Raw genomic sequence first — 61,126 nt, 5'->3', positions numbered from 1 at the left:
TAACCGGCCAGCAACGCCCATTTAAAATGTTTTGCATGCATGTATTTCAATTATGGCCCCCATTGCACTTCTGATCATCCCTAGGACGAGGGATCCCACAATCTGCGTTCCACCTCAAGATTCCTTTCTCGCTAATTAAGGGGATATTTTCTTGACCTCTGGTGGGTTAAGGTCAATCCCATTTATTTTATATATTAAAATAAATTGAATTTCATTAAATTTGAAATGTCTTCTTTGTAGTTTTCTTCTTTCAAACTTATCGGGAGCGTGGAGGGAAGGTGCAGCCCGAGCTGGCGGCTCAAGATGCGCCACACAGCGGGGAGTCGGTGCACATCAAGACGGGCAGTATTGGGGTTGCCTTGGCAACACAGAAGTGCGCATTATCGCCTTCTGTGCCCGTCATTCGTCAATTCCTTCCAAACTGCGTTACTATCACAAGTCCTTTAATATGGCTTCCATCGCATGGTTAACTGGCTATTTCCAACCGCATCATATAAAGGGGCATGCCAAATAGACATATGTTGATAACCCTCTCAATCATTTTGTTTGGAAGTACGACTTTCAGTAACCAACGTATAGGCTTGTACATACACATACTCAAATAATATCACGCATTTGTGCAGACGTAGTCCTGACTCCCCTCAAGCAGTAGGCCTGCAGGATACAACAGCAGGCAGCAGCATTCAAGTGGACTACTGCCAGTAATAATACAACATATTGTGAGTTGTCCCAGCTGCGGCTACGCATTTTGCTACATGCATTCCGATGTTTCAGAAAGGTTGCGGTCGATTTCACAGTTGTTTATTCTACAATATTATATTCAATTATATTATGTTCAATTAAACTTATATAGGATATAGTATATCCTATCATATGCATTTCACGTGATTGTAGACAGCGCCACCGCATGGAGAAGGTGGACTACATCCACCGTATCCCCCTTGATTAATTCATTGAACAAGAAACTATAGAATGTTTGAGTATGCAATTGTATTTGAAAGCGAAGGCTTTAAAATGTCCACATGTTTGAAAGCCAATGAGGTCCATCATTGTCACCATGTTTCATCCCTTCAGTTCAAACCACTTGAGATTAAAACCATCTCATCTGTGATTAAATGCATATGGAACAGAAGTAGTGTAGCACTAAATGCATATTATTAACCACCTAGAAATGTCTGCTGGGCCTATTTTGATGGATTTTCTATGTTGCATGTTCTCTGTAGCGCGCCTCCCCGCTGACGTCAAGGTAGCTTTGGTTTACTGTTTACTTTGTTTGAGCATATTGTTTAAATGTCCTCTGTGATTAAATGTCCTCTGTGATTAAAACGATATTGAACAGGCGAAGTATAACCCTAAATGCATATTATGTTCACATGTACAACAACCTAAATGTTGCATGGCTTATTTTGATGGATTTTCTATGTTGCTCAGCTCGGTAGCAGCGCGTCTTCGCGCTGACGTCATGACGCTATGACGTGCTGACGTCGCGGTAGCTCTGGTTTGTTTACTGTTAGAGCATGCAGCAGGGTGGCGCTGGTGACACCGACTGCCCCTATTTACCGTCTTGGATGTGCAAGGGAGTACACATTGCATAGAAATGTCATTTAGATATTGCGGCGTTTAGAGATTGCGTATAATTTATTTTTTACCAGTGATTCTTTAAACGCGAGATGTTGTCGGATCTGTTCGTATATTAAAAGTGACGTTCAGATCGGGGTGTTTCATACGGAGCGCTGGACTAGGTGGACGATGCTAACGAGAGCTAGCTGTCTAGCATAACAACACCTGCTGTCTGGTGAAATAGGGTTAGAGACTGCTGTTTTGGATGGGCGTTTTTGGGGGGATCTTAAGACAGCTCTGAGATCGTATAGTAGCTTCCTCAGCCCTGTTGGTCATTGCTGCTGAAATTGTTTTATTTGAGTTAAGACAGCCTGATCGTCGAATGACAGGGGAATTAAAAAACAAACCGCAAATCAAAAGATGGTTTTGAGGAACTGCTGGAAGTCTCGACACAAGGAGAGAGGGTATCCACTGCCCCATTGGATCGGACCCGGGTTCGGACTGCTGTTGTGTCTCTCCATCCTCCAGTGTGGCTACAGCACAGGGGCAGAAGGGACCACCAAAATGGTGATCCAGAAGGAGGCAGAGTTTGATATTACTTACAACGACACGGTTACAAACGACAATCAGACCATCTATGCTTTCAATCACACGGTCTCAAGGAATAAGGTCAGTTTAAATCATGTACATATAACACGTTACACAAATACATATGCATTAAGGGTCAGGGGGGTGTCATAAATATATGGCCTGTTAAGCCCTTTGAGGCTGTACCGGTGATTAAGGGCTATACAAATTAAATCGAATTTAATTTAATACAAGTATATACATATAACATGCATGGGATGTAACTTTCTTGTGTTGGTTGGCGTTATATCCACATTAATAATATTGTTAATGTCTGTCTTGCCATTTTCCCTGTTCTTTATGTGTTTACCATACACTGTCTCTGTGTTTGTTTCTGTCGTCCACAGACCGAGGGTGTGCGTGTGTCTGTAGATGTGCTGCCCGTGGGCTTGGAGAGCCCCTTTCTGTTCGTGGTGCGACAGAAGCAGGCGGTGCTTTCCTTCCAGGTTCCCCTCATCCTCAGAGGCCTGTAAGTCGTTTCACTTTGCAATTAACTGCTCTGAGAAGAAAGCAATGCAGTTCGAGCATCCAAACTGGCACAAAATGAATACTGCAATTAACCCAACTCTATCGCTGCAACAGAATTTTGATGTGAGAATGACAGAAGGAATTTAATTGATGAATCTTGTCATACATAATAGTTTTAGACAGGCAATGTTCTATTTCATTAATTCAATTATTTGGGAATAATAGACTTTCGTGTTTCTCTGCTTCTTTGACCAGAGACTAGAGCACGACTTGGATTCTTCATGTTTTAAGGTCAATACTAGATATAATGAATCAATATTTCAGAAGATGATATTGTACTGCATTGTATATGTCTAGTTATATAAAAAATACTGATTATAATTGAATGATGATTTTTCTTGATAATTGGTTGAACCGTGGCCTAATATATGATTACAGGAACCATACATCGTGTTTCACATTCTGTGACACACGCAATGCTAAAATTCAACAACTCATCCACTAATGTTCTGTCATTAGACTTTCATAGCACACCTTTATATCAAATAAATGTGGTGGAGTTAACCTTAAAGAGCCAGTGAGTGAACCCAAAACCACAAATACATTTGTCTCATATGATCATCAACACGGTAATCTATGCCATTTCATCACTGTTACTGAATAGAAAATGGGGTAAAATCCTATGTTTTTGCCATTCTCCCCAAAACACGATGTGAGCATTCCATTCTGCTGCGGAGGCAGGTGGCATTCATTGGGGAAGTCAGTCTACCCAGGTAGACTGACATCGCGACCAAGGGGCACCGGCGGCGCGGTTTGTGTGGACTTGTAGAGCTCTGTCTGGGCAGCGGTTGACTTTGGTGTCCGTGAGAAAGTTGGGCCTTTCGGATACTTATTGTATAACCCCACGGTCTGTGAGTTAATGAGAAACTTCGTCTGAGCAGCGATTTGTCTGAGTGAGGTTAGGACCGCTAAAGTGGCGAATTTACAATATTGCTTATTATAATGCTCGTAACAGTTACACAACGACGGTACTCAAATGTATTATTATTTTATTATACTCTTTCATAAAACTCTCAGCCCAAAACACCTTTTTTTAAATCACATAGTGTTTTACAAAAACAGAGGGCTCACTGGCTCTTTAAGTGTGTTCAGTTAATCAGCTGCACATAGTGACACTTGCAAATAAAGATAGGGTTTAACACAGAGATTAGTCTTCCACTGTTCACTCTTTGCCCACTTTTACAGTTGTCACTGCCTGGTAATAAGATGAGGTCCAAACACGTATGCATGGGTCTTGCTGAATGGCATGTGTCTTGCAGAATGTGCATGCTGTAAACTCCCTATTTAACCGTCTTCCTACTTACATATTGGAGTGAAAGTTTGCACACAACTAATTCTGTGGGTGCATTTTAGTAAGATGTATAATTAAATTACACTTCCACTGGCAGTAGACTCAACTAGTGGAGATAGATCTACTATCTCGGGCCCTAGTACATAAAGGTAGCCCACCCATAATAAGTGGTATGGGAGACCCTTGTTTTCAATGTCTCTTTTAGTTGGGCCGAAACATTCAGAACCACTTGGTCAATGCCGTCAGTGGCCCGCTTCATGCGTGTGCTTATAAAAACATTGATGAAATCATATTTTTAAATACTGACAGGGCCGACCACGATTTGACCTGGTAGATGTCAATGAAACTGCTCATACCATATTACTGCCACACAAAGTAAATCCTAGAGAAAAGTGTAATGACATAATATAGCCATTTTTAAACAGCATTTAATGATAGTGAAATCTTTATCAACATCAACTTTGAAGTTATGAACACATTACGTTTGCATTTTGGTGGGTGTATTTGGAGTGCGACACATAATATAGAGTCTTATCATGTGGTTTCTGACACAAAGAAACCGTTTAACTTCTTCCGTCTGCAAAACCTTTGGATTGTTAATTAGTTGAGATGATTAGGTTGTTTCATAATTGGTCAACTATTTATCTGATCAATAGTTCACATGTTCTCCTGGTTGTGCAACACAGGACCCTGGACTTTCAATTCCTCATTTCTTCTAGTCCGCCTGGTTTACAGTGAATACACACGCCGGCATCTTGTGTCTCACATGACTCGCGTTTAGAGACTCCTCCTCAGTACACGGCTGTGTTCACAGGACGTGTTTGGACAGATAGGTTTGCGAGACCATCCTTTACCAAAGGGGTTTACCGTAACAACCTCATCCTTATCTCAGCACATCATTAACTTGGAACCAGACGTTGTGCCGCTGTTTGAGTGACTATGTAGTTGGCGTTGGCTGCTATTGTTGCTGCTGCTATTAAGATAGTGCCCTTAACTGTTAGTGCTTCCATCAATATAAAATGACGTGTAATCCTTATTGCATCGGGCAATAAAGGCACAGGACGTTTATCTTATAGTTGTTTCAAAGAGTCATCTAAGCATTGGCGTCTGTTATTGTCTCCCTCCATGTTTCCCTTATCTCTTGTTTAAGGTAATTGCCTATATTACATGTAAGTACATTTTGGCTATAGCTGGTATAAACCTGCACTGACAATTGCTGCAACGTCCAATGCACCAGTGCACCACCTAAAAACCTGCGTCCTCTCCCCTGACACTTGGCCATTGTAGCGCTTACTGGCTCTTGTTGCTTAGCAACCATCATCACAGCCCATTTGATTAAAACATTCTCGTAGAGCCGTACACTCAGGGCAAGATCATTTGCATACAATGAGTTGAGATTAATTTCAGATTTCTCCTCTCCAACTTTTCAATAAAATGTAGAAAGCCATTTGGCATTTCAGTGTGTCATCCTATGATCTTCTCTCCCACGGGGGACGTTTCACGCCCCGCCTCTCGCCAGGTACCAGAGGAAGTACCCATACTCCCATGTGGGCCGGACCTTATGCCAGCCTCCAACTCGGGCCATCTCGGAGATGCAGTACTTCTTTGTGGACGTGTCCACTCTGTCCAGCTTGGGCACGCACTACCAGCTTAGGGTCAGCCGTGTGGACAGCTTCACCCTGCAGTGAGTGGACACACACACACACACACACACTATCCTTTCAGGGCTCCAGACTGCGACCAAATGGTCGCATTTTGCGGCCAAAATGTGAGGGTGTGCCACTGAATTTTACATCTGGTCGCCCAGTGAATTTGCCCTTTTTTTATTTATTTATTTTTAAACAGGGAAGGGGCGCGTCAACGAATCCGGAATCTGTAGCAGACCAATGAGTGTGAGAAGGTTAGGGAATGGCCGCTGTTAGTGGCTAATGTGTGGAGGGGGAGGGTCCTAGAGATTAAATATCGAGCGTGCGTAAACGCAATACTTAAAACCGCATCCAACCCGTGTTCCGACAGTAGCGCGAATAACATTCCGCACCCGACCCGACCAGCTATAAATTGATATCGACGCCCGACCCGCACCTGAAGGAATTAGACAGGAAAGTTAGACACATTAGCTGGAATGCCGGGGAATTACACTATGTGGTGTTTGGCCTGGTGCTTTAGATTGCTGAAAAAAAGTACATCATCCACTCTCTTGACGGTTTTAGTTGACTAAACATCCAAGCAAAAAAAAAGTCTCGCTCGTAATCGCAAAACCCGCGTCCGACCCGCGCTGTTCAGGCATCCGACCCGACCTGCACACGTGTCCGACACAGTACGTTATTTTTCACCCGTTTCATACAAATTCACACGTCGGGTACCCGCAGATACCCGAACCGGGTCAGGACTTCATGTGCCATAAAGGGCTTTTCACACGGGAGGCGTTTGTCGCTCCTGCGTCCAGTCAAGCGGCACGACAAGCGGGCGCACTCCTGTGAAACTGTCACTCCCGTGCTCGTCGAACGCATGGACGCACACGTGGAAACAGTTGGTATAGAAAAGAGTCAGAATAAAATGTGTCACTGAATTTGAAACCGCACATTGTAATCAATTATCAAAATATATATCAGTAATTAGGGCTGGGTATCGTGGCCAATTTCCTAAATCGATCCGATTTCGATCAAAAGGTTCTGAATCGATTCAATCTGCTCTTAAATAATGAAAATGGCGCAAATGTTTTACAAAATACAAATGTACTTTATTTTTTCTCTTCATCTTAGACAACAGGTTTTAAGTGCAAACTTGTAAATTGGACAGTTTATACTTGTACTGTAAACAAAACTGTCTCAAGTTTCAAAAGTTCAATTTTGAAATTAGAAAGGAATTGCAAGTGAAAGTGTACTTGAACTACAACATTCCATCACTGCAAATTGCATTAATTTATTAAAGTGCAAAAATAATAATAATGGTAACAAAACAAATTAAAGAAAATCGATCTCATGCCCATGATTCGATATTGCAAAATTTAAATGAAATCGATCCAAAATGGATTAAATTGTTTTTTTTTACCCAGCCCTATCAGTAATTCACTGAAAAAAAAGTGTGTGTCCCTAAAAGTCCTGGTTGTGCCCCTAACATTTTCAGTTAGGGGCCACAGTGCTCCTAGCGAAAAAAGTTAGTCTGGAGCCCTGCCTTTATCTAAGATGACCTAATGCAGTGCATGTGAGGGACCGTAATGTCAGCTCTCTGTTTGGTTGAATGGAAAGGTAGTGTGGGTGGAAACACCAAAATCATAATGGAAATAAAGCAACGCAACAACAACAAAGTGTTGTCTGCCTTGTAGCCGGATGTGGTAAATGTTGCCGTAACAATGGTAATAGATATACTCTGTATAAACATGATGTATGGTAGTTGGTGTATTCTCAATATTCATTTAATCACAGTTTTAATGGTCAGCATTTGATTGTCAGGACATTTGGTGCGGCACTTGACAGCAGCTCCCTGTTGGTGTTTGTCTTTTATTCACAGTACGGACAAGAAGTTCAGCTTCACTGCCTCACCATCTCAACCACAGGTAACCGCCTCCGTCACCAAACAGCTGTGTCTGTGTGTATATGTGGGCGTGTGTCTGGTATCTGTATTGGTGTGTGTGTGTGTGCTGATAGCAAAGAAGGAGGGAGTTTCTGTTGTACTGTAAGTCACAGAGGGGGAAGGAGGGTGCAGCGTTTTGTGGTTTCTCTTCTGCAACCAAAGTTCCTCATTTAAGTCCTCTCACCCTTGAACCAATTATCATCGTTTCCACAATGAAAATCTATCCCCTTTCCCCCATGTCATCCGACCACCTCACCCCTACTGCTTTCAGTGTTAAAGCTACTTAAGAATGAAGATATGATGAATATACAATTTATATATATTTATACACACAAAAATGTATTCAAGCACCACATAATGTGTCTGTTCTCTGACCCTGTTCTCTAACCCTGTTCTGTTCTCTAACCCTGTTCTCTAAACCGGTTCTCTAACCCTGTTCTCTAAACCGGTTCTCTAACCCTGTTCTCTAAACCGGTTCTCTAACCCTGTTCTCTAACCCTGTTCTCTAACCCTGTTCTCTAACCCTGTTCTCTAACCCTGTTCTCTAACCCTGTTCTCTAACCCTGTTCTCCCCATCTGTGCGTTCCCACTCCTCTTAGTATTTCAAGTACAACTTTCCAGATGGGGTGGACACAGTGATTGTCAAGGTCAACTCTGAAATGACCTTCCCCTGCTCCGTCATGTCCATCCAGGACATCCAGGTATGAGCCGATATTAATCTGTGACTAAGGCTCAATTTAGACGTTTACGATCTGGACAGAAAACGCAGAAGTAGCGTTGTGTTCTCACTTTTTATTCTGCGTTTAGACAAGCGTCTTTGGAGGGAAATCTGCGTGCATAGGATGACGCAAAAGTGTATGAAATTCGATGTAGTATGCCAGCAGGTGGCTAGGTGATACTGTAGCACTGCCACACAACCTAGGTAATCAATTAATTATTAGGTAATTATTGCCCTAGGTAATTAATGCGCCTTCTCTGTTCTGTTACATTATATGTTATTACTATCTGTGATTATTATTTATCAGAGCTGCTAGGGCAACTTGAATTTACGACTGATGGAAATAAACCAACATGTTTGTTGTTGTTTGCCTGTACTGCACCTGGATGTGACATAAATATTTGTATTCCCCCCCCCCCCAACCTCAGTGTCCTGTGTACGACCTGGACAACAATGTGGCCTTCATCGGGATGTACCAAACCATGACCAAAAAAGGGGCTATCACTGTGCAGGTATCGTAACACAGCCAGCACACATTCACACCGATACCAACACACACACTGTGTTTCAATAGTCCCAATAGAGATGTAACGACGCATGTAACTTTCCTCTCTGGATGACAGTTGTCCCACTGAACTAGTTATTATGCGGGAGGAGAGCAAAACATGCGTTTATAGTGAATACAATATTAATATACAAATATAACCGCAAGTGGTGATTAACGGGGTCCGAGCAAAATGAAAAGTCAAGAACCCACTAATGGAAGATATTAAATATGACATATAATTATGAAGGAAAGATGTTGATGTTCCGCTTAATGCCATACTGTGCCTCAGCTTTTTTTAGTTGACTGGGCTGCAGAGCAATGGCCGAATGTCATGTTCAGCATGTTCATAATTGTCTAATCGGGATTTTAACTCTCAAACTAAAGAACACCAGTACAAGGCATTATCTCATTGAGCCACTGACAAACCTGAAATGTAGGTTCACATAGTGAAAATGTCTATTGATAAGCACATAACATCCAGAAAACTCCAAGCAAACATTTCTCAAATGAATTAAGGGTTTTCATAAAAGCAAATACCTGAAAAATCTTTGAAATTTTGGGGAAATTAAACATTTGTTGTCAAGAACACTAACAGAAGAAATATAATATGACAGAGGAAAAATGGTTAACGAAGAAGTTCCCCTTAATGCCATCCTAGCTGTGTTCGAAATCGTTCCCTATTCACTCACTCACTATTCCCTATATAGTGTTCATGATATAGTGCACTATATAGGGAATGAACAAACGAGAATTCGGACACTACGCGGAATATTTCTAAACGTCATTTGCATCAGTAAATGCGCCGGGTATTTGTGACGCAGACATGTAAACAAACTGGGCACTCATGAGGAAAGCTGGAGGTTGTATAGATGTTGAATGTTACATTTCCTTGTTCAAGGATTTTTTTCTTAATATTGAATGTTACATTTTCTATGTTAAATCCCAAATAAATTGTTGACATTTCTAAACGAAAGCCGGAGACTCCATCATTAAATGTATTCGTTTTCGTGGTTATTCAGCTTCTTCTTCTCCTCCGGAAAAACACGACCGCATTGCATTGTGGTATACGGGAGTAACATGTAGGGAACATCGTATGTATACTCAAATTTGGGGTATTTTAAGTGCACTAGGCAGGGCATGAAATTAACCAGTGAGAATTTGATCACCACTACAAAATGGCGAGCACCCTATATAGAGCACTATATCCGTGATAGGGAACGATTTCGAACACAGCTACTGTGTCTTGGCAGACCGATTCTTGGAAACGAATGAGCCGGAATGTTGATGGCCTGATGAATTTCAGGTGCTGTTTAATGTTGTGATTCTTAAATGAGTTGCAATGACAGAATGTCATGTTCAGCTTGTTCATAATGCTCTAAACGGGATTCGAACACTCAACCTAAGGATCACCAGTACACGGCATTATCCCGTTGAGCCACTGACATTCCTGAACTGCGTGAAGCCTCATTCACAGGGTGTAAATGTCGATTGATAAGCACACACTAAAATCAAGAAAACTTCAAGCACACATTTCACAAGAGAATTAAGGGCTTTCTTAAAAGAGTACAGATCTGAATATTTGCACTGTTAATGGTATCCACCTAATGATAGCCGTGTGGTAGTTATACAATAACAAAATAGTAATATAGGCAAAATGGGTTGAGACTGTGGACGTTTGGCTTTTCTATGAAATTGGGGAAAAGTAAAAAAATTTAGAGCAGAAGACCAGGGTGAAAAAGATGCATCTGATTTTAGAGATTAATATGATGAAAGAATTTTGAGTCCAGGTCAATCTCGTAAGGAGACGTTTGGGTGCAGTACCACAATTTGGGTTTATTAGTAGTGGGGGGTATTGGTATCCACCTAATAATAGTTGTATGTTTTTTTACACAATAACAAAATGGTCATATAAGATAAATGGGCTATCTGCTCCAACTTTATTGGCCAATATTTCTCAAATGGAACTTCTCAAATGGCGATTTTGGTGAATTCTTGATTATTTTTGTAGCCTGTGAATAATTTTATCATGTCTAGCTTTAATATGAAGTTGTGGGAAATGTATACATTTTATAAATGCGTCTGATTCTAGAGATTAATATTCTGAAAGAATTTTGAGTCCAGGTCAATCTGGTGAGGAGAAATAAGGCTAATTCATGATTTTTTACAATAGCGCCACCTTTGGGTGCAGTACCACTAAATTTCAAGAGTTTGCGACTTACGGTATAGGCTGCAGTATGACTATTACAGAATTTGAGGAAAAAAAAAAACGTTACAGAAAAACTAGGTCAGTTATAAGCCTCAATGCAAAATTTGGTCTCTCCCCCTGCAGAGGAAGGACTTCCCTAGCAACAGTTTCTACGTGGTGGTGGTGGTGAAGACGGAGGACGAGGCGTGCGGGGGTCCGCTGCGCTTCTACCCCCTGCGGCCCGACGAGCTCTTTGACGCGGGCAACCGCAGCAAGGTGCTGGATGTGGTGGTCTCCCCCGCCATCAACTGTGAGTGGGAAGCCCCTCGAAACGAACAGCACACCACCACAGTACAGCCGGGTCCACACAGCAGTAGGCCTTCATTTTCCCCAGGGAGGAAAAGCCGGCAAACATGAAACTGTGCCACTCTCTGAACACTTCTTTGTGACGGCGTAGGAATACATTTTGCTAATGATTTCAGCAGCCATTGGATGACGTGACTTTGGGTGGTGAGCAGCTATCATCGGTATATAAGCACGCTAGGGCCTTGATAATTTTGTCGGACGGAGACTGAGTGTTATTGTGTTGCTGTGCAGCTTGTCACGAGGTGACTTCATAGAGAGAGCAGGAGGCGAGACGCAGTGGCTGTCGTCTGCACGGGAAAGAACAAGCAGGATTCAATCAAAGCTGGGACACTGGGGCAAATTTTACGACTATTGATTCATAACCATTCCGTTCAGTGTAATTTGTCCTCTATCTTAGACCAAGGAATTCACAACGGAGAAAGACAACTAGCAATGATCAGGAAGCATTGTTTTTTTGACTGAGGCAGAAAAAAAACAACCTGTAGCTTTTTCACACTATCGTCATTGACCTCACACATCATGTATACACATTTCTGTATCTCTGTGCCTCACTCATCAACAAATGATTTGGTTGAATGAACTTGAATTTAAAAGTAATCCCATAGAGCCAATCGTTAGTAGTTACCAGTGTAAAGACCCACATTATTGAGATGAGGGCGGGACGTGGCTCAGGAGGTAGAGCGGGTGGCTGTAAACCGGAAGGTTGCTGGTTAGATCCCAGACTCCTCCTAGAGTGTCGAGGTATCCCTGAGCCAAGACACCTCACCCTGACTGCTCCTGACGAGCGGGCTGTCGCCTTACATGGTGGACACTGCCATCGGTTTGTGAATGTGTGCATGAATGGATGAATGTGAGGCATAATGTTAAGCGCATTGAGTGGCCACTGGTTAAAAAAGCGCTGCATTTACCATTTACCATGAGCTATGTTTATGACCACGCCGTGTTGTTTTCAGCGGAGGTTTACGTGATGGGCATGCTCTTCTGCCTGGGCATCTTCCTCTCCTTCTACCTGCTCACCTTCCTGATGGCCTGTCTGGACAACAGGAGGTACGCACACTCTCTCTTCAGTCAGTCTGTTGTATCCTAGCAACACCCGGCACAGTGTCTGGACAACAGGAGGTACGCAGCCTCTCTCTTCAGTCAGTCTGTTGTATCCTAGCAACACCCGACACAGTGTGGGTCTCTAGAACGAAGGACAAAACTGTGCATGCTCGTAGCATGCAGTTTTTTCCTTTTTTCTGGAATCAAAGTGGGGTACTAGTACCCACGGGGGCACCTAGATGTATCTAGGGAGAAGAAATCTGTGCTTTACCTTCCCAAACAGTCCTGTTGCTGACTGAAGTCCCAGTACCAGAGATGTATGCAGCAGTGGAGACTTCTCCAGTGAGGAGAAGGAGGAAGATCCTCCTTAACATTGTTGAGAATAACAAAAGTAGATTGTCGAGACTACTTTAATGAATTAATGCCCTTAAATAGGACTACTTCAATGCCTCTGTATACATTATGTTTGTTTCCCTGGGTAAAGGGGCATTAGCACTCCCTATCGCCTATTGACAATTACTTCAGGGAGGACGTTCCTCCCTCAGCCTCCGTTGACTCCCATTAATTTCCCCGAAAGTGTTGGCGGCCAGTGAATAACATGAGGTTCAATGAGAGAGAGGAGGAAAGTCCTCCTCTGAGTGGGTGTGACTAGCTAAGGGATCTGGATCCCGCCTACGTTTATTCACGAATAGGCTGAAGCGCTGGTTGCGCTATGAACCAATAAGCAGGAGCCCTGGCTGTGGAGCGTTTATCGCCTCAAGTCTATGGTACGAGAACGAACGAAGGGTGTATCGCCTCAAGTCTATGGTACGAGAACGAACAAACCCGCTCAGTCGAATGCCTCGTTTCCAACGAGTGGTGCGCTACTGTTCGTTGCGGTACAGTGCAGCTCTGTTCGCTTTCATTGACGTTTCCGTAGCCCGCGGCCGGTCGGCTGAGCCCGCGGCCAGGGTGCGGAGCCCGTGGCCGGGCTGGGCTACCCGCGGCCGGCCTGCGAAGCCCACGGAGAAAGAGATTGTTGCCTGGGATTGTTGTTTGGGATTGTCTCCCGCCACGGGGCTCCAACGCCGCCCGGCAGCGGGGCTCGGGCGGGAGACAATCCCGGGCAACGATCCCTTTCTCCTCTTCAGGGACTTCAGGGAGTCAAAGCCAAAGTTCCTCTCCCCCCAATTCCTTCTCAACCTTGGCCGAGATAACCCCCACTACAAGTCTCGTTCTGGAAGTACCAGAGACATCAGAGAACCCGACGCAGTGTAGTCTTTTCACCAAACGGGAGCTTTACGCAAACATTACCATATATTGCGTGTTATGTGCCATAACACTAACAGCAGAACGGTTATCCAAATAACAAAGAAGTGTACTGTACAACACTTGCGTTACAGTGTGTGTATTCACACACACACACACACACACACACGCATGTGGCGCTCGCAAGGTTGTAGCTCATTGTCTCATTGGCGGGCCAATATCTCTGGGCGGGCAATGCAGAAAAAGGGGAGGTAACCTGTCCCCTTATGATGACATATGGGGCCAGATTCCTAATCGGTGCGTCCAAGCTTTCATTTTTTCAAAGGCGGAGCAGGATTCCTAGTGCTCGTTTTACACCTAACGACATTTCCAACTACTGGGGACCATAGGCAGGCTAGGGGAACTCATATTAATGAAAGCGAAATCCTTGGAAATATTGGGTGGGACAAACACTACCGTTTTGAACTTTGTGTGAAAGTAACGCCTTTGACACATGTAACCAATCACAACGATGTTTATGTCCACACGCAAATGAAAACAAAACTCCTGTCATACATTGCTATTCATCGCCTTATGTAGAATAAGTTGACATCGCTCCCTAATATTATTGTCGATCTTTCTCTTATTCATATGTTAGGGGGAGGGAGTTCAGGGTTTCCGAAGATGTTATTTTGGTGTTATGGGTCAATGTATTTGCATGCCTGTTAAATTTTTGTTCATGAAGCAGAATTAACTACAGAAACATGTTAGTGAGCTGTCTGTGATGCTGGGTACTCGGTAGGATGTGATTGGGTCACAGAGAGCACCTGACGGTTAAAGATCCCATATCATGCTTTTTTAGGGTTAATAATTGCATTTGGGGGTACTACTAGAATAGGGTTACATGCCTGTATGTTAGAAATACCCCTTATTATTCCCACAATGTTCATCTCTGCAAACCAATTTCAGCATATTTTAAAAATGGTCTGTTTTGTATCTTGTAAGGCCTTTTAGATTTTTCTAGCTTAAAGCTTAAAGAAGTTTGAAGTTTGGGAACCACCGACCTAGAGAGGCACACTGCTCGGGTGATGCCCAGATACAATGACCTACGCTAGTGCAGACCACTGCATGGACCCCACATCCACACCTACGATTGTGTTTTTATCCGCCTTTCACGTCGTGCATCGAGGTTCACTGATGCGCCACTGTCCTTCGTGCTTGTGTTCAGGGCGAACAGGAAAAGAGAGCTGCTGGTGCATCCCCCTGACATGTCGCCTGCAGAGACAGGTAGGGCCACCGCACACGCTCCACCCAGCACGGCTCCTGTAGACTGTAGAGGACGTATCAAACGCACCCTGTGTGTCTGGGGGAATTTTACAGTATCTACAATTCCCTGTATTTGCCTATGAATTAATTCCCATTGACACAATCAGGCATGGTGTCCGACTGAGATGTTAATAGTTAAACTCGTATGTATTTGAAAATGGTGTTTTGAGATTATTTTGCAGATTATTCAGTAATAACTTCTCATGATGTTTATTTTTGATAATGAGCCATATTATGACTATTGATTATTTGTTCATACAATGCAAATGAGGGCAAACAAACTATAATGGGTACCAAAATGCATAAACGTGTTCTCAGCACATCAAATGTTTTTATGTTGCAAAAAAGAAACCAATGTTGTGAAGCATAACAGTTTCTAGTGTCCTTTTGATCCCTTGTTGCCTATCCTTTCTGAATACAAATCTTTCCTTTCTCTGCCTCATGCGATTACTGGTGTGCAGCCTCTCTACTTGGTAAGACTGGAGACGGCATAATAACATTGTTTAGAGGACTCATTATTTGCCTGCTATTCTTTTATTTCTTCCATCTGCAAGCGCGCACACACACACACACACACACACACACACACACACACACACACACACACACACACACACACACACACACACACACACACACACACACACACACACACACACACACACACACACACACACACACAGGCTCTTTAAGCATGTGGAGGAGTGGTCCTGCATGCACATCAAGAGCGACCAATGTTGAAATTCTTAAATACAGAGAGCAGACTTGGGTTGCCTTAAGTTTATATTGCAATACAGGAGGAACACGTTCACAAGCCGTTCAGGAGTGTCCCTCCCCTGGTTAGGTGAATATTATTGACACAAGGTCCTCACAACACATAAAGATCTAAGCATATATGTGCCTGGCCTTGTATACATTGCAGTTATCATTGTGGTTATCTTATGGAAACTAATCATATAGTTCCCAGCACTTTTATGAGTCTAAGCAATACTTTTTAAAGGATAAACTACCACTTTAATATTATTACACCTAATGTTAATATTTCCAATACACATCTGTGCTGTCACTCTTTCCGAATGTATTTTAATATCACAGAGTGATCAGACACCAGCCTTCCTCTGCTTTCCGACGGTGTGATCCCTCCTATAGTTCAGCTTGTCTTTGATCTGATGCCTCTGCGCACTTCTTTTTATAAATACATTTTCAATAGAAGTTGAATAAGAATAACCAAACGTGCTCCTTCTGTTTCACAACTATAAATACCACAATGTCATTGATTTGCTTTGGCATTGCATCCTGGCACGTTTACCGTCCACATGCTGCTCTCACCATCCATCCCCTCCCGTTTTTTGGATCTCAGTAACTTGATTTCATCTACAATCTACGCTACAATCCATGCTGTCCATATACAAGTCAGTGCAAGCATGTGGGGCAAGCATGGGCGGCATGTGGCTCAGGAGGTAGAGCCGGTCGGCTGGTGACCGGAAGGTTTCTAGTGTCGAGGTGTCCCTGAGCGAGACGCCTCACCTGGACTGCTCCCGACAAGCTGGCTGTCGCCTTGCATGGTTGACACCGCCGTCGGTGTGTGAATGCGGGAATGAATGGGTGAATGTGGGGTAATATTGTGAAGCGCTTTGAGTGGCCACTCTCTCTAAATGCCGTCTATTTACCACTTACTTCTGTTTTGTATGACATGTGTTTAAGGTCACCCGTGTGTCTCCTTCTATCCTCCACATGCAGGAAAGACTCCAGCCTCTCCATACGAGTACGGCTCCTTTGGTGAGTATTGACTGTCTGTGGTGTTGTGGACGGATGGAATAGGCCTTGTTCATCTACCTAGTGTTTGAAACACTAGCCGAGCGGGGGAACTGAATGCAAAAGTGTGGACAGCAATCGTTTTAATGGGACAGTGAATGTAGAATACAAAATAATACCACCAAGACGTGCATGAGGTGACAAGGGGAAGGAGTTCAGGGTTTCCTAAGATGTTATTTTTGCGTAGCTTTGTCTAATGAGGAGACTACTGCAAAGGAGAATGTAGTTTGCGATCTGTATGTTACACGTTTTGAGCTACGAAACCGAACAACAGATTCAGTTTAATGACAACAAAATGCAGATTAATTTCTGCTAAAATCAAACCGATTGTCTCACACACACACACACACACACACACACACACACACACACACACACACACACACACACACACACACACACACACACACACACACACACACACACACACACACACACACACACATTTCAATGTCTTTATTTGTGTCCGCATTTATAAAATACATTGCAAGGGCACAAATATTTTCAGTTGCTTTTGATGCCCTACATCCTCGAAACAACATGTTGCAGTACTTGAGTCAAACATGCACAGAATAGACAATACGTACACATGAGCTTATTCTGCACACAGTCTGTTATCAGACAGAGAAAATCTATGGGTACAGAAAACACCTCCTCCTCCAAATAGCTTGGCTGCCTATAATGGCAGCTAGCAATATGTTGCAAGCTGCTTGGCTTTACATTTGGACAACCTCATAATTCTCAAGCCTCTGACCACCAGCCTGTGGACATGACCTAGGCTGCCGAAAATAAAAACGATAAGATGGCATTTATAGCCTAAATGTATGATAGCTTGCACTAATGGTTGGTATTTAACTTGTTTAGTAAGGAAAGCTTCCTCTAAACTTGAGTCAAAAGTGCAACCAACTTCCCATAGGAAAACCTCTCTGTTATTCTCATCAATCACAATGACTTCCGGTGTATTTGCTGTTATACCTTTAAATACATGGGGGTCATTGCATTGGAACATTTCTGGTTTCACACATGAATGTTTGTAGAACAAAACAGAGGAATAAAACATGGGTGACACATCTTTGGTGATAATGTCAACAATCCTGTCATGCCTGGCTATGTATAGTCCTTGGTAAACATTACAACCGTTTAAAATGTGGGACATAGACTCTATGGTCTGACGCTGTCCATGGTGTAGACAGTGAGAGTCATGATTATTGGGATACCAGATGGACAGATTCAGTTTAGTTGGCAGCACCTGGAGGCGAGCCTTTATCGTAAAGATTAGGATTTCCTCATCGATATCTGCATTTTTTAGAATTGAGTGGGACACAGAGTGATCAGCTGACTGGAGGCAGGCAAGCTTCCCTTGCAACCTCAGTCCTGTCCAGCGCTCCTTTCTCTCTTGCTCTCTGAGCGTTAGAAGGTGCGCGCGCGCGCCGATGGTGGGGAGCACGCTGGATGTTCCGTCGCGGCTCACTGTTGCGCGCACATTTATTGACAGGTCCGTGATCACAGACTTGGAGACGCTCACCGTCTCGTTGTCCGCCCTTTTCCACTCCAGGGAAACACCAGTCCAGTCACACAGGTCGTTCAGATCGGGCCAGTCAGAGTTTACGCCAAACCCTGGTGCATTGGTGTCCAGTTTACCACTGGGCTTCTTTTTAAACCCAAGGAAGCTGGGGAGGTCGCTCGTTTTCGGGACCTTGCGCCGCTCCAGGTCGAGAATGAGCGAGGCTCTGGTGATCCCTCTGACTGCCTGATCGTCGCTGTTAAGCATGTTTAATAAATGGGCAAGGCGTGTGTAAATATATGTCCATTCAATGTCTGTTATCCCCAGCCCCCCCTCCCGCTTACTGTGAAAAATGAAGTCACGGGTTGTGTGTGTGCTCATGCCAAACCACTCTCTCACTCGTTGTACAGTTTTGTTGTTGAGTTCGTACAATACCTTCTTTGGTATGTGAACATTGGAGAAGAGATGGTGTATTTTGGCCAGAGCAATCTGCCCGATCGCCTCCAGTTTCATAACCAGAGGGAGAGGAGAGGAGTGTATCATGTCCAGCCTGGCCATGTAGTCTGTGACAATCTCGTCTACTTGCGCTGTCCACTCCCCGGCGATATTGAATTTATGGCCGAGGTAGCTGTATGTTTCGTGGCGCGCAAAGACTCTGATTGGTACATTGTTTATTGTGAATGTTGGGATTGTGTCTGATTTGGCATGATACCAGCGATTGCCGCCACTCCTCCTCTCGTAAAAGACAGCACATTTTGATTGGTTCACCTGTAGTCCAGACCACTCTAAAAAAGAGTCAGTCCTGGAAAGCATGTCTTTTATAACGCCTTCGTGTCGGGAGCATACGACCACGTCGTCTGCGTACCCCTGCACGGGGTTGGGGGAGTAGGTGTTAAGGGGCGCACACTGGCACATCCACCGTATCCATCCATTGATTGCCATCACAAAGTTCACCGCGCTCCACGGGCAGCCCGTTTTTATACCCAGTTGTAATGGGATTGGGTCATCACACACACACACACACACAATCACAAACATACACACACACACACAATCACAAACATACACACACACACACAATCACAAACATACACACACACACAATCACAAACATACACACACACACACACACACACACACACACACACACACACACAAACACACATTGTCACACACACACACACACACATTGTAACACACACACACACATTGTAACACACACACACACACACACACACACACACACACACACACACACACACACACACACACACACACACACACACACACACACACACACACACACACACACACACACACACACTTTGTCACACACACAGACACACACACACACACACACACACACAAGAACCAATGAATTCACTCTGTTCTCCCCCAGCTGACAACGGGAGCACGCTGAGCTCTGAGGCAGTGACGGACAGTGCCACATCCACAGACAACAACTACGGTTACCTGGGTAGGACACGCGCTACATGCTGTCTGCACACGCACACACACACAATGTTGTTAATGTTTGCTGCGTTGTCATCCATGGGCATTTAGCCTCGCAAAATGATGAGAGAATATTAGGATGGCACTCGTCACATTGTGCTCTAGGTGCATTCTACAAATAGTTTCATGTTTGTGAAACAATTCATAAAGAGGGTGTTCATTCATTATCCTATTATGAGTTCCTGTAACCTCGAAGGGTGATACCTAAAATAATCAGCATTGGTGGCTCTGACGTAATCTTGTCATTAATGACATTAAGGGTCCTACTTAAATCTGAAAGCATTTTTGTGAATTTATTTCTCCAGTCATGGTATTTATCATGATTCAATGCTTCAAGATGCAGGAGATAACTTTTATTTTGGGTCATTTACTGTCTTCCCGCTCCCTACCCATACTGAACCAGTATGGGTATCGGTCCACTGGGTTGTATTCATGTTAAAATGAAACTCATTCTTTATTTCAAGTGTTCATCTCTCCCCTATCGTATGTTTTAAACCATGTGGTATAGTTGAATATCACTCACACACCAGCTGTTCCTGGTCCCTCACGCTCCCTCCTGACGTCGTGGGGACGGCTTCTCTCGGCCACGGTCCCTCATTTGTTGTGTTTATTGTTTTTGTTCTTCAGGACGGGAGCCTTTTAAACGCCGAACAATTATCTCTCACCTTCACCACATAGCCGTCAACATCGGTGACCCCCTCACTCCCTCACTGCCTCGAGGCCCGCCCCCTTAATCAGTCCAATCACCGCACCTCCTTAATCTGCACCAACCAATCCCCCTCCAGAGCAATCTCCTTCATGTGTGTAATTCAAATCGGGTCAAAGGGCGTCAAAATGACCTCCGACATAATCACGACTCGGAATCAAGCGTCGATCAACCAAACTGAGCAAATTGAGGTTGTGAATTCATGCAGACGGGATGTTTTAATTCAACATAAACCAATCCTCTGTCACCCCGCCCAGGGCAATGATCCCGCCTCCGATGGGTGACCTATGACCCCTGTACTCCAACGCCCTGGGTCTTAACTGTGTGTATGTGTGTGTGTGTGTGTGTGTGTGTGTGTGTCCTCAGAGCGAGCTCTGGACAGTGTGGGCCGGAGCCGGGCGGAGTCTCTAAGCTCGGTGGAGGAGGACGACTACGACACGCTGGCCGACATCGACTCGGACAAGAACATCGTACGCACCAAGGTCCGCCCCCTTCCTCCCTAGCAGAACAACAAAAACCCTGTTTTTGTTATGTTTTTGTGTGTGTTAGCAATAGTGTGTTCTGGGTTATTGTCTCGAGCGTCCACATGTCCACCTCCTGCAGGTGGTCATGTTGTTGTGACGGAGATCGCTCTCGATCATCGAGTATTGAACGCCACTCTCGGCTGCTGCGAGATCCAACGGACCGTTTCAGCGGTCGGGGTTGACGGAGGCTTCTTCTTCCCTGTACCACAGAAGTTCCTGTACGTGTCCGACCTGTCCCGCAAAGACAAGAGGGTCCTCAGCAAGAAGTATCAGATCTACTTTTGGTAAGGAGGCCTTGTTGAGCATTTGACCCCAGAGCCACACAGAACAGCGGTCGCTTTTTTTTCTTCTTTTTTGGGATAAAACCACAAAGCTTTTTGATGAAGGGCTTGACATGTACATTCTCTTTTCCACCTATGTTTCTCTGGTTACGGGGAGAGAATCAAACACGATTCGAGATGAGAGAGCGTGAGCTTTTGAGGAGAAAAACACAGCAACAATTCTTGTATGGATTGTTGATTTATCTTTATGGGGCTACATTTCCCGGTACACATAAGACGCCACATTCCCCACAGCAAAAGTCCAGTCTGCTGTGATTGGTCAGCACGCTCTCTCTGTTGCAATTGGTCTTACGCAATTGGTCTAAGTTGTAAACACTGCGGGTAGCCGGAAGGTGGCACTTCTGCACGTCAGCCCCGCCCACTGCAGTCTGACGTCACTACATTTCGGAATTACAGTTTGAGCGCTAACGAGCTGTTTCACACACGTATTGAGCGGCGTTCTCGGGGCGTGAATACTCTCCCTCGCTCGGCCTTGGGAGTTTTCTAGCCTAGCATACGTCAAACATGTATGCATACTTTATTAACAGTCTAAAGCAAAGGGAAAAGCATGATACCACCCCTTTAAAGTGTCCGTCTCCATCAGGAACATCGCCACCATCGCCGTGTTCTACGCCCTGCCTGTGGTCCAGCTGGTCATCACCTATCAGACGGTACGGCGCCGCCAGCCACCGCCGCCGCACCTCCATCCACCTTATGTGGCCGTGGGCTCTGGAGAGAATAAAACAGCTGTGGTAGTAACTCTCTCCCTCTGCCCCTCGCTCCCTGGATTCAGGTTGTGAACGTCACAGGAAACCAGGACATCTGCTACTACAACTTCCTGTGCGCCCATCCCCTGGGAGCGCTGAGGTGTGTGTGTGTGTGTGTGTGTGTGTGTGTGTGTGTGTGTGTGTGTGTGTGTGTGTGTGTGTGTGTGTGTGTGTGTGTGTGTGTGTGTGTGTGTGTGTGTGTGTGTGTGTGTGTGTGTGTTAGCAGTAGTGTGTTCTGGGTTATTGTCTGGTGCGTCCACTTGTCCACCTCATGCTGTTGTTTCCCCCCCCCCCCCCCCCCCCCTCAGTGCGTTCAACAACATCCTCAGTAACGTTGGTTACGTGCTGCTGGGCCTCCTCTTCCTGCTCATCGTCCTCAAGCGAGACATCGTCCATAACCGCGCCATGTTCCGCAACGACCTCAATGCACTGGTGAGGCCAAGGACTGCTTGTACACACACAAACGCACGCACATACACACACGTAGGCACACACACACACACACACACACACACACACACACACACACACACACACACACACACACACACACACACACACACACACACACACACACACACACACACACACACACACACACACACACACACACACACACAAATACAGATACACACACACACACACACACAAATACAGATACACAGAGCCTTATACACACACACACACAGACGCGCACGCACATACACACACATACACACATACAGCCACATACACACAGCTCCCTAAAGACACACGCACCCACATACACACAGACACACAAATACAGAGACATATACACAGCTAAATACACGCACACACACTCACATGTCGGGGTCACGATTAGATTCTAAACGATTCCCACATAGATTCTCATCCTTTAAGAATTAATTTTTGTAAGATGTGAATCATTTCAGAATAATAGACCATAAGAATCACGATTCTTACATTACATTTTTTCCACTCCCCTTCAGGAGTGTGGCATCCCCAAGCACTTTGGGCTGTTCTACGCCATGGGCACGGCCCTGATGATGGAGGGGCTCCTCAGTGCCTGCTACCACGTCTGCCCCAACTACACCAACTTTCAGTTCGGTAGGTTTACTGATCCAGAACCCCCGACCGCCATGTTTAAACTAGGGCTTGGAATCACCGAGTCCCTCACCATACGATACGATACGCGATACGCGATACACGGCCCCCGATACGATCATTCTGCAATCATCTTCTGTTCAAGTTTCCTTCATTCATGGAAGCAGGGAAATCTGTTTAGAGCCCCTTATTTTATTAATTAAAATATAAATATTTGGGGATATATTTCCTGTCTAACTCTTCAGGTATAAAGTATAAAAATGCAAAGAAATTCTTATTTATTTATTTATTTTAATAGAAAAATATTAGATCGATATTTGATTGCCGGTGTTTCGATTCTCGTATCGAACGAAGAAGGCTGATGATTTATCCCCGTATGGGATTTTTTTTACAACCCCTAGTTTAAAGCCTTCTGTTTAGTGGTCTGCCTCCGCTCTGCTGTCTGGTGCGTTAGCTAGGGACTGTTTATGAGATGTGTTTCATAGAGGGTAATATATACACCACAACGCAACCACCACCCCCCTGTATCTCTGACCCAGAGCCAGAGGGCGCCGCCGTCATCACGTACTCGTCATCACGGTGATAAGTTGTAGCTTATCTGGGAAGGACTTTAACCTTCCCATTATCCTTATGGTTGCTAGATTAAAAAAAAAAAATATATATATATATATATATATATATCACTGATGATGTGTCCGGAGGCATCACTAGATGTATGTACACATTATTTTATTTTATTGTCATTATTTTAATTTTGCAAAGGAGGGTCAAAGGAATTGTTTCCTTAATAATTTGTTATAAACTAATGTTTTACTGGGTGATTCAAGTTCAGGTAAAAAAGATGAAGGTTTAATTTTGAAATAAAACTGACACATTGAACCGGCATCTTTAGTTTATTGAACACCGGTATGAAAGTAACCCTTTTGAATGCTATCTTTAGAAACCTATGGCTCACTGACCACAAGGTGTTACCTTCACTTCCACTTTGTAGAGAAGCATCTTCACATGTTTTATTCACATTACCTAAGACCAGGCAATTTCTATTCCTGTTTCATACATCCCTTACTAAAAAATCTCAAACCTGCACCATCTACGCTCTACAATCAGTGACCTCTAGTGGCTCCAGTTGGAGCCACAGTTAAAAGCTATATGGTCAATGGACTGCATTTATACAGTGCTTTTCTAACCAATGGCCACTCAAAGTGCTTTACAGTATTTCCTAACATTCTCACATTCATCCACATATTCACACACCGACGGTGGTGTTAAACATGCAAGGCGACAGCCAGCTCGTCAGAAGCAGTTAGGGTGAGGTGTCTTGCTCAGGGACACCTCGATACTAGGAGGAGCCGGGGATTGAACTGGCAACCTTACCGCCCCGTTATCATTTTCAGGTCTGAGATTTCCCCATGATTTGGATAAATATTCCCTGGATGGTTCGTTTCATGGACAGGAAACCTTCTCACTCAATATGCTTTGACTAAAAGAGCTGCATTAGGGAAGTTCCAGACTTGAACCTCCATCCCTCCACTCTGCTATTTGCAGACACCTCCTTCATGTACATGATCGCGGGGCTGTGCATGCTGAAGCTGTACCAGAAGAGACACCCCGACATCAACGCCAGTGCCTACACCGCCTACGCCTGTCTGGCCGGGGTCATCTTCTTCTCTGTGTTGGGAGTGGTAAGCTGGACCACACACACACACACACACACACACACACACACACACACACACACACACACACACACACACACACACACACACACACACACACACACACACACACACACACACACACACACACACACACACACAAATAGACACAAAGACACAAAGACACGCGCACACAGACACAAAGACACGCACACACAAACACAGACACACACACACACCCAAAATGGTGAATAATCCAGATTTTGTAGACATGGGTATTGAATGTCCTCTGCAGCATATATGTCTAGCACGAGGATGATTTATCAGGTGGACAAGAAGATATGAATATGTAACTTTCACAGCTCCCCCTTAAAGGTCCCATGACATGCAATCAGGTGTGAGTGTGATTAGCCGTTACAAGCCGTTTTGAAAATTTGCCCCTTATGTAGTGATGGGAATAACGGCATTATAAATAACGGTGTTACTGACGGCGTTACTTTTTTCAGTAACGAGTAATCTAATTGATTGCTCTTCCCATCATTATAACGCCGTTACCGTTATTTCCAAAAAATGCGGCGCGTTACTATAATTGAAGCTGTTAATTCTGCAGACTAACTTGATCTCTCTCTTTACTGTTCTTCCTTGGTTAGTGGGCATGAGACAATCGCATTAATGATAACGATTGCCTGAGGTAGAGTAGAATGTCACGGTAAGCCAATCAGAGGTAGAGTTGGGCGGGTGTTGTTTACACAATCGAAAGCACGCAGAGTTGGACACAAAACGACACAAGTGAGTGAACGTGAAACAGGAATGCCGAGCCCAAATAATCCAAAAACAGCCTCCTTTAAATGGAAGTATTGCCATTACTTTTCCCTCCAAGAAATTAAAGGAACGAGTGTAATCGTGAAATGCACATTATGCTCTGGACAAGTGCCTCTCCACGTCGGTGTCAATTCATTCAAACATCTTTCAATGTTGCATGCTTCCGTACATGAACATGCACATGTAGTTTGAGTTCCGTTAAAGAGTGGTGGTGGTCATTTAAAAATCTACTTGAAAGTAATGCAATAGTTACTTTCCACAATAACTACTTAATTTTATAATTCTATAATAATCAAAAAAACGGAGTAACTACTTTAGTTACTTTTTGGGAGAAGTAACTAGTAACTGTAACAATTACTTTTTTTAAAGTAACTTGCCCAAAATTGCCCTTGTGACGTCACAAGTGGGCGTGTCCAACTTGTGTACTGTAGCAACATTTGCTACAGTCCACATTTCCAACACACACGCACATGTGTGTGAACATATTGAGCCTACTCCGGGGTTTGAGTGTGTTGGAGAGTGGAGGAGAGGGAGTGGGGGACTGGTGGACCCTGTCTGGATTGCGCTGATACCAACTGAATGTGTTTGTGTTTGTTGGTGCAGGTGTTTGGCAAGGGCAACATGGTGTTCTGGATCGTGTTCTCTGTGATCCACATCCTGGCCACGCTGCTGCTCAGCATACAGCTGTACTACATGGGCCGCTGGAGGCTAGGTGAGAGACAGAGAGAGAGAGAGAGAGAGAGAGAATTGTACCTATCTGATGATGAGAAATGATGTGCTTTTGATGTTAACATCACTAAACAATCTATTCTTGGTAACTTGTTCCCCCTCTGACCCACTCCACTGTTTTGTTATCATTTCAGACTCGGGCATCATGCGTCGCATCGTGAACGTCATCTACACGGACTGCATCCAACAGTGCACTGGGCCCATGTACGTGGTGAGTACCCAGTCCGGGCCACAGCTAATGTACTGCTTTGGCACAGATGGCCGCCGCCCACCTGTTGACCCAGTCCTGCTGCTTGTTGACCCCCTCCGTGTGTTGTTCTCAGGATCGTATGGTGCTGCTGGTGATGGGGAACATCGGCAACTGGTCTCTGTGAGTCTGTTTACGTTACTATATCAATGCATTTTATATTTGTTTTCATATGGTCATCTTTGTGACATTTACAATGTTTATGAGATCCATGATAATGAATGACTCTAACTCTGCTCCATTAATCCCTGTGTGTCTGTCTGGGTTCTCTCTCCCTCCCTGCCTCCCTCCCTGCCTCCCTCTCTCCCTCCCTGCCTCCCTCCCTCCCTGCCTGTCCACAGGGCCGCCTATGGTCTCATAGCGAGACCCAATGACTTTGCCTCCTACCTGTTGGCCATCGCCATCTGCAACCTGCTGCTTTACTTTGCCTTCTACATCATCATGAAGGTGACTGTGTGTGTCTGTGTGTGTGTTTATTCATGAATCGTCTGTGGTTACGGACCCAAATTTGCCAGCATACTTGATAAATGGGAAATTGAAGTAATAATGGCGTGTCCAATTTACATATCCAATAGGAGAGTGATACTGTGAAATAACATTTGTTATTTCACAGTATCACTCCAACAGTTGTGGAGATCAGTGACTGAGTGTGTGTGTGTGTGTGTGTGTGTGTGTGTGTTTTTGTGCGTGTGTGTGTGTGGCTACAGCTACGGAGTGGCGAGCGGATCCAGTGTTTGGCGCTGGTCTGTATCCTCTTCACAGCCGTCGTGTGGGGCTTTGCACTTTTCTTCTTCTTCCAGGGCCTCAGCACTTGGCAGGTAGAAACACACACACATACACACACACACACGTTGGGCCCTATTTTAACAGTCTGAAACGCAAGTGAGAAACGCAAGTACGCAAGTAGCTTTGTGGGCGGTTCTATGGCAATGTTGCTATTATACCGGCGATAAATGAATCTTGCGCCCGACGCAAATCTAAAAAGGGTTGCCCTGAAGTAACCTAATTACCCGTAGGTGTGGTTTGGGCGTAACGCGCAATAAATCAATGCGAGTGCCGTCTCCCATCCCCTTTAAGAGCCATGAGCGCATTTGAATCTGCCAAGTTTATATTTTTACAGCGCGTTTGCAGTCTCCGATGAGACGCATGCTCATGTGGTCATGAGATGCATGGCCACATAAATTTCAAACTTCAAATGGCTCAGTTTATTGCCAAATAATATGGCCTAATTCACACATGCAATAGCATTTTCTTCAGACAGCTTCAGAAATACCCCAGTCCTCAAATAAATTTCGGCAAAAAAATGAACACACATATGATATGCGGTAACCGTGGTTCTGTTTAATGATATACGCAATACATTAACAAACATAGTTTCTTACCAGTATTGTATGCATTATCGTTATCGACTTGTGTTCCCAATATGCATGTGTCCCATCGTTAATATACATTGCCATGGACTGTATTATGCGTTACGTGTTTAGTTTGCGTGTGTTTAAACAGATGGATGCACACACACCCACCCGCATTCCTTCATTATTTTTAACACTCACTCGCGGTAAAACAATGTTCTCTCCTAAAAGTTATGGGCTTGTACACGATGTCTGTGTCAAGAAAATATGTGCCTGCTGTACGGTGTTTGCAGATGCATTGATTGAAAAGTACAACTTATTACCGCTGTATCAGCTGTTCTTTCCCAAATAATTTACCAAGAATGTGTGGCTAGGGAGATGAGAGAAGCAAAGTGTATGTGCTAGGTGCACAAGCAACATTATGCATGCACCCTTAAAATAGCATCTGAACAACGCGCCACTGACTTTAAACCAGGTATTTCCTGGTTTGTGGCGGAATTGTTTTCTGAAACTGCAAAATAGCACCAGGGAACGTTTGCGCCAGAACACCCCTCCTGTCGCTGAACCGCCCCTTGGGGCGCAAGATCATTCCCTAATTTAGCGACGCATGCCTGTGGAGGGAAAAGAACGCTCCGCGCCAGTTGCAAACTAGCAACGACACATGCGTCAGTGTAGAAAGTCAATTGCGCTGGATGCAAGATAGGGCCGGTGTCTCATTTTGACGTAGAAATCTATTTTCCAGGGTGATGTCTTTTGAGCGCCATTGTGTAATTATGGGAGGTTTTTCTTCTATTTTTCTTTCCTCCCTGACAGAAAACTCCGGCAGAGTCGCGTGAGCACAACAGAGAGTGCATCGTGCTGTCCTTCTTCGACGACCACGACATCTGGCACTTCCTGTCCTCCATCGCAATGTTTGGCTCTTTCCTGGTACGGAACACGTACCAGATAAATCGGGCAAAAAATCAACTAAAGATTCCAAGTGGCTCAACTACCATTTTAACTGACCCCCACTGTCTGTCCCCCATTAGGTCCTCCTGACCATGGACGACGACCTGGACACCGTCCAGAGAGACAAGATCTACGCCTTCTAGAGCTGCACTCCACCTCCAGCTTACCGCCAAGCTCACTCTCTCCCCTCCTCTTTCTCTCTCCCTCTCTCTGTGTCTCCTCGCCCCCATACTTGCTAGCTTTTAGCAGAAATGGTTCTTTAAACACAAAACGAAGGAAAGACATGGCCAGTGGTTCTGCCAGGAGCAGCGGGAGCCCTGACGCCTCCCACAGCCAGTATTTGGAGGAGGAGGAGGAGGACGCAAGGACTCCTCCTCCTCACACCAAGCCCACCAGTATTGACACTCGACGTGCCAGGACGGAACTGGGGGGGGGGGTCGTGACGTGAGCAGTGCTGGATGGGTTTTGGTGTTTATTTTTTTTTTTTGGTTTGATTAACCTCTGACCCTCGCTGCCACTCAACCGCCCGCCTGTGTTTGATGTTTACGTGACGGCATTGCGTCAAAAGGGGGAGGATCATCACACCGTTCGCTGTTGTTAACGTCTCCTGCGTGGTCTAGTATTAGCTCCTATTTATGTCTGCATCACAGACCTATGAAGCAACCAAGAGTGGAGTCAAGTTTTTTTTAGCTGTTTTTATGCTGTGGGTTTATACACTGCGTGTGGATGTGTGTGCGTAAGCCTTTGTACAGATGTTTGTCTGATAACTTAATCCGTGAGAGTGTCCTCTATGTCCCGTCTGTCAGCGGCCTTTAACAACCTAATCATGTCGAGATGATACTTACATTCTGATTCGCCAGATCTCTTATCCTGCCCGCCTCATTGGACAATAATGATTGTAATGTAATGGTTAACGTCCCTCATGTTCTACCGAGGAACAAAAATTGTTTTGCACTCTGTTGTATGATAAATCCATTTTAATGTCACTATCAATGCAATGGCTCGGTTACTGAATAAAATGTCTGGTTTTCAGATAATCCTGTCACGTCCCGGTCCCTCATCGCTTCCTTATTTGTGTCTTACTTTGTCATTATGAATCAGATCTAATCGCATTGCTGCATTCTGTAAAAAAACGATACAAAAGTTTGATTTATAACTGATTATGCAATACAACACAAAGTATTGAAAATGTATAAAAACGTAGATTTAATATATTTCATAGAAAAATACAAACACATTTATGCACAATGTCTACCAAGCATGAAGCTCAATGAAGACCGCAGGCCGGTCAACATCACATTAGTGGTATATTCTCCATCGACCCACGTTCTATTCAGGTGACCTTGTTTGACTAAAGTGTGTTCTGATTGAACAGACTTGTCCCAGTTCTTTGAAAAGCATGCGGTTAAAAGCATCTGTTACCTAATAAGAAGCAAAGGCACACTTAATCTACAGTAACATCCAGCCTTAATATTTGGATTAGATGTTAAAAAATAACCAATAAATACAGATAAACAACATAATGGCCGGTTTCTTATTTTACATGAATGTACAACAACAGGCCTTCATCACACGGGTGCATCAAGAAGTTCATTCTAGGCACTGGACCCATATTAATAACTTCATTAACTCATGGGGCCCCCTGTTCATGCCCCTACTCTTATAACTCAGCTCTGATCAATGCATACTACACAAAGGAGTCAACAAAGAAGCCATAATGAGGCTAAATAGATAGAAACACCTCTAGGTGCTTGTTGTAACCTGCTTGGAGCTCGCACATTCACATGTGCCAGTTTTCATGTATAAAAAGACAGTCAACGCTGCGATTGTCTAAACTTTCTTGTGTGACTCCTTCACCTCCAGTTTCACTGAACAGTGAACTCGCTGAGTGTTTGAACTTCAGTGGTTTCATTCAACACGGTTTCCTGGAACTCACTTAAGGCATCTAGTGCATCCTTCTCTAGCCTTCATACACACTATAGCTAAAGTCAAGTCTAGTATCCCCGCCCCGCCCCCTCCCTCCGACAGTGGAAGTGGACAATGTTATGACCAGCTGTCTCAGCATTTTGGTAGAGTAATGTAAATGACGTTGGGGGGCAGATAAACGGATCCATGGATCTCCTTCATGTGGGGGAGCTCCTCAGTAGTGGTAGACCTTGATCTGGTTGTTGTCGTCGAGGCCCAGCTGGACCAGCCCGGCGCCCCCGGTGGATGGCGGCCGGTAGCGGGTGAACAGAGGTCTGGCAGCCGCCGAGTCAAGGACACAACGGAGCTGAGGTCACAGCCCTGAGCCAGAGCCTTGGAGGGGGCGGGACGCTTTCCATTTGGTAGGAGAACCTCCGCCAACAACTTAACGTCAGGGCGGGGCAAGAGGCCGTGCAAAACCCACGTCACCACCGCTTATGTGTAACGACTGCTTGAAACACCCCCCCTTTACAAATTGTATGCATTTTGGTCAAAAATAACACAACAACAAACACAACACTTGGGGAGAACCAAACAGATCTGCTTTCACACGAAGCAAACCTCCTGACCCCGCCTTTCAAATGCTCTCTGGTTATTTTCATTCCGGGGCAGGATGGCAGGTGGAGGTTTGGGGCCGTGTCTGGGAAGCGGTCGATGTGGTTGGGTGGTGCGTCCCAGAGAGGGAAAAGCTAACGCCACTGTGTGTGTTATGATGCTCATACAAAACAGTGGAACAAGCTTAAACGGGTGTTATCAAGCTTCACAACTTTTCCCTTTGCTTTACACTGTTACATGACGTATGTTAAATGTTTTACATCTGCAAAGCTAGAAAATCGGAGTCCGAGCCAGGGAGAGTATTCACGGCCGCCGAGAACGCCCCTCAATAAGCGCGTGAAACAACGTGTTTGCGCTCAAACTTTACTTCCGTAATACTGGGCTGCACGTATTTGAAAGACGCTTAAATTGGTCAGAAATTAACAGTGTGAGATTAATAAAGGGTATTTCTAATATACAGGCGTGTAACCCTATTCTAGAAGTACCCCCGAATGCAATTATTAACCCTAAAAAAAGCATTGGATCTTTAAAAACAAAGAAACACAAAGAAAGCGTGGGTCATAACCACCCTAACTCTGTGATGACACACGCTTACACTCCCCCCTCCCTCCTAGAAATCTTGATGAGTCTGAATCTGAGCTGAACCAGGGGCTCCACGGAGACCTCGGCCTCACAGGAAGGATACATGCTGGCGTCCTTCCGTCGCATCTCCAGCCACCTCTTGTTCCCGTCGATCAGCCCCTGCAGCCGCTGACCGTCCAGCTCCGGCACGCTAACACACACACACACATCCATATTTTTTAATGGCAAACAAAATATGGCATAAAATCATCAGTTCATGTTCATGCATGTCTAATACTGCTTGGTCTCACACACACACACACACACACACACACACACACACACACACACACACACACACACACACACACACACACACACACACACACACACACACACACACACACACACACACACACACACACACGCACACATACGCACGCACAAGCACACATCATGGCATCGCGACAATTACAGGCTGATTTGTGTTACTTTGTGGGTTAAGCCAGCAGAGGTATTAAAGCCGTTAACCTTGCAGGAGTGAATGAAGAGTACGTTGAAGTGGTCCTCAAGGTGCTGGAGGCCACTGGGTCTAGAGGGGCTCCTGGGGGTCAGAGAGACACGGTGGAGGGCTTGTTAGCCTGGCTGGACCATCAGTGCTGGACTTGAAGCCCACATTAGTCGGGCCCTCATGCTTAAGAGCTTGTCAGCGGTAAAGTAAAACAGGTGAGCCGCCACTATAGGCCGTCTGCCACGGGGCGGGTCAAGGCCCTGGCATTCACCTCTAAGCAAATCCTTGTGATTTTATATCGTTTTCCTTTGGATTACATGAACAGACGATCAAAAACAGTTCCAGTTGCAGTTCCAGTGATGGGGAACATTTTGAAGCAGCTGTTTTTTGTGTGCAACCAATAAATATTCTACTGGAGCACGGCCTCACATAACTACTCAATTTCTTACCCAGAATGCTATGCGTTCTTAAAGGGCTGATATCATGCTTTTTCAACTTTTCCCTTTGCTTAAGACTGTTATATGACGCATGCATACATGTTTGTATTTTTTTAAGATCCCAAATCATGCCAGTCCCCCACTCATGAATGTCTACAAACACCGGTACGTGTGTCCATGCTCTTGATTACTCATCGGCCGTCAGTTCGTGTTTTACAAAGCAACCTGCAGGTTTGGCCTCTAGTACCACCCTGTAGGCCAGGGGTACTCAAGTAGAAATGATGAGGGGCCACAATTTTTTTTTTCAGTGACTCAAGGGGCCGGTCGGTATACGTGTGACTGAGGCCGTTATATGCTCTGTTTTAGACGTTACGCGTAAGCACGTAAGATACATAACCCCCCCTTGCGCGGTAAAATATCCCCCCTTACGTGCTTAAGTGCGTCGCCCAAAATTCCTGACTATGCGACTAAAACACTACGGCCCTACGCAGCTCGCAAAGACTGTGATTGGCCAGCTAACCACATCCTTTCAGGAGTCTCACATTTCCGGTTTTACAGCATAATAGCGCCATTTTTAAAAGGCCGTGACAGAAGCAAATGAAGAATTTTGAAGAAGGAGAAGAAGAAAACACAAGAACGAATTATGATAATTATAAATATAAACAAGCCAGCGTTTTCCACTTCCACGCCCACAGATTTGTTCGTTGCTCCCCCTACTGTTCTGGCGGAGAATCCCCTTGCAACACGCGCAATCCTTAAGGAACCTTAAAGGAACCGTGAATCAAAACTTGTCTAAAACAAGGTCCTTGTGTAAATTACGTGCTTACGTCTCTGCGTCTAAAACGACCCTAAATCGGCCTTGACTGCTGCTGAGATGGACTGTCTGCCTCGAGTTTGGGAGGGCTGGAGCGGTCTGTGGGCTGGAGTGCTATCTGTTTATCGTTGCAACCCCCAGCCTCGTAGTGAGATCGCGGCGCGCGGTTTCAAAATAAGAGCGCCCAGCACGATTTTTTTTTTTTATTATTTTTTTTTTTTTTTAATAATTAAAAAAACTTTTCAAAACAGCTCGAGGGCCATTAATAGACACCCCGCGGGCCACAAAAGGCCCGCGGGCCGCTACTTGAGTATGACTGCTGTAGGCCATACACCTTATATCCCTGTTATACGTGGTTCTCAGCCTGTCAAATAACTAGAACTAGTTTCTACTGTTTTCACCCGTGACCCACCGCAGTCGAAGGCACCGGCGAATATCCTGAATAACCTTATAATTAGGGATCATTTAATTACAGTAACACCTGTTTCCACATCGGGGTGATATCCTGCTGTTCCTCTCCCTAGGCCGCTGGTAAGCGCTCCATGATGGACAAGCTCCATCATTAGGCCAAAGAAGTCCCTCTCTTGAATCACAGACCCCCTTCATCAGTGGGCCTGGAATCTCAGGCCGCGATGGACGACTCGCTACCGTGTTCTGAAACCGCTTTTTCTACTGGGTCTCTGTTCTTTTAAATTACTAACTATTCTCGTTCCGGGTACTAATAACCTAACTCATAACGATCTGTGTTGCAGAACCAGCCATGCAGCGGAACAACACACTACATTGTGTTTTGCACCCAGGCTCCTGGAGGAATCCACTACCCTTTTCTCTCATTTTCATAGCAATTTTGCACTGGAATTAATCGTGGCTGGTACAGCTATCACTTGACCACTTTACACTTTACACGTGAACTTATAACCACTGTCTTAGTTTATCTTATTATTACTTCCTCTATTTTATTCTTATTCTTATTATTTATTATTGGGATCTATGCTGCTACTTATCTTTACTTATTTTTAACATATTTTTATTTTTACTTATCTTATTTACTTTATCTTGTATTGTTGTGAGTTTTGTGATTTGTGAGGTGAAATGTGAATTTTGAGGAACCAAACCTATCTTGTGTACAATAAGGTTTAATAAAAGTGATTCTGATTGTACTCGCTTCCCCAGGGGTGGACGGCCGTACCGGGGAACAGCTTGGCCCAGCGGCTGCTCAGGAGGTCCGCCGGGGCCCTCTGTGTAGCGGACATGGAGCTGGCGAAGAGGGGCGCGGCCCCGGGGTGGTTCCCGCCCCATGCCCAGGGGGGCCCGGCGGAGAGGGGTGCGGAGGAGGTGGGAGGCAACCCGCCGGACCCCTGGCTGCAGGCGGAGGGCGGGGCCAGCGAGCCCAGGGCCCCTAGCACGAGGTTGAGCTGACCCGAGATCTGCTGCAGGGACTCGGCCAACTGCTGCACCTTGGCAGGTACGGTAGGATGGGCGCCTGATGAGGGGGGGGGGAGAATATATTAAAATAAGAGCTCTGGTGAATCATCTCTTCCTCTTCAATTATACCTTGTTAAGGATTGCAGTTAGATATGGTTTTGCTTCAGGATATTCCCCCTTCCTGCCAAAGCCCCTTCTTTGACCCCCACTGTTAGTTGAGGACACCTTTTCCATTTAGGGCGTTTAGAGGACGCTTTTATCCAAAGCGTCTCACAACCATACTCTCATATACGCTTATTCACACACTGACGGTGGAGTCAACCACGCACGGCGACAGCCAGCTCGTCAGGAGCAGTCAGGGTGAGGCGCCTGGCTCAGGGACACCTCGACACTGGAAGGAGCCAGAGATCGAACTAGCAACCTTCCGGTTACCAGCCAACCCACTCGAGCTCCTGAGCCACATGCCGCCCTTTGCCCTGCCCTCACGTCCCTCCCTGCCCCCGCCCCCGCCTCTGTCCCAGACGTTTAGCTAATTTCAGAACATCCTGTTCTCTTCCTTTGTTCTTTGAGCACGATTGATCAGCGGAGCAACTGAGGGGTTGGCACTAGCATCAAATGTTCCTTCCCTTGTTTTCACAGCCAACAACAGATCCCCCAGAGACCAACAGGCCTGAGTTCAACGCCCCCCGCCCCCCCCCCTGTTATTTGACGACACCTCCGGCACCTCTTCCCTGTCCTCACGCCCCTTCCCACCAGTCCCTGTCTTTGTCCCTCACTTTTAGTTTATTCATGTGTATTCCCCTTCCTCCTGTTCTCCTTCTCCTCCCATCTGTCACCAAAGAGGGACAGACGAGCAGAGAGAGGGTGTCGGCGGTTCGTGACCCAATAATTATAGGTGGGTAACACCTTTTTGTATAATAACAGGTATGATTGGCGGTCACTGAGACCCCGGCCTTGTCATGTGCTACAATATACTGTGTTTTGTGATGAATTGAAATCAAGTATGGGTGAAGAATCCTGGGAAGAATCCTGGGAACAATTATGGGAAGATTCAGCTGAGAGGTGGTTTTACCACAGAAGGACTCTGGTGGATGATTTATGTATTGAAACAAGTATTGACTCTGCAGCCTTTCTGGAAGCTCCGGGACTTCTACAACTTCTATAATATTATATTATTAATCGACAAGGCAATGCGTAATGAATACAAAATACATCAATTAAATCAGAAAAGAAACACATGATTCATGGATTTACTGTAAAGAAATATCCAGAGGATACGATACAACTGGGAAGGTGTTGGCTCTGTGAATCTCAAAGGATTTAACACTGACACTGTGTTTATACCCTGTGATAAGAAGACAGGAAAGGAGAGGAGGAGACAGGAAAGGAAAGGAGGAGGTGGAGACAGGAAAGGAAAGGAGGAGGAGGAGATAGGAAGGGAGAGGACAGAAGGAGGAGGAGACAGGAAGGGAGAGGACAGGAGGAGGAGGAGACAGAGCGCCCCACCTGGTCCGTCGTGGGGGTCCAGGGTGCTGCTGAGGTCAGAGTCTGTCACGTCGAAGGTCACCTTGCGCTCCCCGGACATGCGGGACAGCTCCTCCAACAGGGGCTGGACGGAGGGATGCGGGAGGACACATGTTAGCATTAGCACCGTCAGTCGCTCATGAATCATGTGCCTAGTTTGATTCAAACAAACCAAAAGTGATTGACACCAACACAGAAACAGCTCCACCATCTGCCTTCGGAGAAACCCTTACTTCTGTCTTTTGAGTGGTGAACCCACCACCGTTGTTTATCCTTAATTAGACCCAAGCTGACGCTAAGATGATGTGCAAACATACTAGGGATGGGCTGGTACCATCTCCTCACTGTGGGGTGCGTAGGAACAGCCACGCTACAATACGTGAGGGATAATGCCCGACGAGGTGTCCATTATCAGGAATTAATGGACGACACGGAAGCGTGAACCGTCCGACGCGCAGCAGAGGAGGGTTGCCTCCGCGAATTTTTTTTTCATAATCTGCGAGCTCTCGTTTTGAAGGCTGAACAGACAATTGGACTTAGCAGATGTCCGTATATCAGGAGTTAATGCACAACCTGCAGCCAATCAGAATTGAGCATTCCCCCAGACCGTGGTATAATGAAAGGTATACCATAACAGAGTATCGTTGACTGCGCAATAGTCTTTTTGGGTCAATGAAACAAATATCACACGTCTACGTGCAAGATTAAATATTAGTAAGAAAGTTCAACCTAATAATAAAACTGTTTAGGCTGCAGAGAATCACTTCTCGTAGAACAAACAATAAAAGAGCAAATGAGGGAGTGTCAAGTCAATATTTCTTGTAATATAATGAACAAAGTCATGCATAAGTTAACAAATTCCACCTCATAATAAAACCTTTCAAAACCAAAATAAAATAGTTATACTGGAGTGTGAAGCAGACACTTGGCCTACAGCCTCCACTCTGCGTGATCACGGCCCTTCACAGAAAGACACACACAGCTTCGAGGACCCTTTCAAATAAGTAGCACTTCACACCGAGGGCATGTTGCGGAAACCACTAATAACACAACAATGGTGGACAACAGCCATCTGCTGTGCAAACAGTGTACTGCGCAAAATAAGGAAAATCTACAGCAGACGGTGGTTGGATTTTCTCCGTCACCGCGCATTACACCAAGGTCGTTTCCTGCCGGACTCCGTTCTGTGTATTTTATCCAAAGCTGGCACTTAAAAAATAGTATTCAGCATTGTGTAGCAATCTATCCTAGATATCTTTGTTGTGTACAGGGAATGGGTTAAACTAGTGATGGTTAGTGCTTGGCACTTGGTTCTATGAATATCCTTAATGTACCGACAGCGATAAATTGTTGTTTCACTTTCTTCTGACAAATGTATGTCGCTTTGGATAAAAAGGTCTGCTAACTGCCCTAAAGGTAAATGTTAGGTATTCCGCCCGGTGGTATTATCCCTCCTGCTCACCTCCTCCGCCAGGGAGCTCTCCAGCTGCTGCAGCTGCTCCTCCTTGCGCCGCAGCAGCGTGCTGCCCTGCTGGACCGCACGCCGCAGCTGCTCCACATGACCCGGCTCCTGCTTGGGGGGAGGAGCCAGACGGGTGGAGGGGAGGAGCCAGACAGGTGGAAGGGAGGAGCCAGACGGGTGGAGGGGGGTGAGGAGGAATTGAGAATCGTATGAAACGACATTCTTTTCATTTATAAATGAAAGGAAAAGAAAATACTTTAACGGCAGCAATTATAGTACACACACACACACACACAGACACATAAATATACACACACACACACACATACATTCATACACACACACGCGCATACATTCATACACACACACACACACATAAATACACACACACACACACACACAAACAGATAGTGGACAGAGACAGAGCGACACATAAAGAACAGGGAGATGTTAAACGCTGGGGGCCCCTCACCCCGGCGGCGTCCAGGCTGTGGTGGCGGGTGTAGGGCCCCGGGCCGGCCGCCTGCAGCGCCGCCTGCCTCTCCGCCAGGCGCCGGCTCTCCCGCTCCAGGAAACGCCGGGCCTCGTGGAGGGACGCCTCCTCCGTGCTGATGTAGCGACGCATGCTGGAGGGGAGGGGGACGCAGGGGACAGTGTGAGGGCCTCCGGAAGCGGACTCGTCCCCATGGCGAGTGTGTGTGAGTGGTGTTGTGGATAAACACAGGCGGGGCCCGGGGTCAAATCAGAGGCAGCGTTGTCATGGGAACAAGTGGCGTCATTCATGAACTGAAAATGTGTTGACCTGACATGCAAGCAATGCACACACACACACACACACACACGTGCACGCACACAGACACACACACACGCCCTCCATACTCCTGCAGGCTGCTCTGGCTGTCGGGGACGGGGAAGAGGGGCGGCTCCTCCAGGTCCCCCATGTGCAGCGATCTGTTGCCCACGCCACTCGGGGCGTGAGAGGGGGGGGGGTCGTCCACCTTCTCTGCCCGGCCCTCCGCCTTCTTCTTCTCCAGTCTGGGCGGAGGGGTGGAGGAGACGCCGGCTCCCTCGCCTTGCTCCAGTTCACTGCCAGGTTAACAATCACATCATTAGATTAACAGACGCATCGCGATGCAGTTACAAACTAAAGCCTGGGCACTCATTGGTCAGCCAAGTTGTTTTTATATCAGGCTCGAGCATAGACTCTAACAAATATCGACGTCTGGTTTACACACAAGTGTGTGGATTTGCCGCCTACCGAGTGTCATAAGTGTTTTTGCCACCAGCAGCGGAAAATTATATCCATGTTCAGCACATTGAACACATAATCCCTAATAACTTTGTTTCATTCTGAACCAGGACCTCAGAAAAAAGACATATGATTAGCCAGAGAGCGAGCCCTCTCAAGGCGGACAGATGAACCACATTACTGCTGGTCTGTCACAGAATCAACCTAACAAACACACTGCCAGGGCCGGTGTTGGGGCTCAAGGAAAGAAAACCGAAATGTGAGCGTGGCCATGTGTGGGCGGGGACCACATACGGGGGGAGACCCCATGTCGGCTGGGTCTTCCTGTCGGCCTGTCCGTACCTGACCCTGCCGCCGAGGCGTGCGCAGCGTTCCTGCAGTGCCTCCACCTTGTGCTCCAGCCGCTCCCGGTCCTCTTGGGCGCGGCGGAACTCCTCGCGGGCCGCGTCCCGCTCGCCCCTCGCCCCCTCCGCACCCTGCTGGGCCCGCCGCCGCTCCTCCCGCGCCCGGCCCAGCTCCTCCGTCAACTGCTCCCTCTCCTGGCGGGCACAACCAGGCACACACACACACACACACACACACACACACACACACACACACACACACACACACACACACACACACACACACACACACACACACACACACACACACACACACACACAAATGAAACAACACTACATTGTTTAGAGGTAGGGTCAGGGAGTTTGGTTCCCCTCTCAGTAAAGCAGTCCCAAACAAAAACACACCTTCATGCCTCTCTCAACCTCCTCCTCCTCTTCCCCCAGCCTCTTCCTCCTCCTCTTCAGATCTGCTTCCTAGAAAAAACACAGGGAAGCACGGTGAAACGATCAATAGTTATACATCAATAGTCAGCAGACAGACAGACAGACAGACAGACAGACAGACAGACAGACGTAAAGAACCTTGGTTTGCAGCAGGGCCTCCTGGGTCTTCAGATCTTTGGTTTTCAGCTCCAGCTGCTCCAACTGGTCCTGCAGCTCAGACTCCTGCTGGACAAACACATACTCTTACACTGGTGTGTGTGTCTGTTTGAGAGAGTGACTGTGAATGTAAATGTGTGTGTGTGTGTGTGTGTGTGTGTGTGTGTGTGTGTGTGTGTGTGTGTGTGTGTGTGTGTGTGTGTGTGTGTGTGTGTGTGTGTGTGTGTGTGTGTGTGTGTGTGTGTTGACCTTGCGTGTGTGTGCCAGCCATGTCTTCTGTGTCTGTGTTTCCAGCTGCAGGCGGAGTTTCTCCAGTTGAACGGTGTGTGTGCTTTGCAGACGCTCTCGTTCATCCTGCAGAGCACACAGCAAACGCTCTCTCTGGGTCGCCTCCTGCACACACAGAAACAAGCGCACACGAGCACACACACACAAACACACACACAGAGTTATATACGTTATGAGATGTAAACCCCCATCTTAAAATCAAATGATCAAACGACACCAAGTGCATTCTGGGAGTGGTGGTTGTATGAAGAGGCTGACCTGGTCTAGGTGCTGTTCCCTGATGGCGCTCAGCTCCCTCCTGTGCTCCTCCTTCAGCTGCTCCAGCTTCCTGTTATGGTCCCGCTGAACTTCCTCCCTCACTTCCTTCAGCACGTCAGCCAGCTGGGGGAAAGGTCGGCCACGGCAGAGCTCACATGACCCCCAGCGCCTCAGAGTGTGTGTGTGTGTGTGTGTGTGTGTGTGTGTGTGTGTGTGTGTGTGTGTGTGTGTGTGTGTGTGTGTGTGTGTGTGTGTGTGTGTGTGTGTGTGTGTGTGTGTGTGTGTGTGTGTGTGTGTGTGTGTGTGTGTGTGTGTGTGTGTGTGTGTGTGTGTGGGGCAACCCGGCCCCAGCACCGCGCCCCAGGCGGCAAAGCGGAGAGGTGGTGGAAGGCATATACCAACGATATCCACCAGCTGGCACCAGGGAGCGTAGTAGGGTTGGCAACCCTACTCAGCGCAATGGAAAACACCTGTGTGTGTGTGTGTGTGATTACTTTTGACTACATTTTGGAAGCAGCCTTCATTTCTCAGGTCATGAGGTGTAAGCCTAGCCTGGCACCGCCCACCTACCTACTTCTGCTCAATTTTCATTTCACTTCAGTACTAGGTCTGGGTCTGCTTCATATGCATGGGTTCCTTGGAAGCCAGATTTTTGGCGGTCCAATCAGCGAACAGAGGGAGTGGCTGAGAACGATGACGTTCAGTTGTAGTAAGAGGAAGACCAGGAAGACAATGGAGAAGGATACGAGAGAAGCTAGTCTGTTGTGGGATCGCTGCCGAATATCGATCAATTAAAGCCGGAGCAAGAACAAGCTTTGCTGAGTTTTGTTGGTGGTCATGATCGCGCTTCTCCCCACCGGGTTCGGGAAAAGTTTGATTTTCCAGCTGGCTCCGTTAGTGGTGAAGGAGCCGGTCCCGTCGCATGACATACGTCACGACCAAACGCTATGCGATTGGTTATGGCAGATCCAGAGTGGCACTGGGCAGATCCAATCATTTTGAAACTTCAACAGACACCCGCCTCCAAGTGAGTAAACGTTTGTCAATTGGGCGGTTCCAGACCTTCTGTACAAATGAAATGAAGTACGATGGTCTGGTAGGACCAGGCTAGTGTAAGCCCCTCATGAATGCAGTCTCACAGATGGGATACACATGTAAACTGCTTGTGTTTACATCTGGTGTGTGTCACAGTCTTAACCGAGTGTTGGTGGTGGTAGGGGTCAGGAGTGCAGAAGCAAGCTGAAGTCCTGACATGGTACTGTCCTGCTTCTGCTGTTATTGGCAGTCTTGGCTGCCTTCTACATCCTCACCAGGACGTAACACAGTGTCCCACAGAGTTTGATAACGTTACTGTGGAGAATGACTGGTCCTGTGGACGTAAATCAAAGTATTAAATGAGTGTTCTCTCACCTCTCTACGATACTCAGTCAGCTGCTGCTCAGGGCGAATACTCCTCAACTCTTTTCTTCTCTCTGTGCTTTTGATCTTTGAATACACACATCGACACACACACACCATGTTTGAACACATTGAAATAGCAATCGCAATAATTTCTAGTCAGGTGTATTGTACCAACCGTTGTGTCTAATGTTCCATTAGATTCAACAGTTAGTAGGCTTTGGGATTATAAACGAACAGGAACTTAAAAGAACCATACAAAAGTTAATAAAATAAAATGCAATTATAATAGAAATTCTAATAATTCACCTCCTGTCTCAGAGAGCTCAGTTTCTCTTCCTTCTCTCCCAGCAGCCTCTGTCTCTCCGCTTGAAGCTCTGTCTCCAGCTCCATCCTCAGGTTCTCTGAGTCCTTCCTCTTCCGGGCCTCCAGCCTATCACGCTCCGCCACCAGCTCCTCGTCTAGAGTGACCCGCAGGCCCTGGACCGTAGCTCCGCTCTCCTCTCTGAGCGAGCACACGCACGCACACACACACACACACACACACACACACACACACACACACACACACACACACACACACACACACACACACACACACACACACACACACACACACACACACACACACACACACACACACGTGTAAATCTAATGAATATATGTATTGCTATAGAGTCTACATATAACGGTGAAAGATGAAAGCTAAAGTAGTGGAGAGGCAATCTTGAGCTGTGTGCCTTGCTCAAATACAAAACTCCAAAAACAGTGAACAGAGTGAATTATCCACCACGGCTTCTAATTCCCAAAACGAGTGCGTATTTCTGTAATTCCTTAGTAGAACTCCATTATTGTCAGGAGGCTCTTCACTACAGGGTGGTACTGTGGTGCGGCAGCAGCAGCAGCACAATGCGTGTGTGTTACCTGAGCGTATGCTGCTGGTGCTCCGTCTCCCTCTGGCCGCTCTCCCTCAGCTCCTTTAACTTCCTGTCTGACTCCTCTCTCAGCCTGGTCTCCTCCTTGCTCCTCTCAGAGTCCAGCCGCTCACACACAGCCCTGGAGGTGCACGCACACACGCACGTGCACGCACACACATGCAGACACAGACAAACAGTCAGACAGACACACACATTTTATGATCTTGCTTTAGGCACTAACATTTAATCACTGTGTAAATCCTTGGGGTGCTTAGGTCCTAACACTGAAAGGAATTATGAGACAATGGACATGTGATTGCTGTTCAAAGTTAATCATTTACCGATTCATCTTCTTGGTCATCATTATTACACAGCTTGTCTTAACAAATACTTCACATATTTAATTACAGAAGCTAATCACCCCAATTAGGCGTAATGATCGCCTAGTTTTGGAGCTTCGTAGACTTTCTGCATTGAGGCTTTTAGTGTGAAAAGGGAGAGAAGTGACGAACTCTGTACTTTGAAGACTCACAAGGGGCGTCATGTGGAGCACAGATAAACAGTTTCCAGCTGAGGTATGAGCTGTGTACAGACTATGCTAACATTACAACAGATCATTTACCCAGGACATTTACCTGACTCTCTCCTCACTCTCCTTCTTCAGCCTCCTCTCCTCCTCCTCCTCTTCTCTCCTCAGCTCCTCCCGAAGGAGGCGTAGCCTTCTCTCCTTCTCCAGCGAGCCACGCCTCTTCTCCTCCTCCACCTCCCTTTCCAAATTCCTCCTCTCCATCGCTCTCTCCTCATTTCGCCTTTCCCTTCCCTTCTCCTCTTCATCCTGTTCCTCTACCTCCATCTTCCTCCTCTCGTCCTCCTGCTGATCTTTTTTCCTTAATTTTCTGATCTCCACCTCCTCTTCCCTCTCCCCTTCCCCACTGAGGGTCCTCCTCGTCTTCCAGCTCAGCTCCTCGGCCGGCGGGCCGCCCTGCTCCCGCGTGGGGGACTCCTGCTCTCGTTGGCGGGCGTTAGGGGCGCGGGCCAGCCGACCCCTGGATGTCTCGGGCCTCTGGAGCCCCAGGGAGGAACTGAGGCCCTCGGCCTTCGGGCGGAGCCCTGCGTCCCTGCCCGAGGGCTCGGGGCTGGAGAGGGAGTGCTCGGTGCTGGACTGGTGCAGGACCAGCCGGTCCACCTGGCGGGCTGGAGAGCGCTCCACCACCGCAGCAGCCTGCACGGGTCTGGAGGGAGAGATGTGCAATTTCTTATTGTTGCCTTTGGCTTCACAGAACATAGAAAACAACGTGCATTAAAAATAATAGATCAGTAAAACCAGTGGGATAAACAGTGGCATGTATAACAACCATTAACACACACACACAAACACACACACACACACACTAGGACAGGGAGGGACAGACACACAGAGAGAGATCTAGTACCAAATAAAAGATTAAGTACAGTTTGTATTCCGTGTTGTCCAGTGTCAACCTCAGCACTCCTGAATAGACTCTGAGGATATTCTCATAACCAATGATAGGCTTGTCAGGGATCCCTGCTCATGCATCTTCCTGCAATCACTGACAAGCGCGTATGACCGAATGCTCCTTTGGGTTGATCAGCCTGTGACCTAACAGGCCCAAATCTCTGTGTGCCTTAATTAAAATCAAAAGTAACTCCTTCGGCCCGTGCAGAAAACATCTAAATACATTAACACATTAATAAATTATAGATGAATAAATGATCAACCAAATCTACCAACATTTAAGTCCACCGTAAAAACAAATGTAATATCTTGTTTCTGCACAAATGGAAAAGAGGAAATATCTATTACAGCTGGTAAAACTATAAATTCACAGTGATTTACATTTAGGGGATTTTGCTGATGCTTTTATTTTATATTTTTTCATTCACACATTCAAACACCGACGGCGGAGTCAACCACGCAGGGCGACAGCCAGCTCGTCAGGAGCAGTCAGGGTGAGGCGCCTTGCTCAGGGACACCTCGACACTCCGGGAGGTGGAGCCGGGATCGAACTAGCAACCTTCGGGTTACCAGTCAACCCACTCTACCTCCTGAGCTTCTGTCGCCCCATCTGCAATAGCAACACACCTCCTGCCTGTGGAGTTCCTCCTCACGCTCGGCTCCCTCTCTCCCTCCTCCTCCTCCTCCTCCTCATCGTCTTCCTCCTTGTCCCCCAGGTCCGTGTCCAGGGGGCTGACGGCAGGGGACCGGTCCTTGGGCTCAAGGGGCTTCTCCGACATCTTGGAGAGATAGCCGGACTAAACAAACACATCAACACAGGACAAAGAAGAATGAATAAATGAACAAACTAATGGATGGATGAATGGGTGGATAGATGATGTCGTGCTCTTGTTGAAAGTAGTTCGAAACGGGTCGCTCTTAACTCACTTTATTTGTTAAATTATTTCGGTATGGTAACTATGAAGCAAAAGGGAGGGAATTGTATCTAACACTTGTAGAGAGAAATACCGAGAGCTACTTCGAGCCCCAGGGCTTAGGCCCGAGGGTCTCTGCCGGTCCGCCTATGAATCTCTGGCCTCCTCTGGCTCCGGGCGCTGCAAATGAAGCAAGTAGGCGTGGCCTATGTGGAGTAGGCGCGGCCTATGTGACGTCTTAGCTGCGGCTTCCGCGTCTTTCTTAAAGATGCTGCCTTTTGTGGCTGGGGTAGATATTACAGCTTGTATGTTTGATCCTGCTCCCTTGTGGCTATGTGGGGGTAATGCCGCTTGTGTGATCGATCCTGCTTCCTAGTGGCTGGCTATGTGGGGGCAGCTTACGTGCTTAAAATACGTAACAATGACAAAAGATGGAAATCAAGAATGGTTGAATGGACAAAAATAAAAGACAGATATGGGTTTACACTGAGATGCCCCGATCGTACCTTAAGATCCTCCATGGACGAAGGAACATCCTCCATTTGTTCACTGGCCACTGACTCCTGAAAAACCAGACACACACACACACACACACACACACACACACACACACAACATAATTGTTGATGAGCGGGTTAAAACTTTCTGAGACCCACACACACACACTGATCCACGCTGCTATCAGAGACAGATCTATCAAACACTAGACGGACGCGTGCAAGGACACACAAAGCCATTTCAGAGATACTCAGTGTTTCAGTCAATCAATCAGCCAGCCAGCCAGCCCGCCAGTCATGCAGTTTGGTAAAAGCCAGCCAGCAAGCCATGCAAGCAGAGTGGAATGGAAAGCGGGAGGGCAGAGGATGTCATAAACTGTGGTCTGGTCACTTGACGACAGCTTGAGCTCCAGGACAACCCAAGCATCAACAAAGTAACGCAGACTAGCAACTAGGTCAATAAATAAAGAAAGAAATATATAAAATAAAGAAAGAAATGAGCAGCACTGCGTTGTGTTGTGGAAACCACAGTTCTCAAATCCAGTCCTCAGGGGCTCACAGGGCCTGATTGGCCATAACACTCTCCTTTCAGAAATCTGATTGGACCTGGATGACCTCCTCCCCAGGGGGGGTGTTCTTGGACAGCCCCTAAGGCAGTGGAACTGAAGGGGCAGCGGGGATGGAGGGGGGGCAGGTAGAGAGGCAAACAACAGCCAGCAAACACCAAACCCTACCTCTCCCAGAAGGGGACTTTTTAGTGGGGGGACGCGTTTCTTCTGAGCTTTGCGGTCTGTGTCGGGCATCCTGCGGTCCCCGCCGACCAGCGGAGCCTCCGCAGACCGCTCCACAACCTCCTCCTCCTCTTCCTCACTCAGAGAGGCCCCGTCCGACCATTCCCCCCCCGCCTCACCCTGGACGTTTCCCTCCAACGCTTGGTCCCCGATCTCATCATCCTCCCCTCGGCCCGTCTCCACCTCTTCCCCTTTTCCATCATCATGCACCCATCTCTCCACCACCTCCTCCTCCTCCTCCTCCTCCTCGCTCTTGCTAGGCCTGCTCTCCTCTTTCTCGCTGTCAACACCTTCCTCCTTCCTCTCTCCTTTCTGCAGCATTCCAGCCACTTCCTCTTCCTCACTCACTATAAATCTGTCAAATGCTCTATCTTCATCTCTCTCTGAGGCGTCCGTTTCTCTGGCAAGGTCAATCTCTCCGGAATAATCCTTTTCAGAACACTGCTCTACCTCCGCCTCCTCTTCCTCAATATCCTCCTCTACCTCCTCATCGCTCTGCCCCAAATCACTGATGCCACACCCCTTTGCCCTCTCCTCATCTACCACCACCTCGTTACTCATCTGCGCCTCCTCTTTCTCTCTGTCCCCTTCCCCCACGCGGCCCTTCTTCGGGCTCTGTACACTTTGCCTCTCTGCTCCCTCCTCCCCTTCCCACTCCTCACCTTCCTCCTCCTCCTCCTCCTCCTCCTCCTTCCCCCTGGTGGCTGCTTTCTCTTCCCCCTCCTCATTGTATTCCTCTTCAGTTTTACCCCCAACTCTCTCCATGCTGAGTGCTGCTCCATCATCGCTCTCTTCCTCAGCCCCCTTGACATCCCTGTCCTCCCCCCTCACAATGTCGTCCTCGTCCTCTCCCTCCCCTGTTTTTCTCTCCTCTTCCTCTTTTCTTTCTCCATCCTCCATCTCTTCGTTCTCTCCCTGAGCGGCCCCCACCTCCCCCTTTGCAACACATTCTACATCCTCCGTCCTTTTGTCCCCTCCCAGAGAAGCGTCCTCCTTCACCTCTGCCTCTCCTCTTTCTCCAACATTGATCTTCCCGTCCTGTTCCGCCTCTATCTCTTCCTCCTCTTCCTGAACATCTATCTCCGCCTCCACTACCTCCTCTTCCTCCTTGACCTGACCATCCACCTCCTCCCCTCCTCCTCCTCTCTCCTCCTCCTTTACCTGGCCATCCATCTCCTCCCATCCTTCTCCTCCTCTCTCCTCCATCTCCTCCTCTACCTGACCATTCACCTCCTCCCCTCCTCCTCTCTCCTCCATCTCCTCCACCTCTCGCTGACAATCCTCCTCCTCCCCTCTTCCTCTCTCCTTCATCTCCTCCACTATCTGACCATCCAACTCCTCCCCTCCTCCTCCTCTCTCCTCCATCTCCTCCTCCTCTCCCCGACCATCGTCCTCCTCCCCCACCGCTTGTTTTTCCTCCGTCTTTCCCCCATGCAGTACCCCATGGCGCCCGCCTGAGGACTCTCCCCCGGCACCATCACCCCCCTCCTCCCTGCCGGGCGAGAGGGGGGAGCGTGACGGGTGGCACCCCGAGAGGGACCCCTTGGGTTGGGCAACGGGGAGCCAGTACAGAACAGACACAAACGTTGGTGTGTCCGCGAAGAGGAGGCGTGCAGAGGACACATACAGGAGAAAGAACAGAGAGATCACTGTGAGGGAGACACGTGGGAGGAAGGAGACAGCAGGACTGTGGATCTGCACAGCTGGCAACCGCTGACACTAACACCAGAATATCGCAGACCCATGCCTTATTCATTGTTATTTGTCGTTTCGAATTTAATCACGATTCGCCCCAGGGTAAGCTGTCACGCACTGCATAAGACGACCAGCACTATAGAACTGTAAAAAAATATTTTCATGTTTCATTATTAACATTATCATTAATGTGAGATCTGTGAGGTTACTTTATTCTTTGTCTTAAAGGGACACTGTGTAAACATTACTCCCATCTAGTGGTACAATTGTATATTGCATTCAAACTAATAGTGCTCGCTTGTTCAAAAAGTACGGTGGGCAGTATGTGCCAAGAAGCTGTGTCATTAGAGCTGTAGCGATGCGTCGATGAAAAATTCGTCGACGTCAAATTTCTCCGTCGACGATTTTCGACGGAGAAATGGACGAAAGTCACAATAAAGGAAAATGTCTGCGCACAAAATCATCAAAGGTATGGAAATACTTCCAAGTTAAGTCCTAAACGGAAAGGTGTTGTGATTTGCACTCTTTGCCAAATGGAGTTGTCATATCACAAGAGCACGACAGCAATGTTGGAGCATCTCAAACGAGAAAGTATCTCGTGCGCATGGGAGAGTATCTCGTGCGCATGGGAGAGTATCTCGTGCGCACGAGAAAGTATCTCGTGCGCACGAGAAAGTATCTCATGAGCATGGGGAAATATCGTGCGCATATCACTGGCAGTGTGTGTGTGTGTGAGAGAGAGAGAGAGAGAGAGAGAGAGAGAGAGAGAGAGAGAGAGAGAGAGAGAGAGAGAGAGAGAGAGAGAGAGAGAGAGAGAGAGAGAGAGAGAGAGAGAGAGAGAGAGAGAGAGAGAGAGAGAGAGAGAGAGAGAGAGAGAGAGAGAGAGAGAGAGAGAGAGAGAGAGAGAGAGAGAGAGAGTGTGTGTGTGTGTGTGTCGTCAGAGAGTAGGTGGACGAGCGAGGAGAGCGAGCGATAGCGTGCGTGTAAGTCTAGTGAAGTCATGAACGAGTCCGGTTGTGTGTAAGAATAAAGTACCCAGCCTGTCAAGAATCAGTGGCTGCTTCATTCCATCATATTCCGACCTATAAGCAGACTCACTGTCGGTCAAAGTGAAGGGTCATGCCCCCGAGAGAGCATCGGACCTGGAGGGAACGTATCACCTCTGCTACTCTCTTGCGCTCCGCCTCCATCTGGAGGCGGAGCGCAAGAGAGTATACGCACACATTTTTTTCATGTCCATTTACGGGTTCCGTATTAAACAAAGTATATTATTAAGGTATTTATTTGAGATACATTATGGTTTTTATTAATCGAGCAACAGAAAAATAGATAATCGTCCAATTAGTCATTCGATTAGTCGACTAATCGATAAAATAATCGCCCGATTAATCGTTTGATAAATAATCGTTTACCCCCAGCCTTATGTGTCATGACATCCAATACTACCTCATCGAGTCATTCGAGTGATGATGAGGTTCGTTATTTCAAACAAATTTCAAACTGCATTGAATCATTAGTGTAAGGTAATGATGTACGAGTAATTACTCCTCGAGCAAGATAGTGAAGTATTTCAGTCATCATTCACGCTGGCTCAGAGTGAAAACGCGTTTGCCCTGTACCACGTAGTGCATTTTGTCCCTCTCGGCCGTTCATAGACAGGAAGAACATGGAAGCCTCCATGAAGCTTACCCGTCCTATGTAACTACATATTAATTATTCCTCGCTCAGGAGGCTAAGTGAGATTTTTGGCAGAGATAATTTTACACCAATGAGGACTTATTTATGAATGAATACGTTGATTTGAGGTAATAAATGACTTAAAATATTACACAGTGTCCCTTTAAGTCTCCCTTATTTGTAGTTATTGGAAGAAAATTAGCAGAGGTGACTTCAACGAAACGAAGGGGGGAAGACTCAGTTTGTGATTAGTTAGCTCTTTTTTAGACAGCGAAGCAGCAGTGACAGTAGTTAGTAGAAGTAGGAGGACAAGCAGAAGGCCAATGTGACAGCCACGGCTTTGGTTGGAAATGTCCCCATCAGCACAACTATACAGTACACCACAACCAATTGGGATGGGTCACCACGCAGAAAGGCATAGTGAGGACATGTTAGAGGTCAGAGGTCATGGGAGAGAAAAATAAACACATTAGAATAAAGGTTAAACCAGAAATGGAGAAAATCTGATCACTGTGAAAAAGTCAATGTTTCTGGCTGATGTGGAGAAGCTACAAACTACTCCAACAGCCACCACTACTGATTGAATATTATCAGCAACATATCTGCCCATTTCATTAGGAAAATAGAAAACATAATTCAAGGACGCAATTTCCTGGGTGTTGCTAGCATATGGTCTACTACATTGGATAGTAATGCAGGCCCTAACCCCCCTTACCCATTCACTCCCTACCACATACACTTTAACTTTGATAAAGACCAGGAAAATATAAATGCATTAACTATTTTAATTATAAAAGGTTACTATGGCGCTAGACTGCTTTTTTTATATATATATATATATATATATACATCTCTGCCTTTAAACAGGATACTGGATAAGAGTCGGCAGCTACATGGCAACTACATCATGTCGGGAAGTCTGACACGAAAGAATGCTGAAACAGCACAGACGTCAGACATCACATGATAGATCACGCTTACGACAGAGAGAGGGAGAAGGTGGAGACAGAGAGGGGGCTGAAACGAGAGCAAGAAACAGAATCCAGATGAAGATCATTAGAGGGCCGGCAGGTGTCCAGGGAGAGAGTTGTACCTGTTGGGACGGGGGCTCTGGACTGTGGTCTCTGGACAGAGCCAGGTCCTGCAGCTCTGGCTCCGTACGCTCCTCTGGTGGAGGTCCGCCACTGGCCTCACTGTCCTACACACACACACACACACACACACAGAACACAAGACCCATAAACACACACACACACACAAGACCCATAAACACACACGTACACACACAGAACACAAGACCCATAAACACAAACACACACACACAGGACCCATAAACACACACAGACCCATAAACACACACACACACACACACACACACACACACACACACACACACACACACACACACACACACACACACACACACACACACACACACACACACACACACACACACACACACACACACACAGATAATAGCTATTCTCCTTTGGCCATGCTCCATTAGGCCTGTGTGCAACCTGTGAAGCTGTAAAGCAACCACTTACTTTATAGAGCTGGTCATAAGAGGGGCCATAGAAGTTGAAGTCATGTTTCATTCATGGATTGGGTTAAATTATTGAATTTACTGTGACATAACTTTTGAGATAAACTTGCCTGGGAAGGGGCCATCTGTAATCACTGCACTAAATAAACTCACAGCCTGCTGTGTTGTTGTGTGTTTATGTACTTTGTGTTTCTGTGTTAAAGTTATGTGTGATGTACACCTGTAGCAATGAGTTTAATCTGGAGGACAAATAACAATATAATCTGATCTCATATGTCGCTATGAGGTTCATGTATAATTTAAGTAGGGCTGATCAATATTAGATACATGGCCATTTAAAGTCATGAGGAAGAGGCTATACTGCAACTCTGCATATCTTATACACAAGATCAACTGTAAATATAATAACCAAGATACAGTAAGTTACTTGCTGTATCTATTCTGTACTCACCTCATACTGCAGGCCCCCTCCCAGGGCATCCAGGTCCAGGTAGAGGTTCCTCAAAAGTCCGGCTGAACCACAAGCACTCTGCCGGGCACAAACACAGTCCAGCTGTCACATTAGATACACATAGAACTGTCTTGATGATCCATCAAGACAGTGAGACTCAACTGGATCTTCAAACAGTAAAGAGTAACTGGCCGTAAGGACCGGGTTTGGGCAGACCTGGTTCCCTGAGTTTGGCTCCCCGGCATCAGGGTCGTCCTGGTCCTCTCGGACCAGTACGGACATGGAGCCTCCGCTGCTGCGTAGAGCCTGGATAGGCAGAGACGAGGAGAAGGTATGCATGAACATTTAATGCACATTACACACCAGAAAATAGTACAAAAAATATATGGCATTTTATGCCATATTTGGCTTGGCATTTAAAAATGTGTGTCTGTGCACATGCGTGTGCATGTGTGTTCAATACATGTCAAATCAATTTAAATCTCAGTTACCATCTCCTACGGATTGGGATTGTCACAGCTGTGACGTAAACTTTTTACCAAATCTTGGAGACGTACCCCAAGGGATGTCTTGAGAGGCTCCAGCCCCCCAGAGCTTGGGGTCCCCCCAAGGGACCCCCGGAGAGGAGGATTGGCGCTGGGAATGGGGCCGGGGCCAAGGGCATCCAGTCCCCTCAATGGAGCCAGGCTGCCCAGCGTGGACGGCAGGGGACCAAGGGCTGAACTCAGAGGCTGCATGGTGGAACAAAACACACTTTTCCATTCCCTTTTCCAACAAGTAAACAAGGGAACCATCTGAAAATAAAAAGGCCCCAGCTATCTCATTCTGCCCCAGTTAAGAAATCAAATCAAATATGGCTTCAATATTTCAAAATGGTTTGACCCGGGGGGAAAGCTTTTCAAAATCATTGAGCACCATACCATGCTAGTGTTCTTCACAGGGGTGGACCATGGTGGATCGGCCCGTTGTGAACATCAAGCACAAGGGGTATCGTGCAGTGAAATCCAAGATGGCAGTACACACATCTTCATGTTTGATTGTCATGTTACTACATGTTGCATCAGGTGTCCCCCAAAGCTCTCTGTTTTGGGTCCAATTTTGTTTAATAGCTATTTTAACAACCTGGGTCAAAATATTCCAAATTTTGTTTGATCTGAAACTAAATTGACGTTGTGCATTACCAGGAGAAAAACACGTTCCTTCCCTGGCTTGACTACAGGGATCTGTTCTACATGCGTGTCTGCTTGCATTAGCTGCACACTATGTACCACATCACTTTGAAGGTGATCACAGGCTGCTAAGCTCTCACTCCCCATTGCACCCTATATGGCAGTGTTGTATGAGAGTTCAGTGGACTTCATACTGACTTTATGCAGACAGTCCATCTTTGGGTATATCTTTGTGGTTATATCTTACTCAAAACTTGCAATCGTTGTTTGCGTTGAATTGTCACCCTCATACCGTCAGTCCATAAGGTAGTCACGGAATTGGCAAACAGGCCTTTTATGTTCTACCCGACTACAGCCTGGAATCACTTGCAGACAGGCTTTTGAACAATTTAGTTACGGGTTTGGAGGCAACCTACTTTGGAACTTGTATTTGCTTCCTTCGTTAGATCAGTTTCCGCTTGTCCGTCTAGGCATATGATTTTGTATGTTGCTAAATGTTTGCCTGTATGTAGTTTGAAACACTATATTGCTGCTATCTTCTGCAGGGCTCCCTCTAGAAATAAAGTGGAGGTTAAGAAGCTGTTAGCGACTCACCTGATTAAATAAAGCTTTTATAATAACACAAATATTAAACAATAATTCTACCCGGAGAACATTTAGCAAAAATAAATGGCCATCTAAAAGGAAGAGCAGTAGCACAAATGACATAGATTACATATAACCAGATTCAACTGCCAGTACCAGTCTCCCTATTTAAAAGCTTCTAATAAAAACCCAGGAAATTGCAGTCCAGTGTGTAGAATTATTGGCATCTATTGGAACAGCCTTGGCAGAAATGGAATATAACATTCATGGGACTTTTTTAATTATCTTATAAAAAAATTGTGTTTACGTTATCGTAGTTGGAGCCCTTTATATCTACGTGGGGAGTGAGTCCTCTTCCTTGAAGGCTACAATGTTGCACCGCCATGATTCTACAGTAGCCCATAATGGACAATACGCCCAAGCGAAACGCATACAATACGTATACAATACAATTCATGAATCTATCCAAGAACCTCGTACGCCAAGGAACGTATACAATATCAAAGAATGTATGCAATATGCATACAATACAATTCATAGATCTATCAAAGAACCTCATCACTTGACATTTGGCTACTAGGATGCTGTCGTGGACGATCACATCCTTTTGGAAGCACCTACTGGCCCTTTACACAACACAGGCCACCGTAGCGATTGGAAAGGTGGAGCTGAGTAGTGGGATTCAGTTGGTTGCCGTCTTCAACCTCACTGCTTATGGCCACCTCAATCTTACAGACTAGACCTTTAAGCCCCGCATTAAACATCAGCTACAGAACCGATGAAGAGCCGCACTCACTCCGGGAGTCATGAGAGGCTCTTTCTTCCTCTTCACCTTCTTTTCCTTTTTTTCCTTCTTTTTCTTCTTCTCCTTGGTCTCCTTCTTCCCAGCGGAGCCTGCTCCTGCAGCGCCGGGGCCGGCCAGTTGGGCCCGCTGCCGCTCCTGCGTCACCACGCCACGGTAGTGCTCGTCACAGGGGTGATCCCAGGTGGACTGGCCCGTGGAGAAGTTGAAGTAGTACACGTCACCTGTGACATCCTGGCTGCAGGAGGGACAAGAGGATGGAAAACATGAGCCACAAATACAACTTTAGGAAGGACGACTCAGATGGGCTTGTGCCTCTGTGAGGTTGCACCAAAATACAACCTTTTTCATTGCTGATATAGGAGGGCTTCACATTATGTCAAGCACATTCCAACCGATTATAGAATTTTTGGGGTTAAAGTCGCAGTGTGGAAAATGTATATAGGTTATCGGTTGTGATTTTATTGATAACATTATTGAAATCACTTTTGATTAGCATTGACTTCTGATAGGTCTAGGTTTTTCTAGTTAGCGAGTTGAAATGGCAGGCTTGAACCAACTCCGGCCAAACTCCCTTGAGGAAAACACCTTATTTAAAACACTTTGTACCCCGGTTTAAACCCGGCAACACGACAGCAGCAAGGAGTAAATTCAAGTTAAAATAGTATAAACCAGCAGAGTTGAAGAAGCTGCTAGGGTCTGAGTCCTTACCAAGGCTTCCATTCCCGGGGCAGGGGGGCAACAATGCCCTCTCTAGCAAGCCACAAGAGGTCAGGTTCCCGGTCAGGATCAATGCCAATCTCTCTGGCATACTCGTGAATCTCTGTTGAGAAAATAAATATGGAGAAATTGTAAATGAGAAATAAACATGCATGATGATGGTTCTAACATGTTATGCCTAGGACTGCTTGTACAGCGATAAGGCGATTACCTGGTTCAGAGGGGGTGTAGTTCTCATCATAGTCCTCTTCAAGGATCAGTTGATCTCCAATAAGAGCAGCTGCAGCCATGGTTTCTGAAGATAACAGTGGAATTAGGACTCTTATAAGCAATAAAAGCTACATTTAATTTCCTCGGTCCAGAATAACTATTTAAATTCACTTAAACGAAAAGGGTTGAGAACTGCTCTATTCTGTTCAATCTGTATGTAGACTAAATGCAAAGAATCTAATTCATGTTGAAAAAAATTCAATCCAAGGCCAGGAGCGAAATCTGATAAAAATGATGCTTCATAAACATAAACCCTCGATTTATATGGACATCGACATGTTATTTTGACTGTATTATTTTGACAGTTTTATGGATATAGACAGGTTATATTGACTGTATAAATTTGACAGTATTGTGTATATCGACATGTTTTTGGACAGTATTATTGGCTCCATGGACCATGGAGAGCCTAGTAGTTAAAATCCCTGGATACCTCTAACATTAGCAGTGCGCTAGCTACATGCTCTGAATTTGTGATAAATAGGGATAGTGACCGCTATTTACCTTGTAAAGAGGCATGAACCGCTTTCCCTGTAGAAAACGGCTCGTTTCATATGAAGGACCACATTTCATATGTGCAGTTAAACTATTAACAACAACGTCAGTCGATCTCCAAGGACGCTACAGCCCGCTTCCGGTGGACGCACCAGCGTCATCGAAAACCTCCATTTGATTTGCTGGCTACGTTCTGTGCGCTTTGATTGGCTGGCTACTTGCTGTGCGTTTTGATTGGCTAGCTACGTGCTGCAGCGTGCATTCGCGGAGCGTTTGTCTTTGGACCGCAAGACGCGATTCATTTTGATGCAGCTGTTTCTGATGCTTAACAGTCGTAAGAAAAAAACACCGTATATGGGTGGCATCCAGATAGATAGATACATGCATACATACATTCATAGATAACAACTTTATGAATTAGGAAGTTACAACAAAATTACTTTGTTGTAACATCCCAGCAGCAGCGGAAAACACAGAATGAATATTGTATGTATAAATGCAAATGTAAAGAAAAAGAAAATTGGGCTCTACCTTTATTTATTTTCACATCGTTTTTCAAAAGTATTGGGAATTGATGTCAGAGAAATATCTTATTTTTTTCTTCTTTATTCATAGACAGCACCATGAAATGAAATACCCTGTGGGCCAAGTAGACTGATTTTAAATAACGATAGATAAATGAATGTGCGCCTTCAGTGTATGTTAATGCAATAGGAATATAGGAATCATCACTGGCCGAGTGGTAGGCATGCTTTTAGCACACATTGCTATTACATATGCCAAGTCGGTCTGTGGATCTAATACAACGTAGTCACCATATTGTAGCCTACTATTTGATTTCTCATCGTTTTTTTTCCACAAGAGGGGACACGTGAGGAGGAACGGAACACAACTATTTCAACTATGAAATCTACCGCACTACAGTCATACCTGTAGAAAACTATACATCAATGAATGACTTCATAGAGTAAATTGACTTTCTTGTATCCCCCAGAAACTATCTGATGATAGTTTCCAAAATAAAAGATAGGCTACCATTTCCACACAGCCTTAGCTATTTACCCTTTCGTCTTACATCTTTAACCCAATGCCTCAACTTTGCATTAAATATATTCTTTAAATTCCGTTGCTTGGTTAGATTCTTTGAATTTGGCTTAAGAGTGCCCTATCCTGTGTCTTTATTTGTTTTTGGCTCCAGCGTGGGTGGTTTGGTTATTGTACCAGGGTGAATGCCCCTTCTTGGTAAATAGTAGGTAAAGAACTACAAACAAGCCTTGTAACCCAGATGATCAACTCAACACCTACGCTGCACAAAATGGTTTTACTATAAAAACATACCTGTGGTTTAGGAAACCACAGTGCACGTTATTAAATGGCAGATAATCCTACTATCATCATACTAACTCATTCTAAAATATACAACTTATTTTATTTTTTTGGCATGTATTGTTGTATCAATCTATTTGGTGTGGCAATGCAATCTTAATATAGCTTTTACATAAGTATGACATTTTTTATTGATTATAGCCTATACAAGGTGAAGGGATTTGCATCTCGTTTTGAGCCAGTAACTTGTTTATTCCTCTGTGATTAGCAAGAACAGAAGCATTCAACACAGACTGTGGGTGTTTAAACTGCAGTCAGACAGACTACAGTCAGAGATTTAAATGGAAGTACGGGTCATCAGCTTAACGATGGTGGCTGGGTATGTTTCATCTCCCAATCTCCAAAACATTATTCATCTTCCAGCAGGCTCTCTTAAAAAGAAAAAACTTTAAATATCAGAATTCTTCAAGAACAATTTGTGAGCGGGACAAACCTCTTTAAAGTCTAGTAAAAAGTATGAATATTAAATGAAAGATAATACATTTCAAGGTGAGTCAAAGTTTCAGGCTCTCTGTTTAAAATATATAAAAGCTATATTTGTGTCATATTCTAAGAGTATGGTGTCAGCACAAGCATTGACAACAGTTTAAAAAGTAGTTTATTGGTTTATCTGGGTTAATAGCAGTAACCAAAACCAAAGAGTTCAGGCACTGACACAAAGACAAAAACCAAGCATCAAGCCCCCCGTGGATAACATTGTCTCAACCATTCGGGCCAAACAAGGACACAGTGTCACAGTAGTATACATTGTTGGCTGTGTGCGTGTGTCACCAGCAGCCTCTCAGTACATGAACGGTCCTTCTTTACTTGCTTTCCCATCCCCTTATAGACACACATGCAATCATGCATTCATGCAAACAACCACACACACACATGCAGGTGTGTGCATTTATGCACACACACATGCACACACAAATACACACACACACACACACACACTCTCACACACACAATCACATAAACACACACACACACACACACACACACACACACACACGCAAACACACACACACATACACGCACACACACTCTCACACACATTCACATACTCACAGGAACATCCACACACATACACACACACACACACACACACACACACACACACACACACACACACACACACACACACACACACACACACACTCACACACACACACACACACACACACACACACACACACACACACACACACACACACACACACACACACACACACACACACACACACACACACACACACACACACACACACATAGGGAGATTCGACCTACAGTAACACAGGGCTATCTGTATCAAAACTGAAGTGTCCTCAGCAGATGTGAGATTGCTAAATCATATTACTGATGTGTATGTGCGTGTGTGTTTTTGTGTGTGTGTGCGTGTGTGTGTGTGTGTGTTTGTGTGTGTGTGTGTGTGTGTGTGTGTGTGAGTGTGTGTGGGGATTTGTGCGTGTGTGTGTATCTCAGCTGTAAACAACACGCCTCACTGTTGTTTACAGCTGAGATAACCTCCCCTGCTGCTTTGTGATCTGTGCTTCATCATGAAGACAGCTGGAGCAACGACTTGACCTCTGAACCCCAGACAGGGCCTGATTAAGTGCTTGAATTACGTATTAAATATTTATCAGCTCTGATTAATTACCACACAGCTTGCTTTGTTACAAAGAGAGAACTCCAGCTTACAGTCCTCGTCTTAGACCTGTGAAATAAGTCCTGAAACAATGTCATTAATTGTGCATTGTTATCGCGGCTTTGAATCCCCTGAGAACCAATTATTTACTCCCTATTTTACCTTGCGCATGCATGTGAACACACTTAACTTTCGGGGAATTTTGAAAGCAGCCACTTTAACACTTATCTAATGATTAGGACTTATCTGTGGCACAGTTCTTGTGACCACAGTAATCTGGATGAGCAGCTCTTCATCATTGGAGCCGAATCAGTGTGGGGCAACGAGGACAGTCTCAAAGGTTGCTGTGGTAGATAAGACCCGGTCCTAGTTGTACCCCTGGTCATCAGCGGCTATGCATTCAGTCTCGATGATGCTGAACACATTATCTTATCTTATATACATGTATACGGGGACAGGCTGCCCCATATACAGGCCTATGTCATAAACAGGTGCCATGAGACAGTCAGACAGTATCAGTTGCTACTGTCAGGGTTCTCCTAGCCTTGCCTTTATTGCCTTATATCTGTATGGTGACTCATGGTTTGATCCAAAATATTAATGAATGCATTGCATACACACTGCAGATTGTAAACAACAGCACATAAACAACGGCTAAAATCTAGAGCTTATGTTATTTTCTAGGAAGCCAAATGGCAGGAGATCAGTCAAATGTTCTCAGGAAGGAGTTTGTGAGAGTGTGTTTAGTTTGCTGGTTGAAAACCCCTCTGGTCTTCAGCACTCAAAATCAAAGGGCACCTCAACAATTGGGGTCCGGGTGTGAAGCCATGAACAATGTGATTTGATGAATTTGAAAGGCAAAGTGAGTCATTATATGGAGAAAGAGTTGGTGAATTGTCTTGTAAACGTGAATGGGCGGATTTTATCCAGCCCAACACTGAAATCTCCACAGGAATGGAAATAAGCCGAATAAATGGCATTGGAATAAAACATTGTTGTCCTGCTAGTCACTTCCTCAAATTCCTTTGTTGCATTTTCAGAAGATATGCATACAAAGTCTAATTATCTTGGTCCAATCTAGTTATCTTACTTTGGATTTTTCTCTAAACACAAGTAGGTGTCATTCACTGTAATTTTACATATATTTTATCTTACGATCTCAGCAACATGTTACATTACGTCCGTTGCAAATTCCACACTGTGTGTTTCGGGTTTTGGACATTGCAAGAACCATATAGACATATTTGCCATTACACCAATGAATGAATGATTACATGATAACTATGCAAACCTTGTACCACGTATTGCACAATGGGTGCAATACACCGCTTACAATGCACAACACGTGGCTGGAGATAAAGAAGAAAAGTAAGTAGGTTCATCACTGGGGCTTAAGTTTATCTTTGGAGCAATGATGAGATGTCAGTATCGTCTGGCTTTATGGCTTAGGCATCCATCGTATGTGATCAGTGAATATTCAATAGCAGTGCTGCTCATGCCCAGCGTTTTTCCGGTCTTTGAGTGTCAGTGTTGTCTTTAGGCAGTATGTAAGGTATTTATCAAAATGTTCTCTTTCTCTTCCCTGTCCTAGTGAGGCTATGCTTAGTGGAACTGACATATAACTGACTGACACAGAGCAGGCCGAAGTCCACCAGTGACGAAACCGACAAGAGCATTACACACATCACTCTTTGACCTTTAATCGAGAGAGTGGGCACATTAATGCCCACTTACTTA

At 45.8% G+C, this 61,126-nt stretch overlaps 2 protein-coding genes across 8 annotated transcripts; one reads left to right on the top strand and one right to left on the bottom strand.

Moving 5' to 3' along the window:
• Nucleotides 1-1,508: 1,508 nt before the first annotated feature.
• Nucleotides 1,509-30,583, top strand: sidt2 (SID1 transmembrane family, member 2). Of its 5 annotated transcripts, none has more exons than XM_056611597.1 (26): nucleotides 1,509-2,229; nucleotides 2,535-2,656; nucleotides 5,526-5,690; nucleotides 7,517-7,562; nucleotides 8,179-8,280; nucleotides 8,726-8,809; nucleotides 11,174-11,339; nucleotides 12,349-12,442; nucleotides 14,892-14,950; nucleotides 15,451-15,462; nucleotides 16,694-16,768; nucleotides 19,708-19,785; nucleotides 20,893-21,008; nucleotides 21,261-21,334; nucleotides 21,975-22,041; nucleotides 22,164-22,237; nucleotides 22,446-22,569; nucleotides 23,109-23,226; nucleotides 24,769-24,905; nucleotides 26,304-26,412; nucleotides 26,564-26,640; nucleotides 26,753-26,799; nucleotides 27,018-27,123; nucleotides 27,384-27,494; nucleotides 28,842-28,955; nucleotides 29,057-30,575. In XM_056611597.1, the coding sequence occupies exons 1-26, from the start codon at nucleotides 1,981-1,983 to the stop codon at nucleotides 29,117-29,119; spliced, it is 2,589 nt and encodes an 862-aa protein (XP_056467572.1). In that variant the 5' UTR covers nucleotides 1,509-1,980; the 3' UTR covers nucleotides 29,120-30,575. The 5 variants fall into 5 exon arrangements, with proteins under 5 accessions (XP_056467572.1, XP_056467573.1, XP_056467574.1 ...); XM_056611598.1 differs by having other exon boundaries at nucleotides 16,730-16,768; nucleotides 29,057-30,574; XM_056611599.1 differs by lacking the exon at nucleotides 15,451-15,462 and having other exon boundaries at nucleotides 16,730-16,768; nucleotides 29,057-30,574.
• On the bottom strand, nucleotides 29,613-56,510 carry LOC130406171 (centrosomal protein of 164 kDa-like). Of its 3 annotated transcripts, none has more exons than XM_056611594.1 (27): nucleotides 56,383-56,510; nucleotides 55,820-55,903; nucleotides 55,600-55,711; nucleotides 54,883-55,126; nucleotides 52,890-53,063; nucleotides 52,549-52,638; nucleotides 52,333-52,410; nucleotides 51,429-51,533; nucleotides 46,182-46,238; nucleotides 45,389-45,558; nucleotides 43,920-44,516; nucleotides 43,292-43,423; nucleotides 42,677-42,872; nucleotides 42,380-42,454; nucleotides 40,970-41,092; nucleotides 40,673-40,816; nucleotides 40,406-40,489; nucleotides 40,229-40,297; nucleotides 39,822-40,018; nucleotides 39,110-39,316; nucleotides 38,703-38,856; nucleotides 38,231-38,341; nucleotides 36,751-36,853; nucleotides 35,009-35,302; nucleotides 32,589-32,661; nucleotides 32,182-32,268; nucleotides 29,613-31,216 (listed from the first exon to the last, which is right to left on the bottom strand). In XM_056611594.1, exons 2-27 carry the CDS (start codon nucleotides 55,896-55,898, stop codon nucleotides 31,117-31,119), a joined length of 3,855 nt encoding a protein of 1,284 aa, XP_056467569.1. In that variant the 5' UTR covers nucleotides 55,899-55,903; nucleotides 56,383-56,510; the 3' UTR covers nucleotides 29,613-31,116. The 3 variants fall into 3 exon arrangements, with proteins under 3 accessions (XP_056467569.1, XP_056467570.1, XP_056467571.1); XM_056611595.1 differs by having other exon boundaries at nucleotides 38,231-38,338; XM_056611596.1 differs by having other exon boundaries at nucleotides 54,919-55,126.
• Between the last annotated feature and the right edge of the window lie 4,616 nt (nucleotides 56,511-61,126).

Source organism: Gadus chalcogrammus, chromosome 16 (genome assembly GCF_026213295.1).
Source record: "Gadus chalcogrammus isolate NIFS_2021 chromosome 16, NIFS_Gcha_1.0, whole genome shotgun sequence".
NCBI classification, from domain to species: domain Eukaryota; kingdom Metazoa; phylum Chordata; class Actinopteri; order Gadiformes; family Gadidae; genus Gadus; species Gadus chalcogrammus.
Note: the sequence above shows the minus strand (reverse complement) of the source record. Positions and strands in the feature narration are given on the sequence as shown.

What these genes read in the sequence shown, in the direction of transcription:
- sidt2 (XM_056611597.1), top strand. Translation starts at nt 1,981, where the DNA reads ATGGTTTTGAGGAACTGCTGGAAGTCTCGACACAAGGAGAGAGGGTAT. An exon ending in ACACGGTCTCAAGGAATAAG is followed by an intron (nt 2,230 to 2,534) that starts GTCAGTTTAAAT and finishes TGTCGTCCACAG; the next exon opens with ACCGAGGGTGTGCGTGTGTC. An exon ending in CTACACCAACTTTCAGTTCG is followed by an intron (nt 23,227 to 24,768) that starts GTAGGTTTACTG and finishes TGCTATTTGCAG; the next exon opens with ACACCTCCTTCATGTACATG.
- LOC130406171 (XM_056611594.1), bottom strand. Translation starts at nt 55,898, where the DNA reads ATGGCTGCAGCTGCTCTTATTGGAGATCAACTGATCCTTGAAGAGGAC. An exon ending in GAGAGTGAGGAGAGAGTCAG is followed by an intron (nt 43,424 to 43,919) that starts GTAAATGTCCTG and finishes GTGCACCTCCAG; the next exon opens with GGCTGTGTGTGAGCGGCTGG. An exon ending in CACCAGCAGCATACGCTCAG is followed by an intron (nt 42,873 to 43,291) that starts GTAACACACACG and finishes GTGCTCGCTCAG; the next exon opens with AGAGGAGAGCGGAGCTACGG.